The sequence below is a fragment of the Rhinopithecus roxellana genome, chromosome 16 (genome assembly GCF_007565055.1).
Source record: "Rhinopithecus roxellana isolate Shanxi Qingling chromosome 16, ASM756505v1, whole genome shotgun sequence".
Classification (NCBI taxonomy): Eukaryota; Metazoa; Chordata; class Mammalia; order Primates; family Cercopithecidae; genus Rhinopithecus; species Rhinopithecus roxellana.
Window position 1 is genome coordinate 36,544,507 of NC_044564.1, and position 71,882 is coordinate 36,616,388.

The 71,882-nt window shown below is 44.7% G+C and overlaps 1 protein-coding gene and 1 pseudogene across 4 annotated transcripts; both read right to left on the bottom strand.

Moving 5' to 3' along the window:
- Nucleotides 1-18,192: 18,192 nt before the first annotated feature.
- LOC104673749 lies at nt 18,193-20,589 on the bottom strand (annotated as a pseudogene).
- A 20,536-nt stretch (nt 20,590-41,125) lies between these two features.
- CDK20 (cyclin dependent kinase 20) lies at nt 41,126-49,435 on the bottom strand. 4 transcript variants are annotated; one of them, XM_030920190.1, is made up of 9 exons: nt 49,026-49,427; nt 48,589-48,741; nt 45,810-45,998; nt 45,439-45,560; nt 45,231-45,293; nt 44,461-44,584; nt 43,876-44,031; nt 42,150-42,343; nt 41,126-41,888 (listed from the first exon to the last, which is right to left on the bottom strand). In XM_030920190.1, the coding sequence occupies exons 1-9, from the start codon at nt 49,098-49,100 to the stop codon at nt 41,696-41,698; spliced, it is 1,269 nt and encodes a 422-aa protein (XP_030776050.1). In that variant the 5' UTR covers nt 49,101-49,427; the 3' UTR covers nt 41,126-41,695. The 4 variants fall into 4 exon arrangements, with proteins under 4 accessions (XP_030776050.1, XP_010376203.2, XP_030776051.1 ...); XM_010377901.2 differs by having other exon boundaries at nt 41,126-42,343; nt 48,589-48,702; nt 49,026-49,435; XM_030920191.1 differs by having other exon boundaries at nt 41,126-42,343.
- Between the last annotated feature and the right edge of the window lie 22,447 nt (nt 49,436-71,882).

Here is a 71,882-nt window from a genome sequence, read left to right on the forward strand (position 1 = left end):
GGAAAATGGAACCAAGTTGGAAAACACTCTTCAGGATATCATCCAGGAGAACTTCCCCAACCTAGTAGGGCAGGCCAACATTCAAATTCAGGAAATACAGAGAACACCACAAAGATACTCCTCGAGAAGAGCAACTCCAAGACACATAATTGCCAGATTCACCAAAGTTGAAATGAAGGAAAAAATCTTAAGGGCAGCCAGAGAGAAAGGTCGGGTTACCTACAAAGGGAAGCCCATCAGACTAACAGCAGATCTCTCGGCAGAAACTCTACAAGCCAGAAGAGAGTGGGGGCCAATATTCAACATTCTTAAAGAAAAGAATTTTAAACCCAGAATTTCATATCCAGCCAAACTAAGTTTCATCAGTGAAGGAGAAATACAATCCTTTACAGATAAGCAAATGCTTAGAGATTTTGTCACCACCAGGCCTGCCTTACAAGAGACCCTGAAGGAAGCCCTAAACATGGAAAGGAACAACCGGTACCAGCCATTGCAAAAACATGCCAAAATGTAAAGACCATCGAGGCTAGGAGGAAACTGCATCAACTAACGAGCAAAATAACCAGTTAATATCATAATGGCAGGATCAAGTTCACACATAACAATATTAACCTTAAATGTTAATGGCCTAAATGGTCCAATTAAAAGACACAGACTGGCAAACTGGATAAAGAGTCAAGACCCATCAGTCTGCTGTATTCAGGATACCCATCTCACATGCAGAGACATACATAGGCTCAAAATAAAGGGATGGAGGAAGATCTACCAAGCAAATGGAGAACAAAAAAAAGCAGGGGTTGCAATCCTAGTCTCTGATAAAATAGACTTTAAACCATCAAAGATCAAAAGAGACAAGGCCATTACATAATGGTAAAGGGATCAATTCAACAGGAAGAGCTAACTATCCTAAATATATATGCAACCAATACAGGAGCACCCAGATTCATAAAGCAAGTCCTTAGAGATTTACAAAGAGACTTAGACTCCCATGCAATAATAATGGGAGACTTCAACACTCCACTGTCAACATTAGACAGATCAATGAGACAGAAAGTTAACAAGGATATCCAGGAATTGAACTCATCTCTGCACCAAGCGGACCTAATAGACATCTGTAGAACTCTCCACCCCAAATCAACAGAATATACATTCTTCTCAGCACCACATCGCACTTATTCCAAAATTGACCACATAATTGGAAGTAAAGCACTCCTTAGCAAATGTAAAAGAACAGAAATTATAACAAACTGTCTATCAGACCACAGTGCAATCAAATTAGAACTCAGGACTAAGAAACTCAATCAAAACCGCTCAACTACATGGAAACTGAACAACCTGCTCCTGAATGACTACTGGGTACATAACGAAATAAAGGCAGAAATAAAGATGTTCTTTGAAACCAATGAGAACAACGATACAACATACCAGAATCTCTGGTACACATTTAAAGCAAGTGTGTAGAGGGAAATTTATAGCACTAAATGCCCACAAGAGAAAGCTGGAAAGATCTAAAATTGACACTCTAACATCATAATTAAAAGAACTGGAGAAGCAAGAGCAAACACATTCAAAAGCTAGCAGAAGGCAAGAAATAACTAAGATCAGAGCAGAACTGAAGGAGATTGAGACACAAAAAACCCTCCAAAAAATCAATGAATCCAGGAGCTGGTTTTTTTAAAAGATCAAGAAAATTGACAGACCGCTAGCAAGACTAATAAAGAAGAAAAGAGAGAGGAATCAAATAGACGCAATAAAAAATGATAAAGGGGATATCACCACGGACCCCACAGAAATACAAACTACCATCAGAGAATACTATAAACACCTCTACGCAAATCAACTAGAAATCTAGAAGAAATGGATAATTTCCTGGACACTTACACTCTTCCAAGACTAAACCAGGAAGAAGTTGAATCCCTGAATAGACCAATAGCAGGCTCTGAAATTGAGGCAATACTTAATAGCCTACCAACCAAAAAAAGTCCAGGACCAGATGGATTCACAGCTGAATTCTACCAGAGGTACAAAGAGGAGCTGGTACCATTCCTTCTGAAACTATTCCAATCAATTGAAAAAGAGGGAATCCTCCCTAACTCATTTTATGAGGCCAACATCATCCTGATACCAAAGCCTGGCAGAGACACAACAAAAAAAGAGAATTCTAGACCAATATCCCTGATGAACATCGATGCAAAAATCCTCAATAAAATACTGGCAAACCAGATTCAGCAGCACATCAAAAAGCTTATCCACCATGATCAAGTGGGCTTCATCCCTGGGATGCAAGGCTGGTTCAACATTTGCAAATCAATAAACGTAATCCAGCATATAAACAGAACCAAAGACAAGAACCACATGATTATCTCAATAGATGCAGAAAAGGCTTTTGACAAAATTCAACAGCCCTTCATGCTAAAAACGCTCAATAAATTCAGTATTGATGGAACGTACCTCAAAATAATAAGAGCTATTTATGACAAACCCATAGCCAATATCATACTGAATGGGCAAAAACTGGAAAAATTCCCTTTGAAAACTGGCACAAGACAGGGATGCCCTCTCTCACCACTCTTGTTCAACATAGTGTTGGAAGTTCTGGCTAGGGCAATCAGGCAAGAGAAAGAAATCAAGGGTATCCAGTTAGGAAAAGAAGAAGTCAAATTGTCCCTGTTTGCAGATGACATGATTGTATATTTAGAAAACCCCATTGTCTCAGCCCAAAATCTCCTTAAGCTGATAAGCAACTTCAGCAAAGTCTCAGGATACAAAATCAATGTGCAAAAATCACAAGCATTCTTATACACCAGTAACAGACAAACAGAGAGCCAAATCATGAATGAACTTCCATTCACAATTGCTTCAAAGAGAATAAAATACCTAGGAATCCAACTTACAAGGGATGTAAAGGACCTCTTCAAGGAGAACTACAAACCACTGCTCAGTGAAATAAAAGAGGACACAAACAAATGGAAGAACATACCATGCTCATGGATAGGAAGAATCAATATCGTGAAAATGACCATACTGCCCAAGGTTATTTATAGATTCAATGCCATCCCCATCAAGCTACCAATGAGTTTCTTCACAGAACTGGAAAAAACGGCTTTAAAGTTCGTATGGAACCAAAAAAGAGCCCGCATTGCCAAGACAATCCTAAGTCAAAAGAACAAAGCTGGAGGCATCATGCTACCTGACTTCAAACTATACTACAAGGCTACAGTAACCAAAACAGCATGGTACTGGTACCAAAACAGAGATATAGACCAATGGAACAGAACAGAGTCCTCAGAAATAATACCACACATCTACAGCCATCTGATCTTTGACAAACCTGAGAGAAACAAGAAATGGGGAAAGGACTCCCTATTTAATAAATGGTGCTGGGAAAATTGGCTAGCCATAAGTAGAAAGCTGAAACTGGATCCTTTCCTTACTCCTTATATGAAAATTAATTCAAGATGGATTAGAGACTTAAATGTTAGACCTAATACCATAAAAACCCTAGAAGAAAACCTAGGTAGTACCATTCAGGACATAGGCACGGGCAAGGACTTCATGTCTAAAACACCAAAAGCAACGGCAACAAAAGCCAAAATTGACAAATGGGATCTAATTAAACTAAAGAGCTCCTGCACAGCAAAAGAAACTACCATCAGAGTGAACAGGCAGCCTACAGAATGGGAGAAAATTTTTGCAATCTACTCATCTGACAAAGGGCTAAGATCCAGAACCTACAAAGAACTCAAACAAATTTACAAGAAAAAAACAAACAACCCCATCAAAAAGTGGGCAAAGGATATGAACAGACATTTCTCAAAAGAAGACATTCATACAGCCAACAGACACATGAAAAAATGCTCATCATCACTGGCCATCAGAGAAATGCAAATCAAAACCACAATGAGATACCATCTCACACCAGTTAGAATGGCAATCATTAAAAAGTCAGGAAACAACAGGTGCTGGAGAGGATGTGGAGAAATAGGAACACTTTTACACTGTTGGTGGGATTGTAAACTAGTTCAACCATTATGGAAAACAGTATGGCGATGCTTCAAGGATCTAGAACTAGATGTACCATATGACCCAGCCATCCCACTACTGGGTATATACCCAAAGGATTATAAATCATGCTGCTATAAAGACACATGTACACGTATGTTTATTGCGGCGCTATTCACAATAGCAAAGACTTGGAATCAACCCAAATGTCCATCTGTGAGAGACTGGATTAAGAAAATGTGGCACATTTATACACAATGGAATATTATGCAGCCATAAAAAAGGATGAGTTTGCATCCTTTGTAGGGACATGGATGCAGCTGGAAACCATCATTCTTAGCAAACTATCACAAGAAGAGAAAACCAAACACCGCATGTTCTCACTCATAGATGGGAACTGAACAATGAGATCACTTGGACTCGGGAAGGGGAACATCACACACTGGGGCCTATCATGGGGAGGGGGGAGGGGGGAGGGATTGCATTGGGAGTTATACCTGATATAAATGACGAATTGATGGGTGCTGACGAGTTGATGGGTGCAGCACACTAACATGGCACAAGTATACATATGTAACAAACCTGCATGTTATGCACATGTACCCTAGAACTTAAAGTATAATAAAAAAAGAAAAAAGAAAAAAGAAAAAAAGAAAAAAAAAACCCTTAAAAAAAAAAAAAAGACTTAGTGGTACTCTGTGCCTGTCGTGAAATGTAATGCTCGCAGAACTTGGTGTTGCCACTCATATGTGTTCTCAGTGTTTGTGAGGTGGACTTATATGTACTTGATAAAACTAGTTTGTTGTTCTGTGTGTATTTGAGTTTATGTGGCTTCTGTATTTTGTACTCTGGGAGATGTGGGAGGTTCAGTGCATGTATTTGGAAACAGAGAGGCTGTGTAGGTTGTGTTTGCATTCAAGAATAGTGGATTCCTGTATTTTAGAGCTATGGGATTGTATGTGATTCTTTTTCTGGGTGATGCATGACACAAATGTTGTATACCTTGTAAGTTTTTTTTAGAGCCTATGCCTATAGGATTTTCATTATGCACTGTTAACAAATCTACTGAAAAGGATTTTCTTAAAAAAAAAAAAACAACAAAAGAAAAAAAGTAGAAATTTGATTCCAGTGAGCTGTTTGTAAATCAAGAAATCGCAGCCTTCAGTGCAAAACAAAGGTACACTCTGAAAGAACAAAGAGAGGTTTCTTTTATAGAGAAAATTCGTTCTCAGATTCCCAATCTGGTTCACTCTGCAAATGAGGGATACAAGCTTGATTATTTCTGATTGACTGATGCAAGTCACAATCTTATTTCTTAAGTCCATATGACAAAATGGTACCCCTTGATTCAGGTGGCATAAACAGGAACAGACAGCTGTGAAAGTCCCAACGTGACACAAGTATGTGTTTTTTGCAGGAAGCAGGGTACATATGTGAGACCTGCAGTCAGCAAATGGCCGCTTGGCTCCATTTTGAGTTTAGGCCCAGTTAGCCACTCGTGATCCATCTTGAAGGATTAGCCCTTTCAGGGTTCATAGTATATATGGGTACTGTGTTCCTTATACATGTTTGTATTTGGGCACATATATATGTACATGCATGGTTTTAGCAGTGATGTGAGAATTTGGGGCAGGTAGAGTTTTGTCTACAAATTTGAGTAGTTATTGGGCAGTCCATCTATTGTACCATGTAGTTAGGGTACAGGTACAGGTAGCAGTTGTGTTGCTGGTGGGCTGGTTCAGGTTCTTGACTTTGCTGTACAGAAGAAGTCTTACTTTGAGAGCAAGTTCAACGTAAAAGTAAGCAAGAGAGGTTATTGCAAAGCGAATATACTCTCTGACGGTCGATCAGAGTGGGCTTCTCAAAGGTGAGACAGCACTGACTGACACTGGGGAAAGCTCCTTTATGGGAGCCTTCCATGACCGTTCATGAAGGGGTGGGAAGGGGTGTCACTGTTAAGCACGCTCCGGTGGTTCTCTGACTGTTCATGAAGGGGTAGGAAGGGGTGTCACTGTTAAGCACACTCCGGTGGTTCTCTGACTGTTCATGAAGGGGTAGGAAGGGGTGTCACTGTTAAGCACGCTCCGGTGGTTCTCTGACTGTTCATGAAGGGGTGGGAAGGGGTGTCACTGTTAAGCACGCTCCGGTGGTTCTCTGACTGTTCATGAAGGGGTGGGAAGGGGTGTCACTGTTAAGCACGCTCCGGTGGTTCTCTGACTGTTCATGAAGGGGTGGGAAGGGGTGTCACTGTTAAGCACACTCCGGTGGTTCTCTGACTGTTCATGAAGGGGTAGGAAGGGGTGTCACTGTTAAGCACGCTCCGGTGGTTCTCTGACTGTTCATGAAGGGGTGGGAAGGGGTGTCACTGTTAAGCACGCTCCGGTGGTTCTCTGACTGTTCATGAAGGGGTAGGAAGGGGTGTCACTGTTAAGCACGCTCCGGTGGTTCTCTGACTGTTCATGAAGGGGTGGGAAGGGGTGTCACTGTTAAGCACGCTCTGCGTGGTTCTCTGGACGCGCATGCGCTGTTGCTGCACACGCTAGTGCCTATATCATGTGAATCATTAACATCTTAAATCTCTACCCAAGGGTGTGTTTTTCACTGTTATCATGAGCATTGGTCAACCCAGGGACGCTAATCATGGGTTTTCGCACTTGCGTGAATTTGAGGATTTTCCTTCTTCTTTTCCACCTCCTTACTGCAGGACCATCCTTGGGCACTGCCAGATGGTTTGTTCTCTTCATCTGTTTAGCAAGTTTGTTCTCCTTTAATGGAGGCTATGACCACCCTATCCTATCTTAGTTGTGTGTGTCTGTTCAGGATACACGAGGAGGTTGTGTTCCGGAGGTACGTAGTTTGGTGGTTTTGTTTGTATATTTGGGGTGAGAGTTGAGGGTCCTACTCAGGGTACAGGTAGATTGTGTACACGTATTCCTATGAAAGGATGTGGCTGTGCTGGAGCTGGCTTGTGCTAGCTTGGGGTAGCCACTGGGCACGGCACACCTCTTCTCAGCTCTGTGTTCAGTGGCATTAGGTTGGTAGTTTAAAATTAGTCATGCTGAGATATTTACACCACATAAGCATCACAGATCTAGGCTTTCCGACTTCCCCCTGGAGAGCATTTTATTAAGCAGTTAGCAACACATCACTGGAGTGTGTGTGTGTGTTCAGGATCTGTAAGCAGATGTTTGTATGAAGCAAGAATATTGAGGCTTTAATGGGTGTGTATACTGGGGATTCTATGTGTAGAATGACCAGGGTGGGTCATTCTGCATCACTGTGTTACTCCTAAATACTTGGTTCATTCTTTAGGGCCAAACAATCCTTATATATGGTGGTTTCTGGCTCTTCCTCCTGCAGATGGATGCAGGGGTACCTGCACCTTAGGCAGGTGGTTGCTCCTTCAGTATCTGTGTGTTCCTAGCATCTGGATCCTCAGATGGGTGGGCCTGGTAGACAGAACACTGTGCAGAGCAGAACTTTCCTAGATATTGTCCATGTGATGGGCACAGTCAGAAAGATGTGGGATTTCCAGGACAGGAGGTCAGATGTGCCATGTCTTCTCTCAGTCCTGATGTCCCTGCTGATTCCTCTGGGGCATGGCGAGTGACAAGGACACCCTCTAACATACGTTCCACAAGATGAAAGCCTGCAGAACCTGTGCCTGCACTGCCATCTGCCCCCTGGGTGGGGATACTGTTGGGTGTCAGGCTGAGAGCTGGGCTACCAGTTCTCAACCAACCTGTCCCTGTGGAAACCTGAGGCTTCGGGGCTAAGGCAGGACCTCCAGCAGGTACCCAATGTTGAGAATACGTGTTGGTTTCTGTGTTAGGAATTTTGTCCCAGTGGAGTCATGGTAAAAAGAGGGAATCCAAGGCATGTGACATTTTCTTCTTTCTCTGGTGAAGTGAGGAATGAGTGTTGACCATTTCTTTCTGAAGTTCCCTACAGAAAACGTATACTCAGCCTGAGGAGCCCAAGGTGACTCCTTATCTGCTCTTGGAGAAGGTGTCATCTAGAGTCTTGACAAGGAGTCTTCAGGCACAAGGACCTGAATCTGATTTCTTGTGGAAGGCATTGGGCAGAGCTTGACAGTCCTACCTAGAACTGGGCTGTAATTCTAGGGATAAAGTGGAGGAGCAACTTGAAAGTGGTGGGGAGCACACCTTTAGAACCTGGGCCTGGAGTGGGCAGGCCAAGGGAGCCTGAGTTTACATGGGCTTAGGTCCTGAGGCAGAAGCCAGTCACAGAGCCTGGGCAGCCAGATTCGCTCCGGCCTGGGTTGTGGGTGGGGGTGAGCCTCCTCTTGTGCTCCTGTCTGGGGCACCCCTGAGCTGCAGGCAGAGGTCTTAGTTGCAACTCGGCAGGGATGTACAGCTGGGCCTGGTGCTAAGGAGTGAAGAGGGTAGAGTCAAGGAGAGGAGGCACTGATCTGTGTCCCTTCAGCAATCTGGAGCATGATGTTGGATCCTGTTAGGGCAGCCTCCCACTCACATCTCCTGGATCTTCTGTCACTGGGAGGCTCAGGACCCCAAGAGAGAATGGATTTGGTTCCTCCTGACGTGTTCATCTGGTTCTGGGTTCCCACTCTCTCAGCACACTGGGTGCTGGCCCTGCAGGTGTGGGAGAAGCCTGGCAGGGCTGGGGTCAGTGAAGTGACACAGGCAGAGCTGGACAGGCTCTGTCCTGAGGGGTATTGGGAGCTGGCATCTGGAGACACAGGGAAGCCCCCCCTGAGAAAATGTGGCTCTGATGTTTCTGAGAACCCTGTCGACGGGTTCTCCTTTCTTTCCAAAGGCTCAGGATGCCCCTGGAGTGGCAAGTGCATCTCAGCTTCATGTTTCTTTTTTTTTTTTTTTTTCTTTTTTCTTTTCTTTTCTTTTCTTTTCTTTTTTTCTTTTTTGAGACAGAGTCTCCCTCTGTTGTCCAGGCTGGAGTGCAGTGGCATGATCTCAGCTCACTGTGACCACCGCCTCCCAGGTTCTAAGCGATTCTCCTGCCTCAGCCTCAGGAGTAGCTGGGATTACAGGCGTGCACCACCACGCCCAGCTAATTTTGTATTTTTAGTAAAGATGGGGTTTCGCCATGTTGGCCAGGCTGGTCTCGAACTCCTGACCTCAGGTGATCTGACCTCCTTGGCCTCCCAAAGCGCTGGGATTATAGGTGTGAGCCACTGTGCCTGGCCAGCTTCATGTTTCTGATTGGGTGACCCAGCCTTCCATATTTTCTCTATTGCACATGGGGCCACAAGCCCAGCAGAGGGAGCCACGTGATGGACGTGCCCACCTGCTGACCCCACAGCCACCACCTCCTCCCTCAGACTCACCCGAGGATTTGTGGGCCTTGCTCCTTACCGGGCGTCGCCTTCTGGCCTTTTCTTCCTCGTGGTGAATCCTCCTGCCAATAAAATGTGCCAACATCACTTCCTTTAATGTTCTAATAGCCTCTTTCCTATGGTACAAATGGATTCCTGGTGGCTCTCGCTGCCCCGTCATGTCCTACCCTAACATAATGAGGGTATGTTGTACTAGTTGTGTTGTGTTTCATTGGCAGAATGGAGCTCTGTCTGCTTTTATAATATATGTCTTAAATAAAAATGCACTGCAATGTATACCGGGTAGATCTTCTTGGATTTCTTTGTTTTGAAATGGGAAGTCATGGATCCTGAGTTTTAGGGCAGAAGTACATGTGTCTCATGGTCTTGAATCAGCACAGAAAATCTCCCTTGCAGGTTGCATGAATGAAAATTGCTAGATTCGCTGAGGTCAGCCTGAGCCATTTGTTCTGGGCTCAATATTTTTGAAGAGTGTATGTCATGTAACATATCCTGCACCCACCCCCTTCTCTGTATGAGCAGAAGATATCCTCAACTGTGTGCTGAGTGGCCCCTCTGTCCAGCTCCTTAGAAGCCCCTGACTGTTCTGTTTCCCAGGAGCTTATAGGAAAAAGGATCTGTTCCCATCTCAGTCCTCACTGGTCCCTGGTGCTCTATAGTGACACAGTAGTGGTTCTGAGGACACTCAGAAGGAGACAGTGAGGCCACTGAGGAACTGCCCCTTCAAAGAAGGCTGTTCTGATGCCCACTGCAGGAGTCTGGGATCAAAGGAAGGAGACTCAGCAGGCAAGACCAGGGAAGGCAGAATGGGCCAGCCAGGCGGACACTAGGAACAGAGCAGGGAGAGCTAGGGGTCGGGAATGGAGTGGGAGGCAGGCTTTGACTGCACAAAGAGGTGGAGGGGGCATGTCAGGGCATGTGAAGTCCTCCTACCCACAACACAAGAGTCCCCAGCCTCTCCTTCCTTGCCCAGACTCATTTCCTGGGGCTCTAAGTAGGGAACACTGGGGGAATGTCAGCTTGGGGCTCAGTGGTCTAGGTCCTTCTTGCAGATCAAGACTTTCTTCAACCATCCTTTGAGTAATAAGTATGTCCATGGTGTCTGCAGGTTAGAATTGGGATATTTAAGGAGCCCAGGGCCTTCTCTTGGGAGTCACCCCAGGTTCCTTAAGAGAGGTGGAGGCAAATGCAGCTGGAGGTATCCCAGGAGGGACAAGCCTAGGCCCAGCATGGGAAGCAGGCAGTGGGATATGGGGTGTTCTCCCAGCAAGGAGACAGCTGCTGTGTTGACAGTGGGCACTGGAAAGGGCTGTGGTTGGGTGATCCTCCCCCATGAGGACCCCTTACTGTTGGGGGAGCCTCATTGCCAAAAGATATAACTGAAATGTCACTTCCTGTATGAAATGTCTTCTCTGCACTCAGCATTCCCCCAGTGGCAGAGAAGTTTCTCAAGGGGCAACCATGGTCAGGTCAAGGGTACAGGCTCTGGAACCAGACTGCTGGCTCCAATCCCAGAAGCCCCAGCGTATACCTGACCTTTGTGACCTTGGGCAAGTATTTTAACCTCTCTGAGCCTCAACTTACTTATCGGTAAAATGAAGATAATAGTGCTAACTCCACAGGGTTATAAAGATTGGCATTCATACATGTAAAGTGCTTGGAGGAGTGAATGCTATACTGTAGGTGCATATGGCATAACTTAGCTAATGTGATTACTAGTCTATACGGAACATAACTTCCCATTTCCCTAGTATAGGCCCCCTCCCATCCACACTCAGAGCCTCCTCTTCTGATGGCCCCAGGGGAACATGGGCTCCTTACTCTTTCCCCTAAATCCCCAACTTCAACCTCTGTCTCATAGCATAATTAATGCTGGAAACCTCTGCTCCTACAGGACTGAAACCTCAGACACAGGGAGCTGGCCTATTCACCTTAGAATCCTCTGGGGCACCCACTACAGTGTCTGCACCAAGGAGTCAATAAAAAACCGGAGAACAGACTGGAGCAGAAGGACCACCCAGCAGAGCCAAGCCAAATCACTGACCCTCAGAGACCTGATGTGAATGCTTATGGTTTCAGTCCACTGGATTCTGCAGTAATCTGCCGATCTGCAATATTACCAGAGTAAATAACGGATAGACCTGAAAATGAACGTGTGCCTCATGCCAAAATTGCAGATACCCCATGAGCAGGAAACCTCAGCAGTAGCAACAATTTTATATGAGGGAATGTACTCTCTCCTTTGCATTTTTCCTCAAATCTGTATTTTTAGCCCCTCACTTGTCTCTGGAGAGACAAGTGAGTTGCTTAATCTAATTGCTGACTGAACATCTGAATATGAACTGTGTGTATGTGTTTATGTTCATAGTATATTTATTTATTATCTGTTTACTTCCATGGGATGTAGTCTCCCTAAGAGAGTAGTCATCACTGTATTTGTTGATGCTTAATAGGTTGTATTTGTTGATGCTTAATAAGTAATCATTGAATGGGCTAGGCACGGTGGCTCACGCCTGTAATCCCAGCACTTTGGGAGGCTGAGGCAGGCAGATCATGAGATCAGGAGATCGAGACCATCCTGGCCAACATGGTGACCCATCTCTACTAAAAATACAAGAAAATTAGCTGGGCGTGGTGGCGTGTGCCTGTAGTCCCAGCTACTCTGGAGGCTGACGCAGGAGAATCACTTGAACCTGGGAGGTGGAGGTGGCAGTGAGCCAAGATTGCGCCATTGCACTCCAGCCTGGTGACAGAGCGAGACTCTATCTCACTCTTATTTATTATACAATAAAATAATCATTGAATGAAGGAATCAAAGAATGTGGTCCCAGGTTGGGCACCCTTAGTTCAGTCCCTGAGAGTTTATGAGTATACTGTTTTGCTTTTTAAAATAAGTGAAAAAAGGGAGCATAGTTGCATTGAAGGAGAAGTTAAACTATGACTCGGGCCCCCAAACAGTCTCACCTGACGCCATATGCTGCTGTGGGACTAAAATGTCTCAATAGAACTGTCCTTAGTCAGCCGCTTTACACCTGCTTCGATTAGCCACTGGATATGAAGCTTCCCAAGAAAGAGGAGAGAACTCAGCATGGGTGTTCTCCATAGCTGAAGCAACCCTGGGAGGGCCTGAGTCTGTCTTCCAACAGCATTCCCAACAATTGGTGAAACAAGTCATTCATCAAGGAGGGATCTAGCTGGCTGATGCCCGCATCCACCGCAGTCTGCCTCTGTTCAGCTTGAATCCCTTTCTTCATTTGTAGTCTGAGGGTGGAAAACAAATGCATATGTCTGTGTGTTCAGGATATGTGGGAGGTGGAGGTCTGTATGTTTAGGGTAGTGTGTCTGTGCATACAAAGTTGGACTTTGTATGTATGAATTTAGGGAGTGTGAGTGGCTGTGTATATATTAGGGGGGAAAGCCACCACATATGTTTGTGGTAGAGTTGGAGTTTTGTGTATAATGTGAGGATTCTTTTGGATTATATGTGTTCTAGACTGTGGGTAGTTTATGTGGATATTCAGAATATGTGTAGGGAGCATGTATATGTATTTGAAGGAGGGTAAGGTTATGTGAAGTATGTGTTGAATTCTGGTGGGATGAGGGATGTGTGAATTCATAGCTTGTGCAGGTTTTATGCAGCTGGCCTGAGAAGGCTGGAGTGTCTAATATATGCATTTGGAGATTGGGAGTTGGTGTGTCTGCGCATTTATTTGGATCATGGAAGGTTGTAGATGTGTATTTCTAACTGTAGATATTGAGGATGCATATTTGGGGAGTTTTGAGAGGATGGTATGTGTGCATGTGCGCGCGCGCGCGCGTGTGTGTGTGCAGTGTGGTATTTCTCTATGTTTTGGTGGGTATGCATCCATCAGAATATCCCAGGTTATCTGATGTAACAAATAATTCTGCATCTCACTGACTTCCAACAACGTAGGTTTATCATGTATGTTATGTGTCCTCCATTGGTTGGCTTTTTCAGTTACTGGTCCTCTGCCTTGTATCCAGATGGATGGAGCAGCCTCATTTGGGACAAGACTAGAAGGATTTCTTCTGCTTAGAGTCATACATGGCACTTCTGCTCACATTTCATTTGCCATAACAAGTCATGTGGCCATACTTGAGTTAAACAGACCAGGGATGTATAATCTCTCAGACAGAGACACCACAGAGAAGGACCATGAATACTCTTCATAGTGATACATCTGCCCTATTGTGTTCAGAACATGTTCCATTGCTGTGCTTCTGTTTCACTAAGGAGTATGGGGAGTTGATGAGGGAGGGTGTTTAGGTGTGTGAAGGCTGCTGTGTGACAAGGGAGGCATTGGCCGGTGTGGAATGTTTTTATACTAACACATTTTGGGGATTTGTGTCTGTTTTGGGTATTTGTATTCTGTGTCATGTGTATGTGTTATATATCTAAGATATATATTTATGTAGGTAGGTTAAATATTCAGTGGTGTTGGAAATGTGTTTTTAGGGGAATATGGGTGAGTTTTTAGTATATTACAGAAGCATAATGGGTTTTGGGTTTATTCTGAGGGTACTGGATAGTTATGTGTTCATATTTGAATGGGTGTGTGTGTGTGTATGTATTTGCGTGCTGGGGGTGGTTCTGTGCATTTTGAGGGTACTGTGAGATATTGTGAATGTGTGTACATACATTTGAAAAGGCAGGTAACATTGTATGTTTTAATGCTTTGTGTGTTGGATTTGTGTGTATTCAGAGTAGAGGAGTTTTATCTGTGCTCACGGCGTCTAGATGAGAATTTAGGTGTACATTTTTGGGGTGAAGAATTTGGAGGCAGAGAGATGGCTGGGTGTATTTGGGTGTTATAACTATATGTATGTAACCTGAGGATATGGACAGAATATTTAGAGTTTTCAAGATGGAGGCTTGTGTATGTTTGTATTTGGGAGTATACGGCCGTGTGTGTATTTGGATCTGTGAGTATATTGTGGGTGTGTTATTCAGGCATCTGCATGTTTGAGTTTGTGTAATCTGAAGAGTGTGAATTTGTTTAGGAAATGTGGTGGCTATGTGTCCATTCTAGAGCTGTGAGTGTGTGGTCTCTGCTTCTACCAGGGGAATATAGGATAATTTCCTCTTTTTTTCTATTTTTATAACATTTTATGTAACTCATAAACAGTTCGTATCAAAATTCACACAAAGTTGCTAGAGAGCATACGATTTCCAAAAATGTCCTGGGTTTTTAATTACATTAAGTTTTTCTAAGGATGCACTCAAATCAATGGTAAAATGCAGACATGTGATATTTCATTATCTTTAGCAAAACTATTCTCGCTACTTTATCTCCTCACAGTATTAACTCTGATACCCACTTGCAGAGTTTGCTAGTACTAGGATGTCACAAAACCATTAAGCTTGGATCTACAAGAGGCAAATATTTCCAAACAGCAGTAATAGCCCCTTGGCCTCCACCCCCACTTCATATATCCATACAGTCTGTCTGCACAGTCAGGCAGGGTGCAAGCTCACGACCTCCACTTGGGAGTCTCAAGATCCCCTCTCGATTGGGCAAGAAGCAAACATTTGGGGGGGAATGTTGGAAACTGAGGCCATCTCCACAGGAACCCACGTGGCCATGCTGTAGTGTGGTCAGGCCAGCGACTCTTACCAATTAAACAGCCAGTCCACTCACCACTAAGTAGATCCCACTGGTTGGTTGATGATTGCTGCTGATGTGGTCCTCCCTCCCCAACAACAAACATAAAGGAAAGGAAGGTTTGGGGGGGCGCAGTAGTGCAAATGACACCAGACACGACTTTATTTCCTGTCAAACATTTGTCATCGTGTAGACACAGCCAAGGTGAACTAAAGCAGGGTTTGAACACTCAGTACATTCATGACTATCTTCATTCTTTAAAAAGTTACTAACAGAGAAACCAATGAACCCTGCCACCTAGTGTGACTTACTAATTCACTCAACATCAAAACATGTCTGTGCTAATTTTTTAGTTCTTGGGATACAGGACCAAAAAAAAAAAAAAAAAAAAAAAAAAAAAAAAAAAAAAAATCCAAAAAACAAGTAAAAAGCAAAGAATTTAGACAGGGAGAAGGAAAGGGATTGCCAACAGATTTCATGGAACACATTAAATTTTGAAAAAAATCAGTATTTTGTACTTCTGTTGCTTCTTGTAAAAAGTTTAAAATAAAAAAAAATGCCCACTGGAGCCACCTGTACAGATGGAGAAGTGAGGACATGATATAGACAGGGCACGGGACCCGCAGGCGTTTCCTGACGACGGTCCAGAGGGACGGGAATAGTTCCCAGAATGTGTCCATTTCTCTTCACCGAAAGGGGCTGTAAGATTTGGGGGAAAAAGCCCTACACGTGAAGGATGTTAAGAAAATCATTGAAATATGGTTTCCAAAAACTGAGCATGCTCTAAGTTACAAACAAACATATTTAATTCCCAGAACTTGCTGAACTTCTCTGACATGGGTAGATGGGAATTTCAAAAAAGATTACTAATAAATGATTGTGCTTCTAAAGTTGCAAGGTCAACATTTCACCCTCTAGAAAGCAGGGCACTTCATGGCTTGGAGTCTTCTTGTTTACATCCTAGAAACCGGAACAAATTTCATGGGACGCCTCACCGCCAACAACCAGCGGGGCAGGTGGGGAGAGGGCCACAGCTGTCTTTGGTGGGGCATGTGTGTGTGCGTGGTGTGGGCATGTGCTGGAGAGACTAAGGCGTAGAGAAGGGCCCAAGCGATGAGGGAAAGTGAGTCTCCTGGCTGCTCCAGTCCTTTCTTTCCAGGCCCAAAGAAATTGAACTTATTGTTCATGTAGGCCCCCGTCATCTCACTTCAGCTTTTAGTAACAGTGTGTGTGTGCATGAGTAGCTATGTGTGACAGAGTAAGTCCCTGTGCCTTTCTAGATTTCAGTAACTCAGGTTGTGGTTTCAAGAGAAATAATCTGTAAATGACACAAGAACAAATTTACAAGTTAGATTAGCAACTTTACATTGCTTAAAATCTGATGTTATATTTTTAAAAATGCCCCTGGGTACAGGCAAAAGTATGTCATATGGCCACTGGAACTGAAGTCCTTACCGGCTGTATGAAGAATATTCAGATTGTTTCTGTTATCTCTGCATTTTAAAGTAGCAAAATACTAAGCCATTAGGTTATTGAACCTGTAATATTCCCACAGGGGTTTTATGTCTACCCCGTGTGATTCAGTTAATTTTCCTGGACTCTGGTTAGACTGTTTCCTTTCCCTCTTAGGCATTTGGACTCCAAAGTTAGGTAGGTAAAAGTGTCATTTTTAAAGATTTTACCTGTTGGGAATTTCCTGGTTGGTGCTGCTGGAAAGCATGCAGCTGGCCTGCAGGAGTCTGACATTTCCAGTCAGTGGGGAGAGAAGACTTGTGTCTCCCAAAGCCAAGGGGTGGCCAGGTGGAGGACAGCAGGACTTTCTAGGGGGTCCAAGGGGAAAGTTCTGAGTGGACTCTGGGAAGGGACATGGATGCCCCATCTGAGATGACCTGTGTCCTTCCAATGTCTGGTATCCCCAAGAGGGTCCCAGACATGGGCCCACCCTGGGGAACGAGGATGTGGTGCTGCCTGGAGGAGCTAACACTGAGGTTTGGGGAAGTCACTACACAGCTCCCAGAACCCAGAATCTCCAACAAGCAACCATATGTGGAGAGGGAATGGGGACAGTGGTAGGACACAGCTCGAATGAAGACACTGCGGACATGTTTCCATGGCTTTCTATGTTCATATCATCATCATCGAGTCTCCTCCTTTACAGAGTGAGCACAACATTTTACCCACATGCCTGATGGACACATGCCTGATGGAAGCCTTCCGAGGCACCAGAGCAGAAGGGAAAGCTTGCACATGGTCGCAAAGGACTTCACACTATTCCATCCCCTCTACTGCCATCCAGGAGGCCTCTTGACTCTTCCAGAATCAGATTTAAAAGACAGGGTCGGTAAAAATCAGTATCCATGCCACCTGAAGCGATGATTAGCCATTGCACACGAACATGGCACCTTTATTTATTTATTTATTATTTATTTGGGGATGGAGTTTTGCTCTTGTTGCCCAGGCTGGAGTGCAATGGTGCTATATTGGCTCACTGCAGCCTCTACCTTCCGAGTTCAAGTGATTCTCCTGTCAGCCTCCCAAGTAGCTGGGATTACAGGCACCCGCCACCAGGCCCGGCTAATTTTTGCTTGTTTTTTAGTAGAGATGGGGTTTCACCATGTTGACCAGGCTGTTCCTGAACTGCTGACCTTAGGTAATCCACCTGCCTTGGCCTACCAAAGTGCTGGGATTACAGGCATGAGCCACTGCACCCGGCCTGAAGATGGCACTTTTTAAAAGATTTTTTTTTCTAAGTAAAATGGCCCAGTGATTTTTTTAAGGGTTTCTTTTTAATTTAAAAAAAATTGGATAAAAATGGAAGCTGTAAAATATGGGAAGAGGAGCAAAAGAGCTGCTGAGTTTGCATTTGAAGTTGTGAGGGGCTGGGGAGGACACAACTAGGGGAGAGGACCCCTACCCACTGGTCCCTGCTCTCACAGCTTACGCTCCCGACACTCAGGCTGCACCGCCAGGGAACGCAGGACAGAGTCCCTGCTCTTACAGCTCACGCTCCCGGCACTCAGGCTGCACCGCCATGGAACGCAGGACAGAAGTCGTAAGGACAAGAGACCAAACTCAAAGCTTCTTTCTTGTGGTTGGTTGGGTGTGTACATGTGCAAGAGTAATAAGCCACACCCCACGGACATAAGGTGCCTGTCTGTGGATGCCATAAGCATGCTCCTGAGCATCGCTCAGTCTCTGGTGACCCTGAGTCTCTGGGCAGGCCACGGGCCTTCACTTCTCCACTTTCTTGAGGATGTTGCATTTTTTCCTGTTAGGGCAGCGGCACCGCTCGTGGATGCTGGGGATACATTTGCAGTGCCACACCTCCTCCACCTTCTCCAGGGGGTAGATAGCTTCCACGTTGTGGCGGATGAGCCGCAGCTGCGTAGGGTCCAGCTGCTTCTTGTTGCAAGCCCGGGAATGGTTGTACTGCAGCTGGAGGTTCTTGGTGGTGGAGGAGCCCTGCGGCAATGTTGCCCACAGAGAGGCTCTGCGGCACCATCTCACGCACCTCATTGTGGGACAGCAGGTAGGCAGAGGGCACCGGGAAGCTGGGTGAGGGACCACCACCTCGTCCAAGGGGATCTTGCAAAGTCCTTGCTGCTCCTCTCTGGGGCAGCGGGGGACCCTCAAACTCCTCCCCTTTTGGGGTTGACTGCATAGCTCCTCATGTCTCTGCACTCGGGGCCAACACATGGACCTTGCACCGCTGCTGGTAGGAGCGCCTCTGCTTGTGTCCTGGCGTGGGCAGCGCTTGTCCAGTTTGCCAGTGAACTCCAGGGTCCAGAAGCAGTTGTTTTTGGTGCAGAGGTAGCGTAGGTGCACATAGTGGTGAATGAACTTGATGCAGGATAGGTCCAGCTACTTCTTGCCCAGGGAGCCGCTGCAGCTGTACTGCTTGTGCAGGTGCTCATGGGTGAAGAGCTTGGGGAGCAGGGGCACCAGCAGGCACGAGGCGAAGTTGCTGATGGACAGGCTGCTCTCGTAGATACTGCGCAGATGCTCCTTGCTGAGCAGGCAGTCGGCGCCAGGCACCTCCAAGTTGGGTTGGGGGATCTCCAATTTGTCCAAGTCAATGGGTACCAGCCAGATCTTCTTGGAGCAGTGCTGCTGGCACTCGAAGCTATCCTCCACCCTGATTACTGAGATGTCATTGGGCAGGCTAGAGGAGTCATAGCAGTCATCGTTTGGGGGGCTCGCCTTTGCTGCCCGGGGCCAGCCCCAGACCCTGGAGCTTGTCGTTGATGTGCTGGGCGCACTCCTGCAGCCAGGCCTCCTCCTGCATGTGGGGGAAGTAGACCTCCGTGTCATTGCAGATGATCTGCAGCCTCTGCGGGTCCAGCTCCTGCTTACCGCCGTCCCCGTGGCAGCTGTCCTGCTCGCCCAGCTTGCGGTGGTCGAACAGCTCAGGGAAGAGCCAGTGGAGGAGGAAGACGGCAAACTCGCCAGGCGAAGAGGCTTCATCCAGAAACTCGGTGAGGTCCTGCATGTCCACTACATGGTCTGAGGCGATGGTGCTGCTCTGGTCCAGAGACAGGCCCTCCTCCTCGTCTTTGTGGTCCAGGAAGTGGCCGGGGTCCACTGCTCGGCCTCAAAGAAGCTGGCAGCCTGGCCACCGGGCTGGCTGTTCTCCATCTCCCGCTGGGCCCAGAAACGACTGAAGAAGTTACTCAGCTGGGGCAAGCACTCGGCCTGTCACACAGCCGTGTCCTTCACTGAGGGGTAGTAGACCTCCATGTAGTTGTGGATGTGCTGCAGGTGCAGTGACTCCAGCTTACACTTGGCCTCAAAGCCACAGGCACTGCAGCCTCGGGAGAAGTCGACTGGCTGATGCGCTTGGGGAAGAGCTGCACCAGCAGGAAGCAGGCCAGGGCCTCGCCCGACAGGCTCTGGTCCACAGTCTGCTTGAGCTACGCCGCCCGTGAGCTGCTATGGGGTGGTGGGGGCAGCCTGGAATTTGGCCACCATCTCAGTGGGGTTCACCTTCAGGGAGAGCAGGTCCACTTTGCTGTGCAGCTGGGACCTGTTGAACGTGAGGGTGTTGAGCATGTAGAACATCTTCTGGATCAGGAAGTAGATGTTAGGATCACTGTTGGTGGCCGCCCCAGTGCTGCCACAGTCCCACTTCTGTGGCTCATTCAGGAGCCTAAGTGGCAAGGGGCTGTTGCTGGCATTTGCCTTCTGGAAGAGCTCATGCATGTTTAGCAGGTCCCCTGAGGTAGGATTCTTCTTCTCCATGACATTGTGCAAGATGTCATACAGAGGCTTCTTGGAGGAAGGGGTGTTGGCGTGGCTGTAGGGCTCCTCCTTGCCTGGCCACACAGAGCCCGAGCTCCTGCCCTGCCAGCCTGCTCTCCATTGCCTTGGCAGGGCGAGCTGTTCTCAGGTTCCACATGCCTTCTAGGAGTGCCTCTGGGATCAGCTGCCTCCTCTTCATGCTGGGGACAGAGTCTGGGGGGCCACTGCTGACCTGCCAAGTCCTGGAGGGCAGTGAAGACGCTGTCCAGAGGGTGCTTCTCAGAAGTCCTGGCATTCATGGAGCAGCCTAGAGCAGCATCTTCGGCCTCTGTCTCCACTCTCACTTCTTAGAAGTTCTTCTACATCTTCACTGAATTCAGTTGAGTTCATCTTCTGTTCCACTGGGACTCGAGTTCTGTACTTTGCTGGGCAGCCTGAGGCAAGTTTGGGCGCCAAGTGGTGGGGAGGGTGCAGGGCCAGGGAGTGGGGGAAGCACAGAAAGGGCCTGGCCAGGGCGACTGGGGGAGGTGCCGGGGGCGGCAGACAACCAGGCGTCGTGTATTTCCCCTCTCTTTGTGAGTGTCTGTGTGCTGCGCTGTCATGTGACGTGACAGGACTCCATGTGTCATTTCCACACAGGGACACAGGAGCTTCCACTGCAAACCCTCTGCCCACACCTCTGGTCCACACCTCCCCATCAGTGGGGCACATGCAGGCTATTTCCTTCTTATTTATTTATTTTTTATTCTTTTTTTCCTAGACTGCTCAGCAGAATAGGTTAATTTCATGTATATATGGGTTTTGGAAATTTTAATTATATATTTCTAGGGTTCTTGCATATACTTGGGTTGTATATTTGTGAGTAGCATGGATATAAGGGTATTTTTAAATAGGAGTTGTTTTAGGATGCTTTGGGGGTGAAAGCATATGCATAGTTTATGATGTGATAGAGTTTAGAGGTATTGATTAAGGAAGTGTTTTATGAATTTTGTCAAATGTATTTTCTGCAATAATTGATATTTTTCCTTTATTCTATCAATGTGGTATATTGCACTGATTGATTTTCAGTGCATTGAAACCATCTTTGTTGAATGGTGTTGAACTATCAGTACCATTGATGTTGAACCATCTTTGCTTTCCAGGAATATATCCCACTTAGTCCTGGTGGATAATCTTTTAATGCACTGTTGAATTTGGTTTGCTAGTATTTTGTTGAGAATTTTTGAATCAATATTTATAAGGGATATTGTTCGCTAGTGTTCTTTTCTTGCAGTGTCTTTGGCTTTGGTATCAGACAATGCTGGCCTTGTAGAGTGAGTTTGGAAGTATTACCTCCTCTTCAATTTATTGGAACAGTTTGAGGAGGACTGATATTAATTCTTCCCTAAATGTTGGTAGAATATACCAGTAAAGTCATCTAGTCCTGGGCTTTTCTTGGTTCGAAAGTTTTTGATTACTAATTCAATCACCTGATGAGTTACAGGCTTCAGAGTTTCCATTTCTTTGTGATTCAACATTGGTAGATTGTGTTTTTGTAGTATTTGTCTATTTCATGTAGATATCCGTTTGTTGACATACAATCATTCATAGTTCTCTCTTGTAATCTTTTTTATTTATGTGAAATCAGCAATATCCCCTCTTTCATTTTGAATTTTAGTTGTCTTCTCTCGGGTAACCTTGTTAAAGATTTGTTAGTTTTTTTTCTTTCTTTTGAGACAGAGTCTCGCTCTGTTGCCCAGACTGGAGTGCAGTGGCGTGATCTCAGCACACTGCACGCTCTGCCTCCCACGTTCGAGCAATTCAGCCTCCGGAGTAGCTGGGACTACAGGTGCATGCCATGATGCCCGGCTAATTTTTAGTAGAGATGGGATTTCACCATATTGGCCAGGCTGGTCTTGAACTCCTGACCTCAGGTGATCCACCCACCTTGGCCTCCCAAAGTGCTGGGATTACAGGCATGAGCCACCGTGCCCGGCCCCAGTATCTACCTTTTAATGGGACTGTTTAGATGGGCCATTCACATTTGATATTATTGTCATAACTGAGCTTAATTCGACCATTCTAATAATTTGCTTCCTGTTTGTCCCATCTTCTGTTCATTCCCATTTCTGTCTTTTTCTGCCTGCTTTTGAATGAGTAGGGTTTTTTTTTTTTCCAACTTTTATTTTAGATTCAGGATGTACATATGCAGGTTTGTTCCAAAAGTATATAGTGTGATGCTGAGGTTTAGAGTATGATTTACTCTATTATCCAGGAATTGAGCACCGTATCCAGTAGTTACTTTTTCAGCCCTTGTTCTCCTCTCTGTACCTCGTCTCGTGTTCCCCAGTGTCTATTGTTCCTACCTTTTCGTCCATGTGTACCTAATGTTTCACTCCCACTTGTAAATGAAAACGTGATACTTGGTTTTCTGTTTCTGCATTAGTTCACTTAAGGTAATGGCCTCCAGCTGCTTCCATGTTGCTGCAAAGGACACAGTTTCATTCTTTTTTATGGCTGCATAGTATTTCATGGTGTATATGTATCACATTTTCTTCATCCAGTCCACTGTTGATGGCCACCTGGGTTGATTCCATGTCTTTGCTATTGTGAATAATGCTGCAATGAAGATAGGCATGCATGTGTCTTTTTGGTAGAATAGTTTGTTTTCCTTTGGGTCTATATCCAGTAATGGGATTGCTGCAACAAATGTTAGTTCAACTCTTACTTCCTTGAAAAATCTCCAGACTGCTTTCCACAGTGGCTGAACTAATTTACATTCTCGCCAGTACATAAAAGCATTCCCTTTCCCCACAGCCTTACCAGCATCTGTTGTTTTTGGACTTTTTAATAATAGCCATTCTGACTGTTGTGAGATAGTATCTCATTGTGATTTTGATTTGGAATTCTCTGATGATTAGTGATGATTCACATTCTTTCATATGTTCGTTGGCTGCTTGAATGTCTTTCTTTTTTGGGGGGGGGAGGGTCTGTTCATGTCCTTTGCCTACTTTTTGATGGGGTTATTAGATTTTGCTTTTTGATTTAAGTTCCTCATAGATTCTGGATATTTGGCCTTTGCTGGATGCATAGTTTGCCAATATTTCTCCCATTCTGTAGGTTGTCTGTTTACTCTGTTGATAATTCCTCTTACTTTGCAGAAGCTCTTTAGTTTAATTACGTTCAACTCGTCAATTTTTGTTCTTGTTGCAATTGCTTTTGAGGACTTACCCATAAATTCTTTGCCAAGGTGGATGTCAGGAAAGGTATTTTCTAGGTTTTTTCTAGGATTTTTATAGTTTGAGGTCTTACATTTAAGTACTTAATGCATCTTAAGTTAATTTTGATATATGATGTAAGAAAGGGGTCCAGCTTCAGTTTTCTACATATGGGCAGCCAGTTCTCCCAGCACTATTTATTAAATAGGGAATCCTTTCCCCATTGCTTTTTTTTGTCAGGTTTGTCAAAGATCAGATGGTTGTAGATGTGCATTCTTATTTTTAAGTTCTCTATTCCATTGAGTTCCATTGGTCTATGTGTCTTTTTTTGTACCAGTACCATGCTGTTTTGGTTATGTAGCCTTGTAGTATGATTTGGAGTAGGGTAGCATGATACTTCCAGCTTTGTTCTTTTTGCTTAGGATTGTCTTGGCTGTATGAGCTCTTTTTTGGTTCCATATTAATTTTAAAATAGTTTTTTCTAATTCTGTGAAGAATGTCAATGGGTAGTTTAATGGGAATAGCATTGAATCTATACATTACTTTGGGTAGTATGGCCATTTTCACAATATTGATTCTTCCTATCCATGAGCATGGAATGTTTTTCCATTTGTTTGCATCATCTCTGATTTCTTTCAGCAGTGTCTTGTAATTCTCCATGTAGAGATCTTTCACCTCCTCAGTTAGATGTATTTCTACTCTTTTTGTGGCTATCATAAATAGGGTGTGTTCTTGATTTGGCTCTAAGTCTTTTTATAGATCTAGAAGTACTTGTTTTATGATTCTGGGTACTCCAATGTTGGGTGCATATATATTCAGTCTTGTTGAATTGAACCCTTTATCCTTATGTAATGCCCTGCTGTGTCCTTTTTGACTATTGTTAGTGTTAAGTCTGTTTTATCTGATATAATAATAGCAACTCCTGCTCTTTTTATTTTCCACTTGCATAATAAATCATTCTCCATCCCTTTACTTTGAGCCTCTGGTTGTCATTACACATTACATGTGCCATTACATGTGAATACAGTAGACGGTTGGGTCCTTTTTTTTTTTTTTTTTTTTTATCTGACTTGCCATTCTTTGCCTTTTAAGTGGCACATTTAGACCATTTACATTTAGGTTAATATTGACATGTGAGGTTTTGATCCTGTTGTCATGTTGTTAGCTGGTTGATTTGTAGACTCAGTTATATAGTTGCATTATAGGATCTGAAGGCTATGTACTTAAATGTTTTTATGGTAACAGGTACCATTCTCTTGTTTCCATGTTTAGAACTCCCTTAAGGACCTCTTGTAGAGCTGGTGTAGTGGTAATGAATTCCTTTAACATTTGCTTGTCTGGAAAGAATTTTATTTCTTGTTTGCTTATGAAGCTTAGTTTGGTGTGATATGAAATTCTTAGTCAGAATTTCTTTAAGAATGCTGAAAGTAGGCCTCCAGTCTCTTCTGACTTGTAAAATTTCTTCTGAGAAGTCCACTGTTAGCCTGATGGGGCTCCCTTTGTAAGTGACCTGACCCTTTTCTCTAGCTTCCCTTAAGATTTTTTTCTTTCCTGTTGACCTTGGAGAATCTGATGACTGTATGTCTTGGGGTTAGCCATCTTCTATGGCATCTCATCGAGGTTATCTGAATTTCTTGAATTTGTATGTTGACTTCTCTAGTGAGATTGAGGTGATTTTATGGGCTATGTCCTCAACTATGTGTTCCAAGTTGCTTACTCTCTTTCCTTCTCTCTCAGGAATGCCAATGAGTCATGGGTTTGGTTTCTTCACATAATCCCTGTTTCTCAGAAGTATTGTTCATTTTTAAAATTCTTTTCTCTTTATTTTTACCAGATTGGGTTGATTTGAAGGTCTGGTCTTCAAGCTCTGAGAGTCTTTCCTCACTTTGGTCTGTTTTGTTGTTGATGCTTACAACTGTATTATGAAATTCCTATGGTGAAATTTTCAATTCCATTAGTTTAGTTTGGTTCTTTCTTAAAATGGTTGTTGACTTTTAACTTTTAGATTATTTTACCGGCTTCCTTGGATTGGGTTTTAAACTTTTCCTGAAACTTGTTTAGCTTCCTTGCCACCTAGATTCTGAATTCTCTGTCATTTCAGCCATTTCAATCTGGGGAGCTAGTGTGATCTTTTGGAGGTAAAGAGATACTCTGACTTTTTGAATTGCCAATGTTTTGTACTGATTCTCATCTGAGAGGGCTGATGTTCCTTTATCTTTTTGAAATTGCTGTCACTGGATGTGGCTTTTTGTTTTTATATCTTTATTTCCATTGAAGGTTTGACTGTGGCGTATGTTGAGCATGGTCGATAGGTTTAGTTTCTGGGTGCTTTCAGAGGGCCAAGTCTTCATACAGGATCTTTATTTGTGGCTAGATACTTGCATTGGCTTTCACCGGTGATGTGCGCCGAAGGCATTTTCGTTTGGTGGTGGAATTAAAGCCATAATCCAGTAGATGGTGCTGAAGTGTAAGGGTCAGCAGATAGGCTCTCAGCCACCTGCCTCCTTTGTGTTTTAGCATTTTAGCATGTTACAGTACTATTGCGTAGGGGAGACTGAGGAGGGGACAGTGAGAGATGACCCCCTCACTAAGTGCATTCCCAGGCTTTAGGGAAGCCCCTCCAATCACTGGCACTGCCCTCATGTTTCCTTAGCCCCAAGGGGGGCTCTGGCAGGCTGTGCTCCTGCCTCCCTTAGGGGCAGCCTGAGCTGAAGGTTAGGTCTCCAGGAGACCTGCAGCTCCCCAAGGGCCCAATGATCCTCTGTGCTTGGCAGAGTCCGAGCAGGCTATGGGTTATGTCTGCAGGTGTCTGTGGATGCACTGGGTCAAGGGTGGAAGATCCCTGGGGAGGGTGGTGTTGCTGTGAGTGTGCAGCTGGTGTGGCACCTGTGGCCCAGAGATTTTTGCCCAGCAGATGGTTGTGGGAACCACCCAGCTTGTGTTACCCAGATTGGGTCTCCTAGTGTCTGCCCTGGTAGCTGGCCTAGCCAGCTAATTTTGTCCCAGGCCTTCTGCACTAGATCTTTGGGTTGTTAGGTGCTCTGGGCTTTTGGACACTCTTGGGCAGAGGCTGCAGCTGGCAAATAAGCTACATCCTTTTTGGACCAGTGTTGCAGGGGGAGGCAGGCCTAGCTCCCACACTGGCCCATGAACCTGTGCCTCACTCTTCTCGGTGTTCTGAGAGTGGAGGCTCCTCTCTTGCTCGAGCTCCAGTCACAGATGTCAGCTCAATACTCCTGAGCTATATTCTCACACCCTGGGGGTTTGGGACTGGGCCTGCAGCTGTGTCCTGTTGAGGTTGAGCATTGGCTGTGCTGGGGGAGCTAAAGTGTTCCCAGGCAAGGCAGTGGAGGCTGTGCTTTGTGCATGCTCTTGCAGGAGCAACTAGGCAAAGGCTTTGGGAGGGGCCAGTAGATGCTGAGCAGGGGGCGGGGGAGTGGCAGGAGATCAGATGCACCCTGGTCCCACAGGAAAGACAGCCCTGCTCTCTCCTGGGCCCGGCAGTGAGCAGAGGCTAGAGCCACTCAGAGCAAGATGGAGTGCCTTGGAGGATGGGCACCTGTGGTTGTGTTTTGCTGCAGCTGCCCTACACACAAAACCTTCTGGGCTCCATGCAGGCATGAGCTCTGCCTCTGGCTACTCTCTGGCAGTTCCCTAGGCATGACGCCACTGTGGGGCCATGGCATCTCTTGTGGCTGTAGGATCCCGGAAGCCCATGGCAGGAGTGTGTTGCCCATAGTTCCTTCACTCACCCTCCCTTAGGACCTGTTCAGGGCCAGGGCCTGGGCAACTCTATGCAGGGTTCTCAGCTTCCTCCTCCTTTCTGGAATGAGTAGTTGTTATAGTTTTATTTTTATCTCTTTCGTTGGCTTATTACCTGTAACTGTCTTTTTTATTGTTTGTGGTGGTTGCCCTAGGTTTGTTTATACTTCTTCATCCCTAACTTTCTGTAATATTACACTACTTCATGTGATAGCGTAAGGACCTTACAATAGGATAGTTCCGTTTCTACTCTGTTGGCCTTTGTGCTATTATTATAATACATGTTACTTCTACAGATGTCATAAACCCCACAATGTATTATTACTATGCTTTAGAAAGTCTTCCAAAGAGAATTTTAAAATAAGAAAACATATATCATTTATATTTACCCACATACTTACTATTTCTAGTGCTTTTTTTTTTTTTTTTTGAAATGGAGTCTCGCTGTGTCACCAGGTTGGAGTGAAGTAGCAGGATCTCAGCTCACTGCAAGCTCCGCCTCCCGGGTTCAAGGGCTTCTCCTGCCTCAGCCTCCAGAGTAGCTGGGACTACAGGCGCCCGCCATCTCGCCCGGCTAATTTTTTGTATTTTTTAGTAGAGACGGGGTTTCACCGTGTTAGCCAGGAGGGTCTCGATCTCCTGACCTCGTGATCCACCCGTCTCAGCCTCCCAAAGTGCTGGGACTACAGGCTTGAGCCACCGCGCCCGGCCAAATTTTGTATTTTTTTTAGTAGAGACAGGGTTTCACCATGTTGGCCAGGATGGTCTTGATCTCTTGACCTCGTTACCCACCTGCCTCAGCCTTCCAAAGTGCTGGGATTACAGGCGTGAGCCACCACACCCGGCTCTAGTGTTCTTTATTCCTTTGTGAAGATGCATATATCCATATGGCATCCTTTTCCTTCTGCCTGAAGGACTTCTTGTAACATTTCTTATAGGGCACATGTGCTGATGATTAATTCATTCAGATTTTTCCTTTCTGAAAAAAAGTGATTATCCCTGTCTTTCATTTCTAAAATTATTTTTTGTTGAGGATATAATTCTAGGTTGACAGTTTGTTTTGTTTTTTATTTTAATACTATAAAGATGGTACTTTTGTTTTTTCCTAGTTTGTTTCTTAGGAGAAACTTGTTGTTCTTTTTTTTTTTTTTTTTTTGAGATAGAGTCTTGCTCTGTCGCTCAGGCTGGAGTGCAGTGGTGCGATCTTGCCTCACTGCAACCTCCGCCTACCGGGTTCAAGCAATTCTTCTGCCTCAGCCTCCTGAGTAGCTGGGATTAAAGGCACGCACCACCATGCCTGGCTAATTTTTGTATTTTTAGTGGAGATGGGGTTTCACCATGTTTGCCAGGCTGGTCTCGAACTCCTGACCTCGTGATCCACCCACCTCAGTCTCCCAAAGTGCTGGGATTACAGGGGTGAGCCACCATGCCCGGCCTCTTCTGTTATTCTTATTGCTCCTTTATATGTAATATTATTTCTCTGGCTATTTTATCACTACTAGTGAAAAATTTGATTATGATATACTTTGGTTTCATTTTCTTCTTGTTTCTTGTTCTTCTGTTGCACTGAATTCTTTGGATCTGTGAGTTTATAGTTTTCATCCAATGTTTTTAAATTATGGCCATTATTGCATCAAATAATTTTTCTCTTCCACTCTCCTCTTCTTCAGGGACTACAAGTATTTGTATGTAGGCTGCTTGAAGTTTTCCCACATCAAGGTAACTTATCTGTTCTTTATTTTTCAGTCTTTTGTTTTTATTTTACTTTGGGTAGTTTTTATTGCTATATGTTCAAGTTTATGTCTTCTGCATATATGTATGACACTCACCTGCATGAAAACCAGCAAACTTTAGACGTGACAGCCTGTGGGAGAGCAGCCCGGATCCTCCCAGACCATGGCCACTGTTCAAACATCCTCCAAAGCTGGGCAGTGCTCAGGGTATCTCAGAGGAGCCAACCTCAGGGCGTAGTTCACATCTATGTCAGGTTGGTGAAGGATATTTCCAAAGGAGGTGACACCCATCTAGCTTCTTGCTTTGTACACACCCCTGTGATGTTCTTTCTGTTTCAGTTTGAACATCACCAGTGACAATGATTTTAGCAGTGGACAGCTCTAGAAGTTGGGGAAATTCCTCCTGGCCCCGAGCAGTAATCTGCTGTTTCCATCTGCTGATCCTGATTCTTCCTTTTCCATAGGCCAGCCTTTCAGCGATTTGAAGGTGTTATCTTGCCCAAGTCTTTTCTGTCCAAACATTCATTTCCACACCTCCTGCCAGCTGGGTCATCTCTGCCAGAGTGTCCTGTCTGGAAAGGTCCCTTTAGATGTCACTTCCAAGTGTGTGGGCCTGATTGGGCTCTCAGTAAGTACATTCATTTCTAGTTAGTGACATGAATATGAATATTTTACTTAGTCTTTTGATGCCTTCCAAAGGCTATAGTTGAAAGTTGAAAACGAATAAAATTACCCTGTCAGAAGACAAATGCCCCTTCCTAAACATGAAGGACACATTGCTCCGATTTTCTGCTCCTGATTAAAGACAGCAGGAAGAATTTGACATGTGTCTGCTCATGATGAATTTTAAAGGAATAAAATAACATAATCAAGACTTAGGTGAAAGTCAGAGATAAAACCCAAAGAGGAGACATAAAACCTGTCTTCCGTATTTTTCAGAAACAATTTTGAAGCTGGGAATAAATGGGGCTCATTTCATGTGAGGAAGACTCACAAAGTCCCAAGTAGAGTCTAAGGTACCTTTGCAGGCCAGAAGGTCTAGTGGGCCATTCTTCACCAGAATTCAGACTGATTCATAGAACCATTCATTCATACTGGTTCATGTGATAATGGATTCACATAACTACAGATTCATATTGATTCGTAGAATCATAAATTTATACTGATGTCTCCAATTCCAATTCAACACCACAGGTATAGTTTAACCTTCTTCCTTTCTTATTTATAGCTCCTTCTCCAACAGAGAGAACCTGGCCCTCATTATCCATATTGTATTTACTTCTTTGCACAATCTTAGAATACACATAAAGTAGTTTAGGGTAGCATCCCTCCCACTCCTTGTTTAATTGTTTCTGAGCACGTGAAAAATGAGCATGTTTCTGAATATAAGAACAGGTAAAGGGTACACTCAAAAAGGTATCCCTCTTCCTGTTCCTCCTTTTCTATTCCCATTCCCCCATCCTATCTACCTTGCCTCTTCCTGTCTCTCTAATCTCACTGGTTTTTCGTTTAGATTTCTTGTTTCCTTTTTGAGCAAAAGAATAGATAACATATATATCTTTCTGTTTCCTGTTCTTTCTTATATGAAAACTAAATACCTCATGAAAAAGTTATCTAATTTAAGTTTAACCCTAAACCTAGACAAATGGCACAATCTTAATTATTTAGCAACTTCAAGTGTGCATACACTTAAAGGAATAAAGAATTCCGTCTAAAACTAAACAAAATTATTGAATCAACTTTCTAATTTTTTCTCTCCATAAACATTCTGGTCCTGATTTATGAGGACCCAAAGGCACTGACCTTTCAGCCTAAGTAGAAGCCCGGGATGGCAGTAAGCATCCTTATGGCCATCTGGTCTATCAATGCACTCATCTGTATTTTTACACTAAGAACACCTGCAAGCTTAAAACCTTCTTCTGATTAGTAAATGTAAGGGTTTTGGACTAAGTGGATCTCTGATGCCACTCAGCTCCAAGATTCTGTTCCCACGGTGCTGTGGTTCTAATATTCCAAACCACAGGAGAATCCTTTTCCAGAGACATTTACAGGCAGCCTCACTGTCCTGTCTTGAACATCCTCCACCAAAGTGTGAACATGGGTGGCATGGGCTTCGTAATGAACAAGAGCACCTTCAAAGGAGGAGATCCCCTATACCTGCGGAGGGCCCTCATGAACAACCTTGGAGAGGAAAGGAGAGCCAGGATTCAGATCCAAAGCCTCCAGAAGGCTTTAGACATCCGGATCAGGGAGATTGATAGAGAAAAAGCAGCCCTGAAGAAATTTTTGGTAAAGCTTCACAAGACAACTGGCTATTTTCCTCAAAAACCATTCTGGTGACTGATGCTGTGCCACCATAGGGAAGGAGTTCATCTAAAACGTCCAATACAGCCAGAACACACCTGGGTCTCCTGTATCCCTCTGTGACCCAAGAAAGCAGTAGAAGCAGCTACTGGGACAAGCCAAAAAAAAAAAAAAAGACTAGATAATTGAGGACACAAATGGACCGTCTCTGAAATAATCAACAAAACCTCCATAAAAGAGAGAATAATGCGCTGATTTTTTTCCCAGCTGATTCTATTTCTTTACAACTTGAGGTGTTAATATGCAGTGCACATGTTATTTTCTTACAGATTCTCCTTGAGGCAAGAATAAAGCTTAGCTATTTTAGAGATCTTTCAGATACTGATCATGAAATATATATTATATTTGCCTTAATCCTGTTCTCTTCTCATTGATATCATTTTCAATTATTTTCTACAGTTTTAATAGCATGAATAAATAAATAATAAATGTTAAAACTAAGGTGAAAATAATAGTGGGAAATACATGAAATTTTGTATCTACAAGAAAACTCAATTTAAATGTAGGTTTTCCCATGTATTAGTTGTATGTTCCTAGACTTCAAAACTCTTTTTTTAAATTCAAGATGAGGATAATAATACCTACGTTAAAATATTGTTTTTAAGGATTAAATAAGATAACATATATATAGGGCATATTGCAGCCACCCCTAAAATGGTACTAGCTCTTATTGTGATGACTGTTGTTTCCATTAATATTTTTATTACTGTGTAACAGAGCTCAAGTTCTGTTCCCAGCTCTTTCCAGGATCGCTAGGCAAATCCGTTTCCATTCGTGGGCATTCGTTTTTTTTCTGAGGCTATAATAGGAGAGTCAGACTAGATAATGTCCACAGGCCCTTTCAATTTTAAGTTCTTTGATACTGTAACTCCATGATTATACTTTGAAATGTGTTTGCAGCATCCCAGAGAAAAAAATCTAACAATCAGAATGCACACACCAAGGTGACTAGAGGCTTGTATATTCCTACTTAGCCATGACATATCTACCACCCTCATGTTTAAAGATACTTGTAATTCAAGTACAAAATATTCTTAGTGGCCTCTTTTTTTTTTTTTTTTTTTTTGAGGCAGAGTCTTGCTCTGTAGCCCAGGCTGGAGTGCAGTAGCGCGATCTCAGCTCACTGCACCTCTGCCTCCCGGGTTTGAGTGATTCTCCTGCCTCAGCCTCCCAAGTAGCTGGGATTACAGGCACATGCCACCACGGCTGGCTAATTTTTTGTATTTTTAGTAGAGACGGGGTGTCACTGCATTAGCCACGGTGGTCTCAATCTCCTGACCTCGTGATCTGCCCACCTCAGCCTCCCAAAGTGCTGGGATTACAGGCGTGAGCCACTATGCCTGGCCCAGCCTCTCCTTTACACACACACATACAAACACACATCATGAATAGATACGTATATACATGTGTATACACACACACATGTATTATATGTATGTGGGCAGCAGGATCAAGGGGGATGTGGTTAGGCTGTGGATTTTCTATGAGGAAGGGGAAGGTAAAAGTGTCGAGGGGTTTCTTGGCTGTGTGCAGCCCTATCAGTGCTTCTGTGTCCCTGAAAACTGTAATTATGTTGTGGCCAGTGTGGTCATGGGCAGAGGTCGCAGCCTGTCTGTTGATGCGAATTTAAATGTGATCCCTCATTTGTTGTGAATTTAAATATTGTGTAGTTATGCCCTAGGGGGTACAGAGTTCATGCAATGTAATTAGGACTTGGGACAGCATCTTGGGTTTGTTTGTTTGTTTTTGCTTTTTGAGACAGGATTGCGCTCTGTCACCCAGGCTGGAGTGCAGTGGTGCAATCTCAGCTCACTGCAACCTCTGCCTCTTAGGCTGAAGCCATCCTCCCACCTAAGCCTCCTGAGTAACTAGGACTCATGCCACCATGCCTAATTTTTGTATATTTAGTAGAGACGAGGTTTCACCATGTTGCCCAAGCTGGTCTCAAACTCATGAGCTCAAGCAATCCACCCACCTTGGCCTCCCAACGCGCTGGTATTACAGGTGTGAGCCACCATCCCTGGCTAGAGGCAGCATTTTGATGACTCAGGTCACCATTGTCATCTACATTGTTTCAGCAGCCCCTGTTTTAAAAGCTCATTTAATCTTTCTGTGATACCCACTACTGTTATTTTGTTATGTTACTTTGTAATACGCATTGTTACATTTGCTTTGTAGTACAAGGAGAGTCTTGATCTGACTGTGTAACTTGTGGCACACCCAAAGGTTGTAAAAGCTGTTTTGTTAACCCATTGTAACATTAGCAGAGGTTCCTGCCTCATATGGGTAAGCAAATGGATGGCCTGTGTAGATAACCATTAGCATATTCATTGGCTCCTGTCACTGTAGGGGGAGGCCGTTTGAAGTTGATTTGCCAGTTCTGATAATGGCCTTCCTGTGAATTTCTCCTCCCAGGCAGTGGGCCCAGTATCTAAATTTCTAGCAAGGTACAATCCCTAATAATCTTGCATAAATGTCTCTCTGCTGGGTTGACTCCTCTGTTAATAATTCCCTTTTGACCAGGCATGGTGGCTCACGCCTGTAATCCCAGCACTTCGGGAGGCAGAGGCAGGAGGATCACTTGAGGTCAGGAGTTCGAGACCAGCCTGGCCAACATGGTGAAAACCTCGTCTCTACTAAAACTACTAAAATTAGCCAGGTGTGGTGGCACGTGCCTGTAGTCCCAGCTACTTGGCAGGCTGAGGCACAAGAATTGCTTGAACCCAAGAGGCAGAGGTTGCAGTGAGCCCATATTGCACTACTGCAGTTCAGCCTAGCAACACTGCAAGACTCCATCTCAAAGAAAAATAAAAAATAATAATTCCTTTTTGGAACCCCATGATGCCCAAATGCCCTGACCTCTCCTCTTGCATGCCCACTGTAAGAGGGGAAGGGTAGCTCATCCCAAAGCTCTAGGACTCTGCCTCCTTCAAGAGGCTTACCTGCTGGTATGCTATGGTTAGTTCATCAACTTTGGTGTTGTGTCATGCCTCTTCCATGTCTTGTCTGGTATGAGCTAAAGAACGGTGCACCACGGGAGGCAGAATGGGAGCCAGTGTAAGTGTTAGTGCAGCATCTTGGCTCCTGAGTAAATACGAATTAACACCAGGCCAAACAGTAATTTTTCTCAGGCAAGGTTTAATGGTCTGGAGCTCAGTCAAAGCAAGGGAGCAGTGCCCAGGAAAAGGACTCCAGTGCTATGGCCAAAAGGGCTCAGCTCTTGTCATTTTAAGGAAGGTGAGGCAGAGAAAGGAATGACGTAGAAGCTGCAGGAGTTAAAGAGGAAAGAAACACAAAAAGTGGCTCAGCAGTCAAAGGCAGGTTTATTTTGGAGAATGAACGTGAGAGGGACCTCTGGCCGATTTCGGTCAGGAGCACTCTCTCTTACAGAATAAGAGGATTTAAGTGTTTTGGGGCAAGAGAGCTTATCACAGGCTTGGAATGTTTCTGTGTGGAGAAGAAGTTTACTGCGGGTTTGGAATGTCTCCAGTCGGTCGTGGGGGAGGTTATCTCGGGGCTGGCATGTCTCTGGTTGGGGAGGGGTTTATCTTAGGGGTTGGAATGTTTCTGGTTGGAGATGTCATTTGTGGTTTATGGTCATGCTGACCTTAGCTGATGCCCTTTGGATTTAGGTGGTTTCTGATCAAGGGGAATTTTAAAATGGTGGTGCTTGTCCAAGATGGTGACGCTCCTGCTCTGTCAGAAGCCTGTTTAGCAAAGTTCTCTTTGTGCCTGTACAGTGGGGCATCATGCCCTAACATACACTGCATAATTAGAAAATGGCAGATAAGCCCCAATTTGGGCAGAGATTTTCATATTACAGTGAGATTATGAGGAAAACTCAGTGAAAGGTCAGTGCTGGAGTCCACCTTGTCTTCAGCCAACTGGATCTGGTTCAGTTCTCATAGAGAATGCCAGAGTTTTGTTTTAGTAACCTTGGAATATGGTCAGGTTCTTATCAGGAATGCTACAGTCCGGCTTTTAGCAACCTTGGGAGACATCACTTAAGGTGATAAACAGTCAGTTTCTTCTATTTATGGTTAAGAATTCAGCCTGACCAGCTAAGTTAGGTGAGGTTTCCCTTCTGCTGTGTGACTTGGGTGAGCTTGTTAAGGGAGGCAAGAAGGTAGGGGAGGTAATGTGCCCATACACGTGAGCCCCGTGAGCCTCAGTCTACAAAGACCAAGTCTTTCCTATACTGTCTCATAATGATTATTTTCCCTACATCTTTTTACCCTGAATATCTTGGCCTTGTATTTTCCAGCTCTGATATTGTCAAAGTTCCAACCAAGTAGTTAGCTCATTAGCCATTAACCAGGAGTTTGTGAAGATATAAACCTTGGGGAAATGGCATATCTATTGCTAGGAGTAGTGCATATATGGAATGAGTGTCTGAATGGGGTTAAAGGCTGTAGCTGTCCTTGGTCTGAGTTCCTTGGTCTGTGCTGACTCATCAGAAATGAGAGGCTATTGGTTTTCTTGTTTTGAGATTGCTCACCATCCTCCCTCCACTCCCCACTGAGCAGGAGGCAGAGGCATTTTCAGGGTTTTGGCAAATTGACCTCAGTGGCAGGGTATGTGGCTATTTTCTCATGGAATGTGACACTCCAGTAGGACTAAATGTGAGCTGATTCTGTAAATACCATTTCCATTATAGTAAGGAGGTTTCTGTTGCTGATCCAATTTTATAGTGAGCTTTTTCCATTACCCAGGGCATAATAGGAATCTCGGTTCATAGGGTAAATTGGCTCTGCCCTAGTGAGGGCTTCAATTTTGATAACTAAAAAGCAGAAAAGTTGTGGGTGACTGGATACGAAGAAATATGGGAGGAAGGGATGTATTGGTGCCAGAATCCCATTGTTGATTGAATCCCTTTATTGATGTGGGAGGTTAGAGAGCTTCCAGGAGATTGTCTTTTGCCAAATTGGCAATAGTTTACCTCTCTGAATTCTAGGTGTAGCCCAACACTTTAACAGGTCAGGAGGGGTCTTGTACCTTATGTGGGGCAACTGTCCATCCCCTGTCAGTGGGGTGCTTGCTCACAGCTGTGATGACCTGTGAAACAAAGTCTTGGTCAGGACCAGTGAGGAGGATGTCACTGATATGATGCCAAAGCTAAGTTTCTTGGGGGAAGTGTGGGGCAAGCATCTAGGTCCTCTTAGCAAAGTCCAGGTGTAAGTAAAGGCCTTTCACTGCAGTGCAGGCAGTCAGGTAAAGCTGTGCTGTTGACTCTCAAAGGTTAAGTCAGATTGTGGTTGGCTGTCATGAAAAAGTTTTAGTGAATAAAACATGTTAGCCAAGTCTGTGCAGTAACTCTAAACCATTTGCCCATGTTGTTTTGAATATCATCCATTAAGGTGACAATATCTGGTAGAGATGCTCTAATGAAGAGAACAGCATTGTGTAGCTTTGTATCGTCTATAGTAAGTCCAGTCATCAGTAACAGCTTTAAGCACAGGCTTAAAGGAACTGAAAGGTGAGATGGTAGGAATCAGCACTTCTTCTTACCCAAGTCAGTCCTGACAGGCTGGCACCCTTCGGTGTCTTGTCTTAGCCAGCACAGTGATGTATCTACCACCTCAACTGCATAGAGGAAGGCTAACCGGTTCCCACAGAGAACCCACCCACCAACAGTGTAAAAGCCTTAGGCTTGTTGTTGCTGACTGAAGAGGTCCATTCAATAATGGGAACAAGAACAAATATTTTTAGCAAAGTGGAACTATATTTATTTATTTATTTAGAGACAGAGTCTTGCTCTGTCACCCACTGGAGTACAGTGGCACAATTTCAGCTCACTGCAACCTCTGCCTCCCGGGTTCAAGCAATTCTCCTGCCTCAGCCTTCCAAGTAGCTGGGATTACAGGCACACACCACCATGCCTGGCTAATTTTTGTATTTTTAGTAGAGACAAGGTTTTGCCACATTGGCCAGGCTGGTCTCAAATTCCTGACCTCAGGTGATTCACCCACCTCGGCCTCCCAAAGTGTTGGGATTACAGGCGTCAGCCACCATGCCTGGCCCTAGGGACTAACTTTAATAGTTAAGTGGCTTATTAATCTTCCTTCCAAGCCTGTCACCTCCTTGAAGGGTCCCTTGAAAGCATGAGTGCTTCCTGGGTTTAGGGAGATTTGAGCATCCACATCCAACAGAGCCAGGCTGTGGTGTTTATTTTTTGGAGCCCAAACCACAGTTAATGGAAAAGGGTGATTGTCTTTCAGGGGAACCTGATTCCACAATCACCAGATCCCTGTGTAGGGCGAGTACCTGCCACTGGTGGAGATCAGGGGCAGGCACAGAAGGCGGGGATGGCTTGAAGGAGATACCATAATCTGACCCTAGTAAGAACTGTAACTGCCCCACGGGTTTCCCAGAGATCATCCAATTTGGGACCCCCTTGTCCCTTAGGTTCTAGTGTAACCTCTCTTGTTCATCATGGCAGAAGCATGGTTGTAGGTGGTTTGCTTGGCTTGCAGGAGGGAAGCAGCCTTGTGGTCGATGGCAATTTTGAAGTCAGGCCCAGATAGGGAAAGAATAAGACCCTGAGATGTGGGATTAGGACATTTGAGTGGGCGATCAGAGAATTTTGACCTCCCCACTCAGATTTCCTGAGGCCTCCTGATGGTCTTACACAAAGTATATGGGAACCTTGGCTTTGTATGACCCTAGGCCCTACTATAGCCTTTGCAAGGGGAAGGCAGGTTGGACAGCATGGGCTGTGCCACCGTCTTCTCCCACCTGCTCCAGGGTGTCAGATGCTTCTTGCAGACAACTCTGGGTGCCCCAAGAACAGGTGAGTCATAATGATAAACAATTTATCATCTTTTAACCAATATGTGGGGGTGGGGGTTGGCATGAGGCCAAAGGAGCATCCCTTGTCCCTGGGAGGGAAGCTTTGAATGGTGAACCCAGACTGAGGACTCTGGTCCCCACCTTGGAGCCTCTTTGCTTTGAGTAAGGCCACATTTCATGAGTTTTGGGGACCATGACCTGCCAAGGATGGCAGATAGAGGGACCCAGTCTCCTGGGCCCAGGCCTCCAGTTTCCTCCAGTCCTACCACCTGGAGCAGGAGGGCCCAGCACCATACTTGGCCTCAGGGCTGTTTCTCATGGGTGACCAGGTGACCACTCAGGTCCTGGAGCCTGGCCATCCCTGCCTCCTTGTATGCCTACTCCTGCAGCCTCATTGCCAAGGTGACTGGTTGCTATTCGGGCCCCCTAAGGTCACTGACTTGGTCTTTGGGGGTTTGCAAAGGTCCCAAGTAGCCATGCACTGCTCTGAGAGGGCTCGCCCTGCCTTGGGCTAGATTCCAGTACTAGTCAGAGCCACAAGTGGCTCAGTCCCTTTGGTGGTCACTTTGGCTGCTGGGGGCCCCAGGCTCGGGTTGAGGCCAGAACAGAAGGCTCTGGGTCTGGACCTTGTGCCGTGTTAGGGGGCTCTGTCCCACAGGAGGTCAGCATGAGGACACAAGACATCCGGCTGGCTAGCCAGAGCTATGAGGATGCCACACACCCCCTTCCCTCCAGAGGCCTCCAAGTAGCCATCTTCCCAGTGGACAGTGGTTTCAGCTGGCTGAGGGGCCATCCCGGGCTTCCAGGCAGCTTGCAGGGTAGGCTGCTGTCCTAGCTCCTTCCAGACCATGCAGGCCAGTGAAACTGACAGGGATAGGACACGGGCCACTGTGAAGGGGAGGTGTCTTGAGCTCTTCCTGCAGATCTTCAGAAGGCTGGGCACAGGTTGATGATGGGCCCCAATGGGGTTGCAAGGCCAGTCTGTCCATGGTCTTGGAGGTAGCCAGGGCAGATGTTGAAGGGATGGGGGCCCAGCATTCCTGCCCAAAGCAGTACTGTGGGAACCAGGGGCCCTGACATCAGGGTCTGTGGGGAGGTTTGAGACTGAATCCCATTGCAGTAACCACCAAACAACTGGTGGTCTGCCCTGGGCTGGGGACAGGCTGGCCAGACCCTGAGCTCCTGTGGCCCCAGAGAAAGGCCTGTGGCCCCAGGCTCTTTGGAGACCCTTATGCCACTAGGGGCCTCAGCCTTGGGAAGTGCCTGGCCAGGCAAGGGTCAGGGAGGACCACACTCCTGTTCTGTGGGGGCTACCCTTATGGGGAGGCGTGGTCTCACTCTGTCACCCAGGCTGAGTGCAGTGGCATGATCACGGCTCACTGCTGCCTTAAGCGATCCTCCCACTTCAGCTCTCATGTAGCTGGCACAACAGGTGCATGCCACCACAGCTGGCTAATTTTTTTTGTGGAGACGGGGTCTTGCCACGTTGCCGAGGCTGGTCTTAAACTCCTGAACTTAAGCAGTCCTCCCACCTCAGCCTCCCAAAGTGTTAAGATTACAGGCATAAGCCATCATACCCAGCTGACTTTTCCTTTATTTTTGACACACAAGAATAATTATATAATTTTCATTTTTCTAATGTCCTTGTTGAATTTTAGTATCAAGGCTATTGCTGGTGTCACAAAATAAGCTGAGTAGGCTTACTCCTGTATTCTCTGAAATCGTGACACTTTCTCTTTATTAAGTGATTGGTAGAATTTAGTAGTGAAGCTATCTGGGGCCTGGGGATTATATAATGAACACATTTTAATTTGAAGGTTCAATTCCTTTTTAATAGTTTTAAGACACTTCAGGGGTTTTTGATTATTGCAAGTTGAATTTTTCTATGGATTTGTCAATTTTACCAAAATTTCACATGTATAAAGTTACTTCTAATAGCCTTAGTCTTTTGAATCCTATTCATTTCTAATATTGATAATATTTGAGACTCTATTATTAGGTACATACAAATTTGGAAAATTTTACCAATAAACTGAATATAATTAGAACTGAATGTGTTTACCACTAGTAATGATTTTTGCCTTGAAATTGTATCTTATACTAAATAACAGCTCTTTGCCTTAAAATCTTTTTTTTTTTTTTTTTAAGACGAGAGTCTCACTTGCATGATCTTGGCTCACTGCAACCTCTGTCTTAAACCCAGGTTTAAGCGACTCTCCTGCCTCAGTCTCCCAAGTAACTGGGATTACAGGCATGCACCCAGCTAATATTTGTATTTTTAGTAGAGATGGGATTTCACCATGTTGGCCAGGGTGGTCTTGAACTCCCAACCTGGGTGATCTGCCCACCTCGGCCTCCCAAAGTGTTGGGATTACAGGCATGAGCCACTGCGCCTGGCCTCTATTATTTGGTATCAAATCACTATACCACATTTTTGGTTTCTGTATGCATAGTAAATCATTTTTTATCCTTTTAATTGCAAATGTATATACATTTTAGAGTTCTCTTTGAAGTTCTCTTAGAAGCTTACAGTTTGCAAAAGATGTGGCTGGAGAAATAAAAATAGGCCATATCAAGAAAACATCAGACTTTACTGAAAGCCAAGAACAAGGGCTGAATATGTTTTCTCTCTCCACTAGTTGCTTGATGGCCAACATCTGTAGCAGTGCTAGTGACCCACAGTGCTCACAGAAGAGTTTATCCACATGAAGCATAAAAGAAACATTTTAAAAATAAAGGATGACTGGGGCTGGGCATGGTGGCTCACGCCTATAATCTCAGCACTTTGGGAGGCCCAGGCGGGCAGATCATGAGGTCAGGAGATCAAGACCATCCTGGCTAACACAGTGAGACCCTGTCTCTAGTAAAAATACAAAAATTAGCCAGGTGTGGTGGCACCCACCTGTAGTCCCAGCTACTCAGGAGGCTGAGGCAGGAAAATCACTTGAACCCAGGAGGCGGAGGTTGCAGTGAGCCAAGATTGCGCCACTGCACTCCAGCCTCGGTGACAGAGCAAGACTCCATCAAAAAATAAATAAAAATAAAAATAAAAGATGGCTAAGAATAAGTTTGTCTAGTCTGTTTTTATCCTTGAACCACAATCATACTCTTTATTATTATATAAACTTTTAAATATTGGTGTCTGATACCGTAAGTCCTTCCATCATTTCCTCTTATGCATCTGGTTCCACTTCCTTCTATGGGTTTTTTATAATCGCCTTATCAAATTATTATAAGGAAAAAACACTGGCTGGGATTATATTGGGATTTATTAAATTTATAAATTAATTCCAGGAATGCTTGTTTCCTTATATACACAGCTGCTTGTGGCTCACACTCATCCTGAGGGAGTAGATGTTGGTAAACCAGCCTCATGTGGAGAGGGTCTCCTGTTGGATCCCCAACTGGAGCCATCCCTGGGCTTAGACTTCTGTCTCCCTCACTTGCAAATGAGTGCTCACTCATGTGAAGCACACAGGAGGCCCTCAGGGCAAAAGTGGCTATGTCTGATGCTACCATCCCCATGACCCCCAAAAACAAGGGCCATCGGACAATGCCACCTTAACCATTTCCCTTGAGAGAAACGGAGGAGGAACAGACATAAGGCAGAGCCACCTGAGGTTTTTAGAATCTATAATCTCACATACTGAACTAGTGTTTAATGGCTTTGAGAATAAAACACCAAATCTTCCTTCCACTTGAGTTTCCAACAGAAGGACACCTTAACTCTCTGCACTTCTCCTTGCCGAGGAGGCAGCACTCGGGGAAGCAGCACCACGGCCGGCAGCGCCATTCTGCACAGGCAGGCCTTGACTGGCAGCAGAGCTCACTGTTCCGATGTGTTCTGATGAGCACACAGAAGTTAAGGCTCACCAAGCACAGGCCGTGAATCTCCTCTGCTCAGCCGGATGTTCTCATGCTCTTGGCTGGGAACATGACCTCTGCTTTGAAACCAACTCTCACAAGGGCTAAGGGGCAGGGTGTGGTGTGGGCCCAGTGTGGGCATGGGGAGGCCTTGGAGGGTGGAACCAGGCAGGTGGCAGAGGAACAGGTGGACTGAGTGGTCCTGAGGAGCCGGCAGACGGGACCAGGGCCAACTTCTCACCCCTCCGGGATGAAAGGCCGGATCAGCTCTGGGTTCAACAGCGACTCCTCAAGAGGCCGGTCCACGTGGAAGTCATGGATGTGGGGGGGCCCTGGATGGGCCTTGGGGGCAGGTCCTCCTAGACGCTGAGGAATCGGCAGCTCAGATGGATGGGCAGGCAGGGGAGCTGTGAAGAAGTACTGATGGAGGAGAGCCTGAGGGTGGCAAGTAAGGAACAGCAGAAGGAAACTAGTCACCTCCCTGTCCCCAGCCTCAGGCAGATGTTCCTTCATCTATGCATTCAGCTGACTCAGTGTGTCTGGGTGTTTTCTGAGCATCTACTATGTCTGAAGCACTATTCCAGAAGCTGGGGACACAGCCGTTAATAAAACAGACAAAAGCTCTGTTTTTCTGACATAGGTGGGGGTGGGAGGTAATAAACAAGATGAAGTGAAATACACAGTATGTCAAATAATGATTAGTGCAGTGGAAAGAGAAAGCAAGACAGAGGAATGAGGAATCCTGGAGAGAGGTTGCAGATCTGAAGAGTCATGAGGGAAGGCCATCTGCGAGGTGACATTTGAGCCAAGACTTGAGACATAAGCAAGTGGGACATGAGGCTCCAGGGCAGGGACAAAAGTGTACAGACCCCTGGGGCTGGAGAGGAGTGAGCACAGGGCACAACAGCAGGCAGCGTCATAAGGTGACAGCACCCAAGCATATGACATCTGTGGGCCACAGAAAGGACCCTGGCTTTTCCTCTGAGATGGAGCCACAGGAGGGCCCTGGCAGACAAGGAATGTGTCCTATTCTACTTGGATAAAGTTACTCTCTCTGCCAGGTGAAGAGATTTACATGGGATAAGGGGAGACCCAGATTCTGGGAGGCAATCCAAGAGATAAGGGTCACACGGCTTGGGTACACTGTGGACACAGAGCCCACAGGAGCTGCTGACGGAGGCCGAGAGGGTGTATGTGAACACATGCTGCTGGTGCTGAGTGCGGGGAGGGGACAGGAACCCCCGAGAGAGACACCCTGACACCTGTCAGCCCATGCTCCTATGGTCCTCATCGTCCTCCCAGGCCTTCTAGCCATAACCAGCCTTCCTGGGTCCTCTCCTCCAGGCCGCTGCACACCATTTCTCCCTTCAGTGAACACCTCCTCAAACATCTCATGCTTAAACCTGCCCTCCACCAGGAAGCTTTGCTTGACCCCACAGTCGGCCTCACCTCTCTCCTGGGGCTCCCACACCTGGAGAACATGATCTCTTGTGACCATTTGGGCCTGGAGCTACCTCACCACCAGAAGTGCCCCGTGGAGGCAGGTCTGATTGTTTACCCTCTGGCGGGGCCCAGGACAATCCCTGCACGTGCCAGATGTGTAGAAAATATTTGCTAATGGAATAAAGGAATGAGTCCCCAGTGACTCTCTTACTGTATCTGCCACAGGGTCAGGGCCAGCTCAGAAGCCAGCACCCCTGGACATGCGCTCTCCTGTGAGCTGGGCATGCCCCTCTTATGGGCCACCCTCAGGGGAAGTCTGGGGATGTCCAGTGAGGTCTACTCATGAGAGGCATACCTGCTCCAAGGCCCCTGTCCCCTGGGTTCCAGATGCCTGGTGCTGGTCCACGCCCATCCCAGGTTCTGAGGGTCGCTGACTTGATGGGGTCACGTGGCTACCAAGTACAAAGTACCAGGGCAATGGGGAGGGGAGCTGAAGGAGCAGAGACCATGGCCTCTGGCCCTACCTTGGAAGCTGCGATGCGCTGGCGAGGAGGGTAGAGGAGGAACTGACCCAGCAGATCCAATGCCTGGGGAGAGGCGTCGGGCAGTACCTCCTCCAGGGGCACGGGCGCCTGCTCCTTAAAGGAGATCTTGTTGTAGTCCGGCAGCTCAGTGAGCTCCTGGGCCAGGGAGAAGGAACAGGGTACAATGAGAGTAGTCCCTGACCCTTGCCATGCCCTCTGCTGTCAGCTCTCAGCCCCTAACACACTCTCACACGGGGGGTGCTCTCCCATCCATGTCATTCATTCACTCACCCACCCCTATATTCCTTCATCCATCCCCTTGCCCTCTCAGATGACAGCTCTGTGCACAGCTTGCTGAGACACTGCACATGTGTGTACTGAGGTGAAAGGGACAAAGGACGGGACCTACCCCAACCCGCATGACAGCAGAAGAAGGAACCCCTGAGTTGGGCCGGGACAGTGGTGCCTGTCCATCACACGGGGTTGGGGCCAGGAGAGAGAAGGTTCAGGGGAGGGAGTGGTTACTTGCTGTTGGGAGTGGAGTAAACCTGCCCCACACCCACCTCACCAAGGGCCCCTACAAACCGGCCAGACTTGAGGGTTTGGTGTGCCCAAGATGCGAAGCACATAGCAAAGCTGTTCAATGTCGTTCTCGCCTGGGAAAAGCGGGGACCCATTCAACAGCTCCCCCATGATGCAGCCGACGGCCCTGTGGACACAGAGCCCCAAGCAGCTCAGAGATCTCCCACCATGGACCACAGACCCACCCACAGAGTAGCTCTAACACTGCACTCCAGGGCAAGGCCCCACACGCCAGCCCTGGAGCCTCACGTCCAGAGGCCCAGTCCCTGAATCCTCAAAGCCCTCAACCCTATAACCCAGAGCAAAGCCCCAGGTGTTCCAAGACTTCTCCGAGACTCCTGCTCTAGGACGCTTCTGGGTCAGACCTGCAAACCTGCCCCAAATCTCGGACCCATGGGCACTGCCAACTATCTTCTTCCTGCAAAAAAAGCTCAGAGCTTTCATGTCCAAGGACACGGGCCTCTGACCTCTCAGAAATACCATATTCTGAGATCTAACTGCAGCACATACCAGCTCAGACCACCTCCCCACCTAGCCCAGAAAGCTTCCCACCTGGGACCACCATTCTCATCCCACCTGGCCCCCACCCAGCTCGAAAACATGATAGTGAGGAACCCCAACCCCAAAGTGCTCAGAATACCCCAACAGGGAAAACACCCTTAAGGGAGCCTAAACTCCCACCAGGGAAAAGACCACCAAACAGCTCAGAGACCTCAGAGCCTAGCAGAAATCCATGAGCCATGTTACCCTTTGACCACCCATGGGGGTCTTACCACAGATCGACGCCCTGGTCATACTGGCGGGCACCATACAGGAGCTCGGGGGCTCGGTACCACCTGCGAGGAAGAGGGCTGGTAGGCACTGGGCTGAGAAAAGGATGCCTGGGGAGGTGACCCCAGCCCCACGAGCAATGTCTGGAGAAAAGGCCCAGAAGCATCTCTTCCCCATGGAGAGGACTGGAAGGGATCTGGCCCTCCCTACCTGGTGGCCACCTGGTGTGTATAGAGGCGGCTGCCGTCTGGGGAAAAGACTCGGGCCAGGCCAAAGTCCGCTATCTTGAGCTGGCCTGAGGCGCTGATGAGCAGGTTGGCAGGTTTCAGGTCCTGGGGGTATCAAAAGAAGCATCACTCCCTCCAAATCCCCCATAGGACCTTGGGACAGGTGGGCTTGGCAGTCTAACCACCCAGGTGAGCCCTGGTCCCCGCCTCCTCCAGGGCCATGCCCTGGCCGCTGACCTGCAGGCCTTGACCAGCTCTGTCCCAACTTCTTATCACACTTTTCACAAGGGCTAGCCCCATCCCCAAGCCGAGTCAGCTCTCCAGACCCCATGTCCAGCCTATGCTGAGACTGACCCGATGCACAATGTTGTTGGCATGGCAGAAGGCGACGCCCTTGAGCAGCATCTGCAGGTAGCTCTTGACATGTGCCTGGGCTAGTGGCCTCTGGGCATGGCACACCACCTCAGCCAGATCTGACAGCATGAACTCAAAGGCCAGCACAAAGCCTGCACCGTGTGGGAACACAGCCTTCAGCTTCACCACCTGTGGGCAGGACATCCTGTTAGCCCCCAGACTCAAGTCACCAGACATGCCCTGACAGAGGACCCTGTATCCAAAAAGAAAGCAAAGAAGGTGACATGGACCTGAGCTAAGAATCAGAGAGCTCCGTGCTCATGATGTGCTCTGCTCTCCTGAGATAAGGTGGGCCCCCACTCTAATTCTCCATGAACACTAAAAGAAAAGGTCTAAAAAAGGTCATTTAGTGGCACCATCTGGTCCGCCCTCCCAGCCCACCTGTCTGAAAATCATCTGGATGGTCGCACATGAAATGGACACACAGGTCTCCTCCTGTTTCTTCTAGAGCCATTGAATCCCAGCACCAAGGAAAGGACACCAGGAATCCCACCTTTCCCAGTGCGGGGACAGCTACAGACACATCACAAACACTGAGGCCACCACTATCAGAGGAGCCAGGCTACACAGAGCAGTGAGCTGAAAGACAGGACTCTAATGAACTCACAGCGCAGAGGACAATTTAACAAATAAATGAACAAATGGGACAGATTCAGATTCTGTAAGTACAGGAACCAAAATACAAGGGGGCCGAGTGTGCTGTCTCATGCCTGTAATCCCAGCACTTTGGGAGGCCAAGGTAGGCGGATGGCTTGAACTGAGGTGTTTGAGACCAGCCTGGGCAACATGGTGAAACCTTGTCTCTACAAAAAATACAAAAAACTAGCCAGGCGTGGTGGCACGTGCCTGTAGTCCTAGCTACTTGGCGGGCTGGGGTGGGAGGATCACCTGAGCCCAGAAGGTTGAGACTACAGGGAGCCAAAATCACACTTCTACCCTCCAGCCTGGGTGACAGAGTGAGACCCTGTATCCAAAAAAAAATCAACAGAAATATAAGAGGATAGTGTGATTCTGTGAGTGGAGAAAAGGATACTTCTTTATTTAGGTGGGTGGGGCTAGATGAAGACCCAGTTTGTGGGGATCTGGGATGAAGCTCTGAGCAGGAGGAAAAGCAAGTGCAAGGCCCTAACACCAGCACAGAAGGAGGCTAGAGGGATGTGAGAACATGAGGTCGTTTAAGGGAAGGATGTGACTGCCCTGTTCTGTGCTCCTGGACCCTAGGTAGGTGCTGGTCACTGGAGAGATGCCTAAGAAGCTGTGTTGAATGAGAGAAAAGGGAGAGGCCAGCTGGAGGTGGGCACATGGTGATAGTGCTCTAAGTGTGAAGAGAAGTCACCAGGGCTCTTTATGCAAAGGAGCCAATGACTTACATTTTTGACAAAGCCCTCCGGACTGTGGCTACGGAGAGCAGTGGGGAGGCTGCTGCTGTCATTCAGATGAGTGGTGATGATGACTTGGGCAAGGAGCAAATCTAGAGTATGTTTTAAAGTTAGAACCTTCGGAATTGCTGACCAACTGGATGCAGGGACCACCATATCACCAGCTTCCTTATGAATCTCTCTCCACCCATCCCACACATGGCTGTCTGGAAGCCCTTTTATCTTCCTCAAGAAATCAAAATGGCCTGATTGCTGTTTTCTGATTTTTCAGGTAGTACACAACCATTTAACAGATCAAAACACATGCACACATTCAGGTAAGACATAAAATCCGAAAGAAGAAGAACAACAAAAGAAAAATCCCGCAGTCAATCTTAGAATGTATTCTACCAGACTTTACAACAGATATGGCACACACAAATACACATTCACATATATATTTCCAAACAAAACCCAGATGACACAAAATTTTATAACATGCTTTTGTCATCCAATATATCATGAATATCTCCAGGGAACAGCAAAGGTAACTCAGAGGATCACAGAGACCCAACCCTGTTACTCTCCCGGGAGTCAAATACATTCCCTATTTCGACATGGATGAGAGAGAGCACCAAAAGAGTAATGACGCTAGGGGTGAAAGATGCCCCTCTTCCTGTTCCAGTAGCCCCTCCAGGTACCCTATCACAGCATGAACCACACTAGATGGGCCCTATTGCCTCTGTCTTTTGTTAACACATTTAAGTCCTCAGGAGCTGGGTTGGAGCTGGTTCGTCTGTGTCACCAGTGCCCAACACAGGGTAGAGCCTATGGGAGGTCCCAAGGGAAGAATGTCTGGACTCTCAATCAAACCTGGGCCAAACCCTCTACTGACTAACGGAGGGCCCATGAGCTGGTGACATAACTGACATAACCTCCTCCTCTCACCTGAGAAACAGAGATCCTGAAGCCTGCCTTGTACAGTAGTAAAGAGATCTCAAAATGACAATGTATATAATGCCTGCCGAACACATCGGGAGCTCAATAGGTGCTAGTTACATTATAAATCACTACATGTTTTGAGAAAAAAATAAGTCGGTGAATGAATGAATACATTAAGAAATAAGTAGGTAAATGAGAGTGAATGTGCGAGAAATGAAAGAATGAGGTAAATGAAGGTGAACAAGTGGACAAAAAAGGGCAAAAAGGGGTAAGGAGGCAGATGAATGAGCAGTGTGTGTGAGTGACAGAGGGAGGAAAACCCTGAAAGCTGGTGAAGGCGCAGCTGGAAAAATGAAGGCAGGAGGAAGTGGGAACCAACAACGGAGAGTGAGAATAAGATGCCTCCCTCCCCTACTCACATACTGATTGTCCTCCATCTCCTGCAGAGCCTTAATCTCCCGCAGGGCCTGGTTAGGGATGCCGTCCTCCAACCGCCTTAGGGCCACCTTCTTGAGGGCAACTATCTCGCCAGTCTGCAGGATAGAAGGCAGACACTGCCAGCCCACCCTCGGCTGGAAAAGAGATGAAGGTGGGCAGGGTGGTTGCGAGAGACACACGCGCCCCCGGCTCGGCCAGAGGCCCTCCTCTGGGGTCTCGAGCTAACCTGAGATCTAGCCGCTGGGGTAGGGGACCAAGCCAGCTGTGCGGAGGGAAGCGCAACTGCCCAAAATGGGTTTAGAAAATAGTTTTTAAAACTGTACTGGATGTAAAAAGGGAACCGAAACAGCTTAGAGCGTTAGCCAGAGGGTGGCGGGGGCACACCCCCGCCAGGCTGCCTGCCGCGGTCCGGCCTCACCTCCACGTGCTTGGCCTTGAAGACGATGCCGTGGGCGCCCTCCCCGATGCGGCCCAGGATGCAGTACTGGTCCATCCCGGTGCAGTCGGTGGGCCTGGGCCCCTGGGCCCCTGTGACCCTAAGCTTCCAAATCCCACTTCTCCGCCCCACGCCGCTCTGAGCGCGCAGGCTGTTGCCTAGCAACAGCGCGGCAGCTGACTACCGGGGCGGGTCCTGTGGGACACGTCCCCAGGAGAACGGAAGCTGCGTCGAGTCAGGGGGTACAGCTCCGGGCTCCACCCGCTACCTTTTCCTAGTCCTCCCCTGTCACGCAGCAGCAAGCTTAATCCCGCATAAAAAACCCATGCGCGGAGAGCGTGCTCGCAGCAGGGCCCACGGAGCAATGGCGGCTGCCACCTCCTATCTGCCCCGCCTCTGCGTCCCGTGACTAGCTGCGTCGGAGGACGCAGCCGGGAAGGGCGGGCTCCTTCCCCGGGCAGGCCGGAAGCTTTGCACCTGTAAGTAGAGGTTCCGCCTTCGACCACGCAGAGGTGCTGATTTCTGCTCTGAGACCCAGGCACAATGATGAAGACAGACAGGCCCCGAGCTGCGTTGTGGAAAGAGGGTCTGTTGGGCCTCTTGTCTTAAAATGTCAGTTGGCTACGTGTACCCACAGGTTTTTAAAAGGGCATACTCTGAGGGCCGGGCACGGAGGCTCACGCCTGTAATCCCAGCACTTTGGGAGGCCGAGGCGCGCGGATCCTCAGGTCCAGAGTTCGAGACCAGCCTGACCAACATGGTGAAACCCCATCTCTATTAAAAATACAAAAAATTTAGCCGGATGTGGTGGCCTGTGCCTGTAATCCTAGCTACTCAGGAGGCTGAGGCAGGAGAATTGCTTGAACCCGGGAGGCAGAGGTTACAGTGAGGAGATGGCGCCACGGTACTTCAGCCTGGGCGTCAGAGCGAGACTCTGTCTCAAAAGATAAAAATAAAAATAAAATAAAAGGGCATACTCTGACCCAGACAGGACAGAGTAGGCCTTAAACTTCTGAAAGGATGCTCAACTTCACATACAATAAACAAATGTAAACTAAAGTTACAGTTTTCCGTATATTGGATGGCTAAAGATCTCAGGTCTAATAGTTCATTGACCAAGCTACCGGGAAACAAGCACTTTCATACATTGCTGGTGGCAGCATAATTTGACTATGTTGATCAAATCACAAATGCATAGACCCTCAGATTCAACAAAGCCACTTCTAGTAATTTCTCCAATAGACACCTTTTACACATGTGAAATGACAACTACAAAGTTACTCCATTGCAACGTTGTTTCAACAGCAAACTATTGGAAACCACAGATGTTCATCATTGTGGTGCATCCTTCAAATGAAATATGTGTCTTTTTATGTACAGCAATGGGAAGATTTCTAAAACACGTTGTTAAAAGAAAAAGGCAAGATGCAAGATAGAATGTATACGGTACCACTGAATGTATAGTGTACCATTTAATAAATGGTGCTGGGAAAACTGGCTAGCCATATGTAGAAAGCTGAAACTGGATCCTTTCCTTACACCTTATACAAAAATTAATTCAAGATGGATTAAAGGCTTAAATGTTAGACCTAAAACCATAAAAACCCTAGAAGAAAACCTAGGCAATACCATTCAGGACATAGGCATGGGCAAAGACTTCATGTCTAAAACACCAAAAGCAACGGCAACAAAAGCCAAAATTGGCAAATGGGATCTAATTACACCAAAGAGCTTCTGCACAGCAAAGGAAACTACCATCAGAGTGAACAGGCAACCTACAGAATGGGAGAAAATTTTTGCAAGCTACTCATCTGACAAAGGGCTAACATCCAGAATCTACAAAGAACTTAAACAAATGTACAAGAAAAAATCAAACAACCCCATCAAAAAGTGGGCAAAGGGTATGAACAGATACTTCTCAAAAAAGACATTTATGCAGCCAACAGACATGAAAAAATGCTCATCTTCACTGGCCGTTGGAGAAATGCAAATCAAAACCACAATGAGATACTATCTCACACCAGTTAGAATGGCGATCATTAAAAAGTCAGGAAACAACAGGTGCTGGAGAGGATGTGGAGAAAAAGGAACACTTTTACACTGTTGGTGGGACTGTAAACCAGTTCAACCAATTTGGAAGACTGTGGTGATTCCTCAAGGATCTAGAACTAGAAATACCATTTGACCCAGCCATCCCATTACTGGGTATATAACCGAAGGATTATAAATCATGCTGCTATAAAGACACATGCACACGTATGTTTATTGCAGCACTATTCACAATAGCAAAGACTTGGAACCAACCCAAATGTCCATCAATGATAGACTGGATTAAGAAAATGTGGCACATATACACCATGGAATACTATGCAACCATAAAAACGGATGAATTCATGTCCTTTGTAGGGACATGGATGAAGCTGGAAACCATCATTCTGAGCAAACTATCACAAGGACCGAAAACCAAACACTACGTGTTCTCACTCATAGTTGGGAATTGAACAATGAGAACACTTGGGCACAGGATGGGGAACATCACACACCAGGGCCTGTTGTGGGGTGGGGGGAGGGGGGAGGGATAGCATTAGGAGATATACCTAATGTAAATGATAAGTTAATGGGTGCAGCACACCAACATGGCACATGTATATATATGTAACAAACCTGCACATTGTGCACATGTACCCTAGAACTTAAAGTATAATAATAAAGCTGGGCACGGTGGCTCAAGCCTGTAATCCCAGCACTTTGGGAGGCCGAGACGGGCAGATCACAAGGTCAGGAGATCGAGACCATCCTGGCTAACCCGGTGAAACCCCGTCTCTACTAAAAAATACAAAAAAAACTAGCCGGGCGAGGTGGCGGGCGCCTGTAGTCCCAGCTACTCGGGAGGCTGAGGCAGGAGAATGGCATGAACCTGAAAGGTGGAGCTTGCAGTGAGCTGAGATCTGGCCACTGCACTCGAGTTTGGGCGACAGAGCGAGACTCCGTCTCAAAAAAAAAAAAAAAAAAAAGTATAATAATAAAAAAGCAGAAAATGAAAACACTAATCAAAAGAATGCTAGAGTGGTTACATTATTAGAAAATAAAGTGGACTTCAGAGCAAAGAGAATTACCAGAATCAAAGCAGGACATTATCATGATAAAAGGATCAATTCACTAAGAAGATATAATCAAAAATGTGGATGCACTGAAAGAAATGAAAGAGGAAGTAGACGCATCCTCAATTGTAGTCAGGCACTTTAACACTCTTCACAGTAATTGACAGAATCACCAGACAGAAAATCAGCAACAGTATAGAGGAACTGAACAGCACCATCAACCAAATAACTACAGAGTTTTCCGTAGGTGGAGACAAGCTGGTTGTAAAATTTACATGGAAAAGCAAAGGCACTAGAATAGCTATTTTTTTTTAAAGTTTTGAAGGTAAAGAATAAAGTTGGAGGAATCACCCTACCCAATTTTAATAGGTTTTCTATAAGCTACCGTAATCAAGATAGCATGATATGGCAAAGGGCAGACATACAAACAGATGGAAGGGAATCGAGTCCAGGAATAGACTAACACTAGTATGGCCAACTGTTAGTTTTCAATTGACATAGAATTCACATACTATAAAATTCCCCCTTATAAAGTGTGTGATTAAATGTTTTTAGCATATTTACAATGTTTTTGTTATATACACAAGATTGCAACCATCATCACTATCTAATCCAGATAGTTCGTCACCCTCCAAAAAGAGCCAACACCCATTAGCAATCACTATACATTCCTCCGTTCCCCCAGTCCTTGACAACTACTAATCTACTTTCTGTCCCTATGTAATTGCCTCTTCTGACCATTTTATATAAATGGAATCATACAATAAGTCACCTTTTGTGCCTAGCTTCTTTCACTTAGCATAATATTTTCAAGGTTTATTCATGTTGAAATGTATATCAGTACTTCTTTTTATGGTTGAATAATGTTCCATTGTATAAATATAGCATATCTTGTTTATATTTATTTATTTATTTGGAGATAGTATCTCCCTCTGTTGCCCAGGCTGCAGTTCAGTGGCATGCCCATTGCTCACTGTAACTTTGAACTCTTGGGCTCAAGAGACCCTCCTGCCTCAGCCTCCTGAATATCTAGGACTACAGGTACACACCACTATACCTGGCTAATTTGTTTTAAAATTTTTGTGGAAATGGGGTCTTTCTATGTTGCCCAGGCTGCATATCCTGTTTATATATTAATCAGTGATGGACATTTGGAGTGTTTCCATTTTGGCTATGATAAATAGTGCTGCTATAAACATTTATGTGCAATTTTTGTGTGAACTTATGTTTTCACTTTTCTTTAGTATCTGCATAGGATTGGAATTGCTGAGTCACATGGTAACTTTTTGAGGAACTTCCACACTGTTCAAAGTGGCTGTACCATTTTACATTCCCAACCAGCAATGTATGAGAGTTCCAATTTTTCACATCCTCAACACTTGCTATTGTCTTTTTTATTCCAAACATCCTAGTAGGTGTAAAGTGGTACCTCACTGTGGTTTTGATTTTCATTTCCTTGATAATCAGTGAGGTTGAACCTCTTTACTTTCATTAGAGATATTTGTAGTTTATCATTGACTTATATAACAGTAGAGTTATGTATTCTAGTTGTTAGTTCCTTATCACAGGGGTCCCCAGACCCCAGGGTCACAGACTGGCACTGGTCTGTGGCATAGCAGGAGGTGGGCAGCTGGCAAGCTCGCATTACCGCCTGAGCTTTGCCTCCTGTTGTATCAGCACCAGCATTAGATTCTCACAGAAGCGTGAACCCTATTGTGAACTGCGCTGTGAGGGATCTAGGTTATGAAATCTGAGGTGGAACAGTTTCGTCCTGAAACCATCCCCCACCTTCCATCTGTGGAAAACCGTCTTCCACAAAACCAGTCCCTGGTGCCAAAAAGGTTGGGGACCACTGTCTTATCAGATATATGATTTGCAAATATTTCTCCTATTCTGGAGATTGTCTTTTATTTTCTTGGTAGTGTCATTTGAAGCATAAACATTTTTAATTTTTATGAAGTCCGATTTATCTATTTTTTGGAGGTTGCATGTGTTTTCGGTGTAATATCTAAGAAACCATTGACTATTCCAAATCACAAAGATGTACGATTATATTTTCTTCTAAGATTTTTATAGCTTTAGCTCTTACATTTACGTCTTTGATTCATTTTTAGCTCATTTTTGTATATGGTGTGAGTCGGGGTCCAACTTATTCCTCTGGATGTAGGAATAACCAGTTGTTCAGCAGTATTTGTTGAAAATATTATTATTTTCCTTTGGCATTGTCTTGGAACCCTTGTCAAACATCAGTTGTACATAATGTATAAGTTTATTTCTGGACTCTCAATTCTGTTCATATGGATATAGATCTATATGTCTATCCTTATGCCAGTACTACCTGATCTTGATTACTGAAGCTTTGTAGTAAGTTTTGAAATCAAGAAATGTGAATCCTTTAACTTTGTCTTCCTTTTTCAAGAATGTTTTAGCTATTCTGAGTTCCTTGGATTAAAAAAAAAAAATTTGTCCTTGGAAGACTTCAAAATTTTGATATAAATTTTAGGATTAGCTTCTCAACTTTTGCAACAAAAACAGCCAACGAAATTTTGTGAGGATTGTAGTGAATCTGTACATAATCTTACGATGAAAATACTAATCCCCATGAAGATAGGATGTCTTTCTACTTATTTAGATCTTGTTTAATTTGTTTCAGTGTTGTTTTGCAGTTTTTCCTATCATCACTCTTAAGTTCAGCCTTTCACAAAGTCTTTGGACATGGGCACAGTGCAGCCAAGTTCTTTGCTAATGTGTAACAAGAGTGACCCTTCCTCCAGTTACCAATAAGTTCCTCATTTCCATCTGAGACCTCATCAGCCTGGCCTTCACTGCCCCTAATTTTATCAGCACTTTGGTCACAACCACTTAACCAGTCTCATAAAAGTTCCATACTTTCCCTTGTGCTCCACTCCTCAGTATTAATTTTCTGTATTAGTCCATTTTGCACCACTATAAAGGAATACCTGAAGCTAAGTAATGTATTTGTTTTTTATTTTTATTTTTATTTTTCATTTTTGACACAGAGTCTCACTCCGTTGCCCAGGCTGGAGTGCAGTGGCACAATCTTAGCTCACTGCAACCTCGGTCTCCCGAGTTCAAGTGATTCTTGTGACTCAGGCACCTGAGTAACTGAGATTACAGGCATGTGCATCACACCCAGATAACTTTTTGGTATTTAAGTAGAGACAGGGTTTCACTGTGTTGGCCAGGCTGGTCTTGAACTCCTGACCTCAAGTGATCTACCCACCTCATCTTCCCAAAGTGCTCAGATGATAGGCCACAGCACCTGGCTGAGGCTGAGTAATTTATAAAGAAAATAAGTTTATTTGGTACACGGTTCTGCAGACTGTACAAGAAACATGGCATCAGCATTGGCTGAGCTTCTGTTGAGAGCCTTAGGAAACATTTATTCATGGTAGAAGGCAAGGGAAGCTGGCATGTCATATGGGAGAGAGGGAGCATAAGAGAGAGGGGGAGATCCCAGACTCTTTAACAACCAGATCTGGCTTAAACTAATGGCACTAGAGCTCACTCATTAATGTGGGGGAATGCACCAAGCCGTTAATGAGGGATCTGCCCCCATGGCCCAAACACCTCGCACCAGGCCCCACCACCACCATTAGCAGTCACATTTCAATATGAGATTTGGAGATGACAAATATCAAAACTATCTCAACAAGTTGTTCTTCTTTTAAGTTTATTCCTAAAAATGTATTCTTTGTAGGCTATTGTAAATGGAATTATTGTCTTAATTTTATTTTCAGATTGTTCACTATTATTGTGTATAAATATAATTGATTTTCATATATTGATCTTGTACTCGCCCACATTGCCAGACTCATTTGTTAGCTTTAACAATTTTCATGTGAATTCCTGTTTTCTACATGCAAATTCGCATTATCTGCAAATGGAGATAGTTTTATTCCTTCTTTCTAATCTGTATGCCTTTTATTTCTTCTTCTTGTCTGACTGTCCTGACTAAAATTTTCAGTACAATGTGAAATAGAAATGGAAAAAGCAGACATTTTTGTTTTGTTCCCTATGTTAGCAGGAAGATTTTCAGCTTTTTTTTTTTTTTTTTTTTTTAGATAGGATCGTCACCCAGGCTGGAGTACAGTGGTATGATCATGGCTCACTGCAGCCTCAACTGCCCGGACCCAAGTGATTCTCCCACCTCAGCCTCTCAAGAAACTGGGACTGCAGGTGCACACCACCATGACCAGCTAGTTTTTAAAAATTTTTATTTGTAAGATTAGGCACGGTGGCTCACGCTTGTAATCCCAGCACTTTGAGGCCGAGGCGGGTGGATCACTTGGTCAGGAGTTCAAGACCAGCCTGGCCAACACAGTGAAACCCTGTCTCTACTAAAAATACAAAAATTAGCTGGACGTTGTAGCGGGCTCCTGTAATCCCAGGTATTCAGGAGCCTAAGGCAAGAGAATCACTTAAACTCGGGAGGCGGAGGTTGCAGTGAACCAAGATTGTGCCATTGCCCTCCAGCCTGGGTGACAGAGCTAGAATCTGTCTTAAAAAAAAAAATGTGTTATTTGTAGAGACAATGTCTTGCTATGTTATTCAGGCTGGTCTTGAACTCCTGGGCTTAAGTGACCCTCCCACCTCAGCCTCCCAAAGTGTAGGGATTACAGGCATGAGACACTGCACCCGGCCACTTTCAGCTTTTTATCATTAAGTAAGATGTTAGTTGTGGGATTTTTGTAGGTGACTTTATTAGGTTGAGAAATATTCTTACTCTGGTGAATATTTTGTGTCCTGAAAAAGTCTTGGGTTTGTCAACTTTTTTGTGTCTTTTGAGATTATCATATAGAGTTTGTCCTTTATTAATATAGTGTACTACATTGACTGGTTTTCTTATGTTGAACCCAGTTTGCATTTGTGGGGTAACTCCCACCTACTCATTGTGTCTAATCCTTTTCTTAAAAAATACACTTGATATTTTAGAGCAGTTTTAGGTTCATAGAAAATAGAGCCGAAAGTACAGAGTTCCCACACATGCATAGCACTCCACACCATCCATATCCTGCACTGGAGTGGCAGATTTACTCGAATTGATGAACCAACATTGACACTTCATTATCATCCAAGTTCCATAGTTTACCTTAAGTTTCATTGTTGGTGTCATAGATTCTGTGGGTTTTGGCACAAATCTGATGGCATGTATCCACCATTATAGTGTCATGTGGAATGGTTTCACTGCTCTAAAAATGCCCGTGCTCTACCTCTTCTTCCCCTTTCACCAACCACTGGCAACCACGGATGTTTTTGCTGTTTCCATAGTTTCACCTTCTTCAGCACGTCATATGGTCGGAATCAGAAAATATGTAGCCTTTCCAGACTGGCTTCTTTCACTTAGTAATGTGCAGGTTTCCTTCATGTCTTTTCATGGCTTATTAGCTCATTTGTTTTTAGTGCTGAATAATATTTTGTTGCCTGGATGTACCAAAATTTATTTACCTACTCACCTACTAAAGAACATCTTGGTCTACAGCCATACCACCCTGAACGTGCTCCATCTCATCTAAAGAACATCTTGGTTGCTTCCAAGTTGTGGCAATTATTAATAAAGCTGCTATAAAATGTGTGTGCTGGTTTTTGTGTTGACATGTTTTCACCTTATTTGGGTAAATACCAAGGAACATGATTGCTGGAATGTATGTTTTTTTTTTTTTTGAGGCGGAGTCTCGCTCTGTCGCCCGGACTGGAGTGCAGTGGCCCGATCTCAGCTCACTGCAAGTTCCGCCTCCCGGGTTTGCGCCATTCTCCCGCCTCAGCCTCCCGAGTAGCTGGGACTACAGGCGCCCGCCACCTCGCCCGGCTAGTTTTTGTATTTTTAGTAGAGACGGGGTTTCACTGTGTTAGCCAGGATGGTCTCGATCTCCTGACCTCGTGATCCGCCCGTCTCGGCCTCCCAAAGTGCTGGGATTACAGGCTTGAGCCACCGCGCCCGGCCTGGAATGTATGTTAAGAGTATGTTTACTTATGTAAGAAACTGCCAAACTATCTTCCAAAGTGGATATACCATTTTGCATTCTCACCAGCAATGAATGGGAGTTTCTGTTGCTCCATCTCCTAGCCAGCATTTGCTGTTGCCAGCGTTTTGGATTTTCACCATTCTAATAGGTTCGTAGTGATAACTTATTGTTTTAATTTGCGGTTCCCTAAAGAAATATGATGTTGAACACCTTTTCATAAGCTTATGTGTCATTTGTATGTCTTCTTTGGTGAGGTATCTGTTCAGATCTTTTGCCAATTTTTTTTCTTTTTCTTTTTTCTTTTCAAGTCCTCACATCTCAGAGGATTTTGCCAATTTATTTTTGTTTTTTTGAGATGGAGTCTTGCTCTGTTGCCCAGGCTGGAGTGCAGTGGTGCAATGTTGGCTCACTACAACCTCCACCTCCCAGGTTCAAGCAATTCTCCTGCCTCAGCCTCTCGAGTAGCTGGGATTACAGGCATGTACCACCTTGCCTGGTTAATTTTTATATTTTCAGTAGAGATCGGGTTTTGCCACATTGACCAGGCTGGTTTCAAACTCCTGACCTCAAATGATCCACCCGCCTTGGCCTCCCAAAGTTCTGGGATTACAGGTATGAACCACCGCTCCCGGACATGTTGTCAATTTTTATATTGGGTTAAATAACAGTCCTTTGTAAGATAGGTCTTTTGCAAATACTTTCTCCCAGTCTATGAATTTAATAGACTTATATTCTTATATTTCTTTCTAATATTCTTAATAATATTCTTTTGATGTAATCTTTGTATGTTGCTGGATTTGGTGTGTTATTTTGTTGAGAATTTTTTTCATCTATTTTCATAAAAGATAATGGTTTGTAGTTTTCTTACAATGTCCTTGTCTGGTTTTTGTATCAGTGTAATACGGGCCTCATAGAATGTGCTGAAAAGTATTTCCTCCTCTTTTATGTTTTGAAAGACTTTGGTGTTAATTGTTTTTTAGACATTTTGTAGAATGCACTGGTGAAGCTATCTGGTCCTACGCTTTACTTTGTGATAAGTTTTATAATTATTAATTGTTATGTGTCTATTCTGAATTTCTATTTGTTCTTCAGTCAGTTTTGGTGGTCTGTGTCTTTCCATGAATTTGTTGATCATTTCATCTGAGTTATCTAAAATTTGCCCATACAAGTGTTCACAGTATTCCAGTCTAATGATTTTTCTGTTTCTAAGGTAAGTAGTAATGCCTTTTTCTGGGGGGGTGGGGGATGGAGTCTCGCTCTGTCACCAGGCTGGAGTGCAGTGGTACGATCTCGGCTTACTGCAACCTCCGACTCCCTGGTTCAAGGGATTCTCCTGCCTTAGCCTCCCGAGTAGCTGAGGTTACAGGCATGCACCACCACACCCAGCTAATTTTTGTATTTTTAGTAGAGACGGGGTTTCACCACGTTGGCCAGGATGGTCTCAATCTCCTGACCTCACGATCCACCCACCTCGGCCTCCGGAAGTGCTGGGATTACAGGCGTGAGCTACCACACCCAGCCATGTCCTCTTGTTTATTCTTGGTTTTAGTGATACAAATCTTCTCTCTTATTTCCTGGTCAGTCTAGCTATAATGAAGGTTTGCCAGTTTTATCAATCATTTCAAATAACCAACTTTTGGGTTTGTTAATTCTTTATGTTGTTTTTATCTTCCCAGTCGCATTTATTTTTCCTCTAATCTTTATTATTTTCTTAATTCTGATTGCCTTGGGTTTATTTTGCTCTTTTTTCCCCAGTGTCTTTTTTTTTTTTTTTTTAAGAAATGGGCCTCACTAAGTTGCCCAGGCTAGAGTGCAGTAGCTATTCACAGGTATAATCATAGCACACTGCAGCCTCAAATTCCTAGCCTCAAGTGATCCTTTCATCTCAGTCTCCTGAGTAGCTAGGACTACAGGCACACACCACCATGCCTGGCCCCTGTGTCTTCAGATGGAAGGTTAGATTGTTGTTTGAAATCTTTCTTTTTTAAAAATATAGGCATTTATAGCTGTAAATTTCACTCTAAGCATTAATTTTGCTGTATCTATAAGTTTTTGTATTCTGCATTTTTGTTTTCATTAATATCAAAGCATTTTCTTATTTTTCTTGTGTTTCTTTTTTGACATATTGGTTATTCAAGAGGGTATTGTTTCATTTCCACATATTTGCCAAATTTGTTGTTGATATCTAATATCATCCCATTGTGAATTTTGGCACTCATAAAAACATACCCCAGAATGAGGGCCTCAGAAACAACCTCAGAAGAAAAAGTTTTTCTCTGACCTTCTCCTGCCCTCCTGTCTCTCAGTCCCATTCTCCACCAAGGCTAGCCAGAGGCACCTACAATCCCTCTTCCACAAGGCAGGTCATAGAAATCAGAACCCCTTTTCCCCAGAGCCAGCTATAAAACCTAAAAATATCAATCTAGCCTTTCCTCCATCTTTCTGTGTAAAAACTGGTCATAAAGGATTATCTGACCTACCTTGTTTGATTGTAGATCTTAAGACTCCGATCCCTGCTGAGAGGAACCTGAACCAGAAGGAAAGAATGAATGCTCACAGAGACCACAAAAAATCTAGACAGTCACTGAGTTTCCCACTCTTTTTATTTATTTATTTACTTTTTGAGATGGAGTTTCATTCTTGTCTCCCAGGCTGGAGTGCAGTGGCACGATCTCGGCTCACTGCAACCTCTGCCTCCCAGGTTCAAGCGATTCTCCTGCCTCAGCCTCCAGAGTAGCTGAGATTATAGGCGCCCACCATCACGCCTGGCTAATTTTTGTATTTTTAGTAGAGACAGAGTTTCACCATGTTGGCCAGGCTGGTCCTGAACTGCTGACCTCAGGTGATCCACCTGCTTCTACCTCCCAAAGTGCTGGGATTACAGGCATGAGCCATCGCACCCAGCCCGTTTCCCCACTCTTAGCATTAGGTCATACCCTTTTTGTCAGACCATATTTCCACATGGCTATTCATACTTGAACCTAAGCATAAAAATAGACAATTTCGCTGGGCATGTTGACTCACGTCTGTAATCCCTGCACTTTGGAAGGCTGAGGTAGTTGAATCCCCTGAGGTCAGGAGTTTGAGACCAGTCTGGCCAACATAGTGAAATACAACACCCCGTCTCTACTAAAATACAAAAACTAGCCGGCCGTGGTGGTGGGCATCTGTAGTCCCAGCTACCCAGGAGGCTGAGGCAGGAGAATTGCTTGAACCCAGGAGGCAGAAAAAAAAGATAATTTCCCCTGTATCTTTAAGTCTTAAAGGCTCCCATGTACAAATCATATACCTTTCTCCTATTAATCTGCCAATTGTTATTGTGGGAAGTCAGGGACCCCGAACGGAGGGACTGGCTAAAGTCACAGCAGAAGAACATAAATTGTGAAGATTTCATGGACATGTATTAGTTCCCCAAATTAATACTTTTATAATTTCTCACGCCTGTCTTTACTGCAATCTCTGAACATAAATTGTGAAGATTTCATGGGCATTTATCACTTCCCCAGTCAATACCCTTGTGGTTTCCTATGCCTGTCTTTACTTTAATCTCTTAATCCCATCATCTTCATAAACTGAGGAGGATGAATGTCGCCTCAGGACCCTGTGATGATTGTGTTAACTGCACAAATTGTTTGTAGAGCATGTGTGCTTGAACAATATGAAATCTGGGCAACTTGAAAAAAGGAACAGGATAACAGCAATGTTCAGGGAACAAGGGAGATGGCCTTAGACTCTGACTGTTGGTGAGCCAAGCAGAACAGAGCCATATTTCTCTTCTTTCAAAAGCAAATAGGAGAACTATCGCTGAATTCTTTCTTTCTTTTTTTTTTTTTTTGAGACGGAGTCTCGCTCTATTACCCAGGCTGGAGTGCAGTCACGCAATCTTGGCTCACTGCAAGCTCCACCTCCCAGGTTCACGCCAGTCTCCTGCCTCAGCCTCCCAAGTAGCCAGGACTACAGGTACCCACCACCACACCCGGCTAATTTTTTTGTATTTTTAGTAGAGATGGGGTTTCACCATGTTAGCCAGGATGGTCTTGATCTCCTGATCTCATGATCTACCCGCCTCGGCCTCCCAAAGTGCTGGGATTACAGACATGAGCCACTGTGCCCAGCCGACCTTTTCACTCTTAAATCCAGATTTTTAATGAACAGTTCTTGATCTTATTGGAGTCAAATATTTTTAATGGAATCATTGTTTCCCTTTGTGGCTAGTGCTTTCTATGCTGTTTGAGAGTGCTGTGCTTATCTGAGGTTTTATGAAAAGGCAGTGTTGAGAGTTGGCAGGTGGATCTGCTTGCCCAAGGCTGGGAGCGAGAGTCAGTGTAGAGCCAGTTGGGCTTCAAGGCCTTTGCCCAAGACTTTCTAAAAGATGCTTTAAGGTTTTGCTATGTCAGGGCTACAAGTTCTGCCTTTGAAACTTTCCACATACTCTAGCAACTTAAGTTCTTTTTCTTTTCTTTTCTTTTTTGTTTGAGACAGAGTTTTGCTCTTGTTGCCCTTTCTCTCTGACAGGTTTGATGGCAAACCCTTTCCTAATTGCCTGGCGTCTTGGTAGATAAAACCCCCTTCTCTTCCTGGGGCACTAGGTCTGTCTTTGGGAATCTTCCCCTATAGGGAGCTGCCCTGTTCACTGCAGCTCCAAAATGTGGGAAAAAACTTAAATGTCTACCAGCAGAGGAACAAAGAGTTAAAACAGAGAGAATCCAGGAAACTGAATTCTGTGCACCCACTGCCAATGTGCTGGCAGGAAAGGATGTCCAAGATATAAGAAAAAGCATTTTGCAGTCTAATAGATTTAGCATGCTTGCCTTTTCATAAAATAAATAACATACCGTGTGTATTAGTATAAGAAAATTCTTGGCCAGGTGCGGTGGCTCACATCTGCAATCCCAGCACTTTGGGAGGTCGAGGCAGGTGGATCATCTGAGGTCAGGAGTTTGAGACCAGCCTGGCCAACATGTCTCTATTAAAAATATGAAAATTAGAGGGGCGTGGTGGCGGGCACCTGTAATCCCAGCTACTTGGGAGGCTGAGGCAAGAGAATTGCTTGAACCTGGGAGGCGGAGGTTGCAGTGAGCCAAGATTGCACCACTGCGCTCCAGCCTGGGCAACAAGAGTGAAACTCTGTCTCAAAAAAAAAAGAAAAAGAAAAAGAAAAGAAAAGAAAGGACAGAAAGAAAAAAGAAAAGAAACGAAAAAAGAAAAAAAGAAAATTCTGGAAGGACGATATGAATAGTTACCTAGCTGGAGGGGAGGGGCTTGCTCTCGGAAGGGCAGGTACTGAGGGCTGTGGTGAGCCGAGAGGAGATGCTTCACCTTAATTTTATATCTTTAAAAAAAATTGTGGGATGATTTTTGGTTTTAACCTTGTTTATGTGGTTTATCTTCCTCTGTAATTTTCCTAGGGAAACTAATAAAATAAAACAAGGCCAAGGCAGGAGGATCTCTTGAGGCCAGGGGCTCGAGAGGAGCCTAGGCAACATAGTGCAACCCGCCTTCTCTACAAAAAAATAAACAATAATAGGGCCGGGCACGGTGGCTCACGCCTGTAACCCCAGCACTTTGGGAGGCCGAGGTGGGCGGATCACGAGGTCAGGAGATCGAGACCATCCTAGCCAACATGGTGAAACCCCCGGATCCACCAAAAATACAAAAATTAGCTGGACGTGGTGGCGTATGCCTGTAATCCTAGCTACTCAGGAGGCTGAGGCAGGAGAATCACTTGAACCAGGGAGTCAGAGGTTGTAGTGAGCCGGGATTGCACCACTGCACTCCAGCCTGGCAACAGAGAGAGACTCCATCTCAATAAATAAATAAATAAATAAATAAATAAATAAATAAATAAATATAAACAATAATAAATAATAAAACAGGGCAGGGCGTGGTGGCTCATGCCTGTAATCCCAGCACTTTGGGAGGCTGAGGTGAGTGGATCTCTTAAGTCTAGGAGTTCGAGACCAGCCTGGGCAACATGGTGAAACCCTGTCTGTACTAAAAATACAAAAATTAGCTGGGTGTGGTGGTGCATGCCTGTAGTGCCAGCTACTCGGGCGGCTGAGATGGGAAGATTACTTGAGCTTGGGAGGCAGAGGTTGCAGTGAGCTGGGATCATGCCACTGCACTCCAGCCTGGGCCACAGAGTGAGACCCCATCTCAAAAAAAAACAAAGCACAAACAAACAAAAACAACAACAACAAAAAACAAACCTCACACACTTAAAATTAAGACAGGAAGGAGAGAGATTTTGTCTCAGATGTCTGCGTCCTTACCTTCAGGCCCAGTCTTTAACTTTGTTTTCTAGTGAGATAAAAATGAATAGGCCCCCACATGTCAGAGATGGATGATTTCTTAGAAATCGTGACCCGGTGATCTCCTTTCTCAGGTGATGCAGGGGTGCAGGCCCTCACCTGGAACCTGAAGTTCAGGTTAAAATGTTGGCTTTGCCACTGGTGGGTAAGGTCCCCTTTAGGGAAGTGATTTTCCATCTCTGAGCCTTCACCCCTGCAAACCCAGCTCTATAGTCATTGTTGTCACAGTTTTCTGACTGTTACAACCTACAGAAAAGAAGCTAGAGAAAAGTCACAACAAACAGGAGACAAGTGCAGTCCTCCTATCTGGAGGCGTTAAAATACATGGGTGGTGCTCAAAGGGCACCAGTGACATTTGTTTGCATCTCAATGGCACTTAAGGATAATCTATGCTGAGCAGCTTATTTTACCAAGCAGGAAGTGAGACCCAGAAAGCAAAGTCTTTTTCCAAAGAGTTCCTTAGGCAGGGGCAGGTTCCAGGACAAAGGAGAGGGTGAAAGCTATGGGAAGCTTGTCCTTCTCTCCACTATGGAGACAATTCGCAATCTCCAAAATGCATCTCCTTTCTGGGAACTCTTTATCTCTGCACCTTGAAAGCTATTATCTCTCAGGTGTTCTGGGCTCCAGTAGCCTTTTCTAGATAGGTGGGGAAGAGGTAGAGAACTTAGGCCAAGACTTGTCAAGAATTTCCAAGGGCAATTTGGGAAAAAGATGAGAGGAGTACATGAACATCTGTTCCCAGCCGGGCTCACTGACTCACCCCTGTAATCTTACCACTTTGGGAAGGCAAGGCGGGAGGTTTGCCTTGCAGCCAGGAGTTTGAGACCAGCCTGGGCAACATAGCGAGACCCCCATACCCCCTGCCACCATGTCTACTGAAAAAGAAAAAAGAAAATAAGCATCTGTCCCTAGGTAGAGGAGGCTTGGTGTTTCTCTTAGGAATACCTGTTTCCATGGAAACATAGGGACGACACCAGTCCCCAGGCCTGAGTTGGCAGCACAGCTCCACTGCACAACCGTGCGGGCTGAGAGCAGTTTTAGCGTCCACCCTCCTGGAGCCGTGCTGCTCAGGAGAAATATAATGTGAGCCACATATGTAACATTACATTTACAGTAATAACATTCAACTAAAAAGAACCAGGTGAAACTGATTTTAATAGTACATTTCATTTTACCCAATATGTCAAAAATGCTGGCCAGGCACGGTGGCTCACACCTGTAATCCCAGCACTTTGGGAGGCCAAGGCGGGCGGATCATGAGGTCAGGAGATCCAGACCATCCTGGCTAACACGGTGAAACCCCGTCTCTACTGAAAATACAAAAAATTAGCCAGGCATGGTGGCGGATGGCTGTAGTCCCAGCTACTTGGGAGGCTGAGGCAGGAGAATGGTGTGAACCCGGTAGGCGGAGCTTGTAGTGAGCAGAGATCGTGCCACTGCACTCCAGCCTGGGCGACAGAGCGAGACTCCATCTCAAAAAAAAAAAAAAAGAAAAAAGGTTATTTTGATATGTAATGCATATAAAAATCATTGAGATAGGTCACTTTCTGTTTTCCATGGTAAATCTCCAAAATCTGTTGTGTGTCGTGTTGTCTACTCACAGCACAACTCAATTCGGCCTCACCATGTTCAGGTGCACAATCATTGTGTGTGGTCCAGGGCTGCTGTGCTGGACAGCACAGGACAAGTGAACACAAACTCCCTCCCTGCCCTTCTCCTCCCACACCTGCTAGCCTGTAAGAGGAAGCAGCAGCCCTTCCCGGGTTCAGTGTGGTAGTTCATGGTGCCTGAGACAAGCCAGAATCCCAGGGCCCTCTCCGAGGGAAGGAGCTCAGTCTGGGCTCTGGCCTCCTCTCTCAAAGAAATGGAGATAGGCCCAGCACTTTGAGAGGCTGAGGCAGGAGGATTGCTTGAGCCCAGGAGTTCAAAACCAGCCTGGGTAACATAGTGAGACTTTGTCTCTACAAAACAACAACAACAACAAAAATTATCCAAGTATGGTGGCACATGCCTGTAGTCCAAGCTTCTCAGAAGGCTGAGGTGAAAGGATTGCTTGAGCCCCAGAGGTCGAGACTACAGTAAGCTGTGATCGCACCGCTGTACTCCAGCCTGGGTGACAGAGGAGACCCTGTCTCAAAAAAAAAAGAGAAGAAAGAAAAGGGATTGGGGGAGATTGTGAGGACTAATTAATACACATGAGGACTCAGGGTAGGACTTGGCCTGGAGGAAAGAGCAAAATACACCAGCCCTTGTGCTCCACACGGTCTTGTTTTGTCCCGCCAAGCACACGGCTACAGTTGCCTCAAAATGCTAGAGGGAAATTCCCAGGAGGGTGTGACCCAAACCATCCCAAGATGGGGTTGGTTGGGATTCTAAAGAAAGAAGCACTAACGCCAGGGTGATGAGTCCAGAGCGTTTATGAAGGGAACCTACGTACAGAGGCTGCAGCTACCCACTCGAGGGACAGCGAGAGACAAGGGGCTTCTCCCTAGGTATGTCTGCAGTAAGGGGACCCAGGACTTTACCTGGAGAACAGGAGAAGGCTACTGCTGAAAACAAGGATGCCCATCCTGCAGTGCGTGAGGAGGAAGATGATGGCTTACTTTTTGGAGACGTATTAACCATTTCATGCTGCTCAAGTGTCAATGAGTAAATTACTTTTTCTACTGCATAAATAATAGTTCAGTGGATTAAATAAGTTAATACACTTAAAAATCACGACTTAAAGGGGTAGATTCATTTTTCTGTTAAAGATTGACCAATTCAGGAAATATCATTTAAAATTAACTGTGCCCCGAGGCTCTGCCTCAAAAGGAAAAAAATTTAAAAAAGTCAAACATGGTGGCATGTGCTTGTAATCCCAGCTACTCAGGAGGTTGAGAAACAAGAATTGTTTGAACCCAGGAGGCAGAGGTTGCAGTGAGTTGAGATCCCGCCATTGTACTCCAGCCTGGGTGACACAATGAGAATCTGTCTCAAAAAATAAAATAAAAATAAATAAATTAATTAATTAATGAAATTAACTGTGCCCCATGTGAATACATTGTTGTAAATAACAGAGATATCACCGTGGAATTGTTTTCCTTTCTTTATATACTATTTCAAAGATAAGAGTTTCAGCATAGCTTGAATTTTACGGTGTTACTTAAAAATCAAATGCACATACCCAGTAAATGATGAAATAGATTAGTAGGGAAGAGACAGATTGAGTTAGGATGGAGATCATGCCCATATTGTCCACTGACAAGGCCTTTTATCATGAAGAAGCAATCTGTGGCCTGAGATTTCTGCTCAAGGCATTGCTCAAATCATTTCTAATATCCCAGTAAAAATATAGTGTCATTGAAGTCATATTTCCACTATAGTTACATTATCAAATTAACTATTTTGGGTCTGGTAGTTACTCTAATATCAGCTTAACATCCACATTTTCCAGTGGTTGTTAAAAGATTGTGAAAATTAAGTAAGCACTGCACTTCATTAGTTTAAACAAGCCCGAGGGACTTGCCTGTTCGTGATTTGCAGGGAGAGGATCCCCTTGCGATTCAGGCTCTACTGCAGTCAGCACTGTGGCACTGTGAAGTTTACAAATATTAGGAACAAAACATATCCCAAAGTATAAGATCAGCTGATTTTCATTATATTTAATTTTAGAAAGTAATAACTCTGAATATGATAAGAATTATAAAAGGTAGTTCAAAGTTTTTCTTCTGTATCAGACTGCACAGACCAATAAATTTTTAACCTATAAATACTATTTTCATATTTAAATTTAAATTAGCTTTTGTAAGAGAATGGCAGTCAGGTGATGACATTTATTTTTTATGTTCGTTGCTGCTCTGATGAAATATAATGTGCATTTCATTAAATATTCCTTGATATTACTATCAGACTCCATACCCATTTCTAAAAAATGATGTAGATGGCATACTTTATCAGCCTCTTTTCTGAAGGATTATCTGTGCGTGTTTCCTATTAGAAAGCATTGGCATTTCCTTTGACTTTGTAATCAAAGGTTAACATTAATTCTCTTCAGTTTAGATTATTATGGAGTAAAATATGGAGGGTATAAAATGTGGATGATTGTAATAATGATGATGACTCCTCAGATATAGTAGTTTCAGCCTTTTTGAAAATTCTGAGCATGATATAGTGATGAAAATAATATTAGAATGCATGATAATATGGTTAAAATGTTTTGGTCTATGCTATAGTATTTGTAGGTTGTTTTAAGAAGGTGATCTCTCTTATCACCTTAATTTCTTATTTATTCAGAAAGTCTTCGAGGTTCTAGAATTTTTATTAAGAATTAGAATTGTTCTGAATATCACAACTTTTGCTAAGAATTTTAGCTGATCACACATTATACTTGTCACAGAAAACTGACAAAAGTCTGTATATGATTTTAGATTACATACATATATAAATTTAGCCACTTTATAACCCCCTCAAACTCAAAATAACTTAATATTTAAGGTATTTTATGGTTTTAAAGTATGTCGCTGATTTAACACACATCAAATATTAATCAAGTAGAATGTGTTCCACATTTTATGTTTTCTATTTTATATTTTTACCTATGTACTTTATTTATGTATTTACATTTTTATGTTTTTTTCTATGATTTATGAAGCATAATAAAATATTTATTAGAAAAACAATAGCAGGCTGGGTGCAGTGGCTCACGCCTGTAATCCCAGCACTCTGGGTGGACGAGTCGGGTGGATCACGAAGTCAGGAGATTGAGACCATCCTGGCTAACACGGTGAAACCCCGTCTCTACTAAAAAATACAAAAAATTAGCTGGGCGCAGTGGTGGGCACCTATAGTCCCAGCTACTCAGGAGGCTGAGGCAGGAGAATGGCATGAACTCCAGAGGTGGAGCTTGCAGTGAGCCAAGATCACACAACTGCACTCCAGCCTGGGCGACAGAGCGAGACTCCATCTCAAAAAAAGAAAGAAAGAGAGAGAGAGAGAGAGAGAGAGAGAGAGATTGAGAGAGAGAAAGAGAAAGAGAAAAAGAAAAACAATAGCAATGCACTAGGCATCCCCTTACCTGTGGGGGTAAGTTTCAAGACCCACAGTAGATGCCTGAAACATGGAATAGTACCAAGTCCTATATACACTGTGTTTTCTCATATACAGACATACCTATGATGAAGTTTAATTTATAAATTAGGCACAGTAGCAGACTAACAATAATAACTAATAATAAAACAGAGCAACTGTAATAGTACTCTGTAAGGTGAATGTGGTCTCTCTCTAAATATCTCATGCTGTACCCAGGTAAGGGAAACCACAGAAAACTGCAGATAATGGGAACTACTGTAAACAGAAGAAAGAAACAGGTGGAGGGCAGTGATAGGGATGAAGTCTGGGCAGGTTCAGGCATTTCCAGGGACCAAAAGCAGAGAGGCAGGGCCGGAGGGGCTCTGGACACTATGACTCCTGGTCTCCTCACTGTTCTTTATGAGCTTCCTAATGACAGAGCTGGTGATTGTAGAGATAATAATGGGTTGCCTTCATCACTCAACACAGGGTTAAATGCACACAGAGTTTATTTTGAAATCTCTATCTATGATTCCTCCAGGGTCCCCACTTGAAGTCTGAGGTTAGGTTCCAGATAACATGTGTAAGAAAACATCCACCCTGGTATAATATGTCTTACGTTTTTATACAAAGGAACATAAATTGCTCAAAATATAGCATCTGAAAATACCTGAACGTATAATATTTTAACAAGTAAAACATATAAGCTACTTGAAAAAATCGATGCCATTAGATATAAATATAAAGTTCTTGAAAATTGGGTTTGATTGTTATGCAGGGTGTTTTCATCAGTATTTTAAATTATCTTCAGTATTTCCTCAGATTAAAGATACTTAATATTTACCTTACAAAAGTAAGATTATTGAAATTCATGCATTCTAAATAAGGACATGCTATGTAATATTGATCTTCATTTTTTTCTTATCAAATATCTCCTTAAGAAACTTTGTACGCCAAGTACAATTAAAAAGATCTTTAAAAAAATAGATCTTTTAAAAAGTAAAGTAAAAACACAAACATAAAAATAAAAAAGTAAAACAACAACAAACTATTTTGGAGTAAGCCATGCTGAGCTTTTATTCTACATTTTGCTTGTGAAGATAGTCTTTTGTTTTTACAACTATTGTTACTCTTGGTAATCCTTGATCCTGCTTGCTCAGCAGCATTTCAGATGATACTCTTTTCCAGCTCTCAGTACCACATTCTCTTTAGTCACATGATCTGTAAGTGCAGGCTTCGTGGTGAGATGCTTGGTCTTACCAGAAGCTGCTAGAAATTGACTAGGAAGAAGCATATAGATTTTTTTGGTTTTTTTCCAAAAATGCTTGCAGAAGCACTCATTTCCAGACACAGGGGCTACTCTCTTCATAAGTCAGATGCTGAAAATCATGGGTTCTAATGCCCAAAAATGCCCAGATGGATGGAAGACTCCATTGGAGACAGTGGAAATAAGATTGCTTTTAATTTAATTTTATCAAATGTTACATTTTAGAATACTATATCATTTATTGCACAACAGAAGGTGGATGCAGACAAACGGAACTGATTGGATTTTTTCTATTCACCTTGTAATTCTCAGCCTTTCTAATATTGAGCCATTGAGCATGCTTCCCCAAAATATGGACTGTGTTCATCTGTTATGAACAAATATGAGCAAAGAGCAAATAATAATTTAAAATATCTGGAAGCACATAAACTCCTGATATAAGTCAGAATATCACAAAAATATTTGATGCAAACCTTGTGATGATGGTATACTTTTTCTTCATTTTTTAAAAAACAAAATCATAGTTCTTGTGTATTCCTAACTTTTATTCACAGGCCAGGAGCCTGATGGAGTTGGCCTGTGTTCCCAAGTAATAGACCATGAAATTCAAATCACAATGAAGTGGCTTCCAAACCACATTTTTATAAAAGTGCATGAAGTCCAGGGAAATGTTTGCATCTGCACATCAGATCCTGAATTGTTTACTTGTACTCCCTAAAAGGCTCTACATTTTTTAGGGCCAATAGATGTTCTATTTTTAAGCCACCATTGTTTTCTGATTTTTTTAATTCAAATGACCCCGCAGATGCACTGTGAGTGTTCAGTGCTATGGGACATACCAATCATAATAGTATCTATGCAAAATATGCCCATGTAATAATGCACAAAACACTGTCTTGGTGGCCATGTAACTTTTTAAAATCAAAGTTTGTCTGAAATATAGGATGGTTGCATGTGAGAGGAGAAGCTCTGAAACAAGATTTGTGCAGATGCTGCCATAGAGTCATCATGTAGAATCAAAGCACTCCTCTGCTCTGACTCCCTCATGGTCCACTCCAGCTTCAGAAGCCTCCAGGCCCCTGTATAGATCCCAAGTCACTAGGTGAAGCAAACTAGAATCAACC

What these genes read in the sequence shown, in the direction of transcription:
- CDK20 (XM_030920190.1), bottom strand. Translation starts at nt 49,100, where the DNA reads ATGGACCAGTACTGCATCCTGGGCCGCATCGGGGAGGGCGCCCACGGC. An exon ending in CCAACAACATTGTGCATCGG is followed by an intron (nt 45,561 to 45,809) that starts GTCAGTCTCAGC and finishes TGATACCCCCAG; the next exon opens with GACCTGAAACCTGCCAACCT. An exon ending in CGGCCTTTCATCCCGGAGGG is followed by an intron (nt 41,889 to 42,149) that starts GTGAGAAGTTGG and finishes TGTGCTCATCAG; the next exon opens with AACACATCGGAACAGTGAGC.